The following is a 69,269-nucleotide window of genomic DNA, read 5'->3' as shown; positions in this document are numbered from 1 at the left end:
AGCGCAGAGTCCTAACGACTGGACCACCAGGGAATTCCTCAAGTTAAACAGTTCTAATATTCATAAACAGGTGTAAACAAAACATTCTGGTCCACTCTCCCCATTTCCCCCTACCTAGAAGCAACTACTTTCAAATCTTGTATCTGGTAGTTTATTAATTATCTCTTTTCATATATCTAAGTAACATACAGTGACTACTTGATTTTTTACTTAATAGCATTATGCACTGATATTTTTTTTTTTAAACCACACTGAGAGGCATGTGGGATCTTAGTTCCCCGACCAGGGATCAGCCCTGGCCCCCTCCATTGGGAGCTCGGACTCTTAAACCACTGGACCAGCAGGGAAGGCCCTAGGCATTTATTTCTAAAATGGACAAAAGGGCTCAGCTGTTTTACATCCACCTTCTCCTTCCCCCATTTCCTCCATATAATTATATATAATAATTTTGGTTAAAGGACTATTCAGAATTTACATTATTTTGACTATGAAAATAATATTCATAGATGAGTCACTATGATACTTGCCTTGAAGTGCTTTTGGTTGCCTAGCTATTACTAATTGACCCCAAACTCTTCTCCAGCTGTCTGGATCTCATCTGAAAGCATCCATCAATCTCACTTTCTCACAGACATCTTTCTCTGAGCCTCCTGCTGGTGCCTCTCTGACCTCCTTGCCCTTTCCTCTTTGATCTCCCTTCATGCTCATCCTGGGAATTCAAACTCCTGACTTCTTCTCTACGTTGAATCCTACTGAACTTTTTTGGATCCTCTTTTTTTAAAGTTTTCATTTATTTATTTAATTTATGGATTATTTTTAGCTGTGCTGGGTCTTCGTTGCTGTGCAAGGGGTTTTCTCTAGTTGCGGTGCATGGGCTTCTCATTGCAGTGGTTTCTGTTGTAGAATACAGGCTCGAGGGCGTGTGGGCTCAGTAGTTGTGGCTCGTGGGATCTAGAGTGTGGTGCACGGGTCCAGTTGCCTTGCAGCATGTGGGATCTTCCCAGACCAAGGATTGAACCTGTGCCCCTTGTATTGGCAGGTGGATTCTTAACCAGAAGACCACCAGGGAAGTCTGGATCCTATTTCCCATATTCCACTGGACTTCCTTCTTGGTCTCCTCTTTGCTTTGGTGGACCAAAGGCCCCAGTTTTCTTTGAGAGAGTTATTCTAGCCCCAACCAGCCAACCACCAGCATGACCTTATTGGCCTGTGGCAGTGAAGGAGATCACAGACCGAAGAAAATGTGAGGCATTTCATGAAATAAAGGACAAGATATGTGTGCTCCAGGACTGGGGGCAAAGGTGAAACTTAGGTGAGATTTAAATGAAGCCATGTTCTTGGAGGTTCAAAGGAAATCGGGATCTGTCTAAAGAGGTTAGTACCCGCCTGGAGTCTGAAGTCAACACAGATGTGGAACGATGTGTCCAGAAATCCTGTATCTAAAGCTCTGTACCTGGGCTGAAACAATTAGTGCTGCTCCTCCGTCTCAGGGTGACTTGGATCCTCCAGGCAAAAGGAGAATGACTATTCTTACTGATATGCTTTCCAACAGCAATGTTTCTTATAGCTTATGATTGTAGAGAACCGGGTTTCTCAGTGCATAAGAAAGCAATAGTCACAGAAAGGGGTTGTTATGAATGTCTCTGCTGCATAGCTTGGGGAAAACTGTTTCTTGTTAACGTTGCTGGCTTTCTGTGTCTCTTATCCCAGCTCGATGAATGTGGCAGGGTGGACTGACTCTCTCAGTCACAGCTACATTTCAGTTTCTCAGTGTGTGTGGGAGACAATATTTTTGAGACTTTCTGGGGAGCTGTTAACTGTAAGGTTCTCTGTAGGATGATCTAGCCAGGTCTTTTCTTGAGGGAACCCCAAATGTCAGTATCTTTAGATCAGATTCTCCAAAGCAAACCTATTCCAGTCTCCTACTTGGAGACTATAGTTCTGATTGCCAGTGTTCTGGGTACTGAGGTGGGGGGAAAAGCTGGGGTTCTCAGAATACAGGATGTAAATGTTCTCTCAGTCCTCTCTGGAGCATGAACCTACACGCTTCTGCTGTGGTTGAGGAGAGGCAGTCAAATTGCTGTGTGGACCTGGGATACACCCCTCCTTAAACAGAGTTTCAAATAGTTCTCCTGTTTCTCATCCCGCATTTATCAACCACTTCAGAGTATCTGGTGTTGCTGACTCCTGATAATCAGGGGGTTCTTCATCTGCAGTGTCATCAGTTTGTCTTTTCAGCTTTGCCCACTGACTTAGAATTCAGTTTTCTTTGATCTGTCTAGTCAGTCACACATATTTATCGGCTTTTTTAGCATCCAGTGCTGTTGTCTTTTCCATTCTCCTTGTCTTTGGGAGCTTCTGTCTTAAAAAACAAAACAAAACAAAAACACCTCTTTACTGTCATTTCAGTAGATTTCAGGAATGAAAAAAAATAAAGAGTATATCCAATGTACCCTCTATACCCAAATGTCTGTCTTGTTTTAAAACCAAATAAATTGGATTATCATTATTGTCATATATAAGCAGTGTTGATTTAACTTTACTCATGAGTTTACTAATTTTTTTCCACACTAATTCTTGCTTTACAGATCTTCTTTCTGGGATAATTTTTATTCTTCCAGGAGTAAATCCGGTAAAAAGTTCTTTCTATTGACGTAAAATGTCTTTGTTTCACCCTCACACATTCCAAGAAGTTTGGACTTTATCATGCAGGCAATTGGAGAGAGTGAAGAATTCTAGGCATTTGAGTTTCATTAGTTTCATTTGGGGCGGGGCAAGAATGAGGAATCTGTTAAAAACACCCAGGCTAGATATAATGGTGGCTGGAACAAGGGTTGTCAATGTGGGCTTGAGGGGTGACTCTGAGTGATATTAAGGAGGTGGGATTGAAAAGCTTTGGTCATGACAGGGGATAAGAAAGAGGGATGAGGAAAAGACAGTTCTCAGGTTTCTGTGTGGATGTTAATGGTGGTAACTTTCCCTGAGATGCAAATCCAAGAACAAGAGAGTGTTTGGTAGAAAGCAGTGCATTTGGTTCGCATTATGGGGCCTTGGAAGTGTCTGTTATTTTTGGTGGCACCCTGGAATTCAGGTGGAAGATCTGAGTGAGAGATGCAGAGTTATTAGGCCAAGGTGATAAATGTTTGTGGACAAGGTCACCCAGGGAGATGGTGTGGATTGGAGAGGGAGTGTTAGGGTAAGGGGTGTGAGGGCTTCTAATTTCTGGAGTAAATCTACCTGAATGAGAGTGTTGTTGAGTTAGGGAGGACGAGGCTGCGGGGACTTTTAAAAAAAATTGTTTATTTATTTATTCCTGGCTGTGTTGGGTCTTTGCTGCTGCGCAGGCTTTCTCTAGTTGTGGAGAGTGCGGGCTACTCCGCAGTTGTGGCTCGAGGGCTTCTTCTCGAGGCTTCTCGAGAGGCTGGCCTCTCTTGTTCAGAGCACGGGCTTAGTTGCATATGGGATCTTCCCAGATCAGGGATTGAACCAGTGTCTCCTGCATTGGCAGGCAAACTCTTTACCCCCGAGCTGCGAGGGAAACCCCTGAGGGGACTTTTGGTTGGACTCTGTATATGCACATATATGGCAGTTTCAGTGGCTCAGTTTTCCCTTAGGTTGCAACAATTTAAAATAAACCACAGGAAAGCTTCTTTGTTACCTTCTTTGTTACCACAGTCCCACCTACCCTTTAGCAACATAGCTGCCTGGGAAATAAGATAAATTTAAGCTCCAGGTAACAATAATAAGCCACCAATAGCATTGGGATCGAACAACTGTGAGGACTGGATTGGTCAGGGTTCTGCACAGTAAAGAAAATCTAGCCTAGGTATTTTGAGGAGAAAGGAATTTATTGAATTAGATTTTTACCAAGTTATTAGAACTGAAGTAGGAGAAGGCTCTACTCTGGGCTTCCAGGAATAATTCTCAGAACGTGTCAGAACCAGTCTGTCGGGGAGGCTGCTATATATATCATGATCAGAAAGCTGGGAGGCTATCAGAAGATTTATTGGTTCTATTCAGTTCAAAAATACAATACTGGGACTTTCCTGGTGGTGCAGTAGTTAGAACTCTGCACTTCCACTGCAAGGGCCATGGGTTTGTCCCCTGGTTGGGGAACTAAGATCCCCAGCATAGCCCCTTTCCCTGAAAAAAAAAAAAGTACCATTTATTTATTATTTTTTTTAGTACCACTTATTAAAAAAAAAAAGAAGAACACAATACTACTCCATTGCAATTCAGTGGGGGAGAGGATGATCTTTTCAATAAATGGTGTATATCTACATGGAGGAAAAATGAACTTTGATCCTTAACCTCATACCACATATAAACATTAATTTATAATAGGTCTGTGACTGAGACAGTAAACAATCTTCTATGATGCAGGAGACTTGGGTTCCATCCCTGGGTTGGGAAGATACCCTAGAGAAGGGAAGGGCAACTCATTCCAGGGGATTTCATGGGCAGACGAGCCTGGTGGGGGGTCAAAAAGAGTCAGATACCACTGAGTGACTAACACTTGTGAACTTAAAAGTGAAAAGTAAAACAAGCCTGCTAGGGAAAAATTTTTTTTCTTGACCTTAAACAGGAGGTGGAAAACAGTAACCTAAAAGAAAGGTTGATAAATTGAGCTTTATTAAAATTTAAAAAATTCTGGGAATTCCCTGGTGGTCCATGGTTAGGACTCTGAGCTTTCACTGCCATGGCTCAGGTAAAATCGCTGCTTGGGGAACTAAGATCCCACAAACCATGTGGAGCAGCCAAAAAAACAAAAAACAAACTTCTTGGATGAACTTTGAAAACATTCTGCTAAGTGACAGAAGCCAAACATGAAAGGTCATATATTGCATGATTCCATTTGTGTGAAATATCTAGATAGTTAAATCCATAGAAACAGAACAGAGGCTGGCGGTTGCCAAGAGCTGGGAGGGTGGGGAATGGGAGCCACTGATTGATGGGTATGGAGTTTCCTTCTGGGGTGATGAAAATGTTTTAGAACTAGATAGCTGTGGTAGTTACACAACAATATGAATATGCCACTCAACTGTTCACTTTAAAATGTTAATTTTATAATATGTGAATTTTACCACAAAAAATTAAAACTTTACGTTCACCAAAAAACATCATTAAGAAAGTAGAAAGGCAGACTTCCCTGGTGGTCCAGTGGTTAAGAATCTGCCTGCCAATGTAGGGGATACAGGTTCAATCTTTGGCCCGAGAAGATCCCAAATGCCTTGGGACAGCTAAGCCCATGCGCTACTACTACTGAGCCCATGCTCTATCTAGAGCCTTTGCTCCACAACAAGAAAAGCCACTGCAACGAGAAGCCCCAGCATGGCAACTAGGGGGTAGCCCCTCATTGCTGAAGCTAGAGAAAGCCTGAGCACACCAACTTGGACCCAGTGCAGCCAAAAAGAAAGAAAGAAAATAGAAAGGCAAGCTACAGCCAGGAAGAAAATATCTGGAATTAACATTCTCTCTCTCTCTTTTTTTTTATATTTGAACTACTTTATTCTAAACAAAAAGGAGTGAGAACAACAGTAACAAACAAGATTCCACCTCTCAACATTGTGATGTGACTATAGCAGTTTTTTTTAAACTTAAAAAAATTAATGTATTATTTTTTGGCCACACTGGGTCTTCGCTGCTGTGAGACGGCTTTCTCTAGTTGTGGGGAGCAGGGCTACTCTTTGTTGTGGTGCTCAGGCTTCTCCTTGCGGTGGCTTCTCTTGTTGTGGAGCACAGGCTCTAGAGCACTCAGTAGGAGCGGTGCACGGGCTTAGTAATTCCGAAGCATGTGGGATCTTCCCGGACCAGGGATTGAAACTATGTTCCCTGCATTGGCAGGTGGGTTTTTTTTTTTTTTGGCAGGTGGGTTTTTATCCATTGTGCCACCAAGGAAGTCCTATGGCAGTCTTATATTTGAAACTCAAGGAGGTAACAACTGTGTCCCACAGCACCTAAACATGCAGGTCCAAAAATGAAGGCATATTTTTTAACGGCCACATTCACTCCAAAGCCCACCCATCTCCTTCAGCATTCAAAGATTAAGCACTTGTTCTGCTTAGCTATATCATAAAGTGGCAAACTTGCTGTACCACTGACATCACAGAATGGTTGCCTATAAAACTGGACTTCTGATGCTGTACCCCAACTTCACTTTCTCACAGGTCATCATCTTCATCTGGGAGAGCAGTCATCTGAGCAACCTCTAGATTATGCTCATACTGCACCTCTGGTGGGGCAAGAGCAGGCATGGCAACAAATACCAAGTTAGGGTCTCCAATCTGTACCTATATACTTCTCAAATTCACCAGTCAGATGTCGGTTCGTGAATGTAGCTTTCCAGTACCACCATCACCAACCAATACAAGTTTGAACTGAACATGGGGTTCTTCTTGGGCAGCCATCATGATGTTACTTCCCAAAGAGTTTCTGCCAGTCTGACTGAAGGCTGAAAAGATGGCAGAAGTGCAATTCAAATCTGAAATTAACATTCTTGACAAGGACTTGTGTCCGAATGTATAAAAAACTACAAATCAAAAAGCAAAACAAGATAAAACAAAAACAAACAAAATAGACCTCCCTGGCAGTCCAGAAGTTAAGATTCCATGCTTCTATTGCAGAGGGGCGTGGGTTCCATCCCTGGTGGGTTCAGAGAACTAAATCGCACATGCCACCTGGCATGGCCAAAAACAAAGAAATGAACAGACTAACAGTTAAATCCTGGACAAAGCACTTTACAAAAGAAATGATACAAATGGTCAATAAGTAATGAAAAGGTGCTTAACATCATTTTTAACCAGTGTAATACAAATGAAAACCACAATGAAATACCACAATGTATCCACCAGAAAATATCTACTTCTGCTTTATTGACTATGTCAAAGCCTTTGACTGTGTGGATCACAACAAACTGTGGAAAGTTCTTAAACAGATGGGAATACCAGACCACTTTACCTGCTTCCTGAGAAATCTGTATGCAGGTCAAGAAGCAACAGTTAGAAATGGAACAACTGACTGGTTCCAAATCGGGAAAGGAGTATATCAAGGCTGTATATTGTCACCCTCCTTATTTAACTTCTATGCAGAGTACATCATGAGAAATGCCGGGCTGGATGAAGCACAAGCTGAAATCAAGATTGCCGATAGAAATATCAATAACCTCAGATATACAGATGACACCACCCTTATGGAAGAAAGTGAAGAACTAAAGAGCCTCTTGATGAAAGTGAAAGAGGAGAGTGAAAAGGCTGGCTTAAAACTCAACATTCAAGAAACGAAGATCATGGCATCCGGTCCATCACTTCATGGCAAATAGGTGGGGAAACAATGGAAATAGTGAGAGACTTTATTTTCTTGGGCTCCAAAATCACTATAGATGGTGAATGCAGCCATGAAATTAAAAGACACTTGCTCCTTTGAAGAAAAGCTATGACAAACCTAGATAGCATATTAAAAAGCTGAGACATTACTTTGCTGACAAAGGTCCGTCTAGTCAAAGCTATGGTTTTTCCAGTAGTCATGTATGGATGTGAGAGTTGGACCATAAAGAAAGCTGAGTGCCAAAGAACTGATGCTTTTGAACTGTGGTGTTGGAGAAGACTCTTGAGAGTCCCTTGGACTGTGTGGAGATCCAACCAGTCCATCCTAAAGGCAATCAGTCCTGAATATTCATTGGAAGGAGTGGTGCTGAAGCTGAAGCTCCAATCCTTTGGCCACCTGATGCAAAGAGCCCACTCATTGGAAAAGTCCCTGATGCTGGGAAAGACTGAAGGCAGGAGGAGAACGGGACGACAGAGGCTGAGATGACTGGATGTCATCACCAACTTGATGGACATGAGTTTGAGCAAGCTCCAGGAGTTGGTGATGGACAGGGAAGCCTGGTGTGCTGCAGTCCATGGCGTCACAAAGAGTGGGACAGGACTGAGCAACTGAACTGAACTGATAAACCAGAATGTGTGTTAGTTGCTCAGTCATGTCTGACTCTTTGCAACCCCTTGGACAGTAGCCCACCATGCTCCTCTGGCCATGGGATTCTCTAGGCAAGAATACTGGGGTGGGTTGTCATTTCCTTCTCCAGGGGATCTTCCCATCTACCAGAATACTTAAAACTAAAAGGATCGACAATGCCAAGTGTTGGTGAAGATACTGTAGGACAACTCGAACACTCATAAATTGCTAGTAGGAGTATAAACCGGAATACTTAGGAAAGCTGGTACTACCTAGCAAAGGTAAGGATAGATATCTAGACCACTGTACATATGTGTATATATATACATATATATACTTTTCTGAGTATATACTCAGGAAAAATTGGTGTACCTGTCCATCAAAATGGAGATATAAGAATTTTCACAGTAGTTTTAATTTTTATTCTTTGGCTGTGCTGGGTCTTCATTGCTGGTTCGGTTTTTCCTCTAGTTGTAGTGAGCAGGGGTTGCTCTTTAGTTTCGGTGTGTGGGCTTCTCACTGTGGTGGCTTCTCTTGCTGTGGAGCACGGGCTCTGGGGCTCCAGTAGTTGTGGCTGAGTAGTCGTGGTTCCCAAATTCTGGAGCGAGGCTCAATAGTTGTGTTGCACAGGCTTACTTGCTCCACAGCATGTAGGATCTTCCTGGACCAGGGATTGAACTTGTGTCTCTTGCATTGGCAGGCAGATTCTTTACCCCTGAGCCACCAAGGAACCCTCTATATGTAAATTCTTATAATAAGTCCACACATAGTACCAGTATCAACAACCTCATATAAGCAGATGATACCACTCTAATGGAGAAAGTGGGTAGGAACTAAAGAGCTTCTTGATGAAGGTGAAAGAGGAGAGTGAAAAAGCTGGCTTAAAACTCAGCATCCAAGAAATGAAGATCATGGCATCCCATCCCATCACTTCATGATAAATAGATGGGGAAAAAGTGGAAACAGTGGCAGATTTTATTTTCTTGGTCTCCAAAATCACTGCAGTCATAAAATTAAAAGACACTTGCTCCTTGGAAGAAAACTTATGACAAACCTAGACAGTGTATTAAAAAGCAGAGACAAAAAAAATAAAAAAAAATTAAATAAAAATAAAAAGCAGAGACACCACTTTGCTGACAAAGGTCCATATATAGTGAAAGCTATGGTTTTTCCAGTAGTTAGGCACAGATGTGAGTTGGACCATAAAGAAGGCTGAGCACCAAAGAATTTATGCTTTTGAATTATGGTGCTGGAGAACTCTTGAGAGTCCCTTGGACTGCAAAGAGATCAAACCAGTCCATCCTAAAGGAAATCAGTACTGAATATTCATTGGAAGGACTGATGCTGAAGCTGAAGCTCCAATCCTTTGGTCACTTGATGCAAAGAGCCCACTCACTGGAAAAGACCCTGATTCTAGGAAAGACTGAAGGAAGGAGGAGTAGAGGGTAACAGAGGATGTGATGGTTGGATGGCATCATCAACTCAATGCACATGAGTTTGCATAAGTTTGAGTAAACTTCGGGAGATAGTGAAGGACAGAAAAGCCTGGTGTGCTGCAGTCCATGTGGTCGCAAGGAGTGGGACCTGGCTTAGTGACTGAACAACAACAATAGTACCAGTATATGAGTCGTAATTATGGTTCCATGAGTTTTCCTGGTGGCTCAAGTGGTAAAGAATCCGCCTGCAATGCAGGAGACCTGGGTTCAGTCCCTGGACTGGGAAGATCCCCTGGAGGAGGGCATGGCAACCCACTCCAGTATTTTTGCCTGGTGAATCCCTTGAACAGAGGAGCTGGCAGGCTACAGTCCATGGGGTTTGCAAAAGTCTGACAGGACTGAGAGACTAAGCACCGCAGCACAGGAAGACTCAGAGGAGAGGAGAATGGAATGCCGGTGGGCATTCCCATACACACACTTGCATACATTCACATACATCCAGTATGCGATTCTAGTTAGTTTGTTCAGAGGTGGGTGAGGAGCTGTGAGTTGGGATAACTGCAGGCAACCTTGAGAAAGTCAGAGCTGGAGAGGGGGTTTCTAATTCCATTTGCCATGGCTTTACAAAGCACTTTGACATTCTAAACCGTTAAAATCTTCACAGAAAACATGTCAGGTGGGCATTTATAATCCCAATTTTACCCATGAGAAAATTTGGTTGAGGAGGTTGAGCAACTTGCCCGATGGAACCATATGACAAATGGTGGCCCAATACTCCCATCCGGAGGTTCTGATTCACACTTCAATACAATCGCTATTACCCAGTCTCTCAGGGAGCGCCATCGTGTCCTGGGTACGGGAGTCTTGGAAAGCACAACAGAAACATCTTAATAACTACATCTAAGGTTTTCAGCGGCTGTGTACAAGGCGGAATAGGTAGGCTTCCCGGCCGGCTGGGGTATGCATGAGGTGGTATACTGGACTTGCAAACGAGTTCAGCGAGCGCTTACTGACTTGCTGTTGTTGTTTAGTCGCAAAGTCATGTCTGACTTTTTGGGATCCCCCTCCCCACCAAGGACTGTAGCCCGCCAGGCCGATTAGAGAGTATCACTTTCGGAGTACCCCTCCTCTTACCTCCGCCTTCAGGGGGCGGGGCCACAAAGCGCGGGAAAACCGGCCACGACTCCACCCCCCCTACCCGTGCTGGGGGCGGGGAAGACGAGAACTCTTAAATGGGTAACGGAGGTGGGGCGGGTTTCTCCACCCCCTATCTCCGTGCTTAGGAAGCCTACCACAGTGCCGCTTTAAGATCCCTTTTTGAAATGGACCTGGCCACGCCAGCACCCTAACGTCACCTCTGCCTTACTTCCGGTCTGCAAGCCCGTCCCAGGCTTCAGGTGCCTGTTCCTTCCACACTACAAATCCCGCCCCCGCTACGAGCCCTCCTGCAGAGGGAGGAGCAGTGGTTGACGCCATCGCCCAAGAACTAGCCCTTGCGAAGATCCCATCCAAGTAGATTATATGACGGTTTAGATAGGGGGAAAACCGTGAGGAAATGGTCAACCAGATGACGTGATGCTTTAGGGGACGTCCCACTTTGTGACTTCTGCACGGAAAGACTGACATTGGGGTGTTGCTTGAGAAAACAGTGCAAATGAACCCACACATCCGGGTTCCACTCAGGGCCAACGAGGTTCTCCTCAAAGTGCCCAACAAATAAAAAGCAGAGGGTTCTGAAATTTGCATAAGTGAACTGCAGGCTTCTTGGATCGTGGCCAATAGGGAGTGAGGGGGCGGAGACGCACCTGGGTTAGTCACCGCCTCCAGTAGGAAAGCAGGGAATCAGATTGGTTTCTTTCTAAGCGACAGTCGCGGAGGTCAATCATTTTTGAGACGCACAGATGGGGGCAGGTGGGCCCCGGCGCAACCAATGAGGAGAAGCATCTCCAGAAGGACCAAGCTTCTTGCCCAATGATGCCGGGAAGGCTGTACGGAGCTGGTTCGGAGCGGCAGCACTTAAGGCCAACCCAGTGTGGAGCTGGGCGGGGCGCAGTACTGAACGACGGGGGCATTGACCAATGGCGAGTGCGAAAGCGGGCAGCCCAGACCTGGAACGCGAAGGGAGCTGAGGGAGGGGGAGGCTGAACCGGAGAGAAGCAGGAAGTAGCGGCGGTCGTGGAGAGGGCGGCGGCGGCGGCGGCGGTAGCGGCCGGAGCCGTGGGGAGACCGCCGGGTCTCAGCCCGCACTGGGAGCGGAACAAGAAAGCGTGTCTGGGGTAAATACCCGCCTTTGGCCCCGCCCCCTGGGGGGGCGGGTAGATACCCCCGCCCCTCCCCCACTTGGTCAACTACCACCCCCCCCCCCCGGGCCGCCCCCCGGGATGGCTTCTACTGTGGCCCCGATGCCGCCCCTGTTCCTTGGGGCCGGTGGGCGAAACTCCCAGCCTGTTGAAAGCACAACCTCTAGCAGGCTAAACGTGGAGGGAGGGTCGGGGTCCCCAACTCCTGGCGCCCCCGGCCCAAGAGGTGTCCGAAGCGCGGCCCGGGGACTGGAAGCTGCGGGATGTCGCGACCTAAAATGGTGTCCGTGTCCGGGGCTGGGGGTGGGGGCGGGGGAACTGGGCCAGGCCGGAGCGGAGCCTGCACCCCGCCTGGGCGCGGGTCAGCGTCCGGGCCCGGACGGGACTCAACCTCGAGCCCCGGGCCGCGGCGCGCCTTCCGATTCCTCTCTGGTCTCGAGAGAGCCTCAGGAGTCCGCGCGGGGACGAGGCTGCGCTGCGCAGGGAGGGAGGGAAGGAGGTCGGAGTTGGGACGGACCCCGGCTGGAGAGCTGCGAGTCAGGCAGAGACTGTCCCCTCCCCACTATCTTTCCACGCCTCCCCTACTCCGGTATAGTCCTGGGCCGGGAGGTGCGGCGCGGCAGCTCCCTAAGGGCCTGGCCTGGCGGAGGCCCGTCCTTCCCTTCGCACGCGGGTGGGAACTAGAGAACGGCGGCGCGCCTCAGTTTCCCCTCTGACTTCTCCCATGTACACTCCGCCCCCTCCCCGCAACCCTGGACATGCTCCCCGCGCAGGTCCTCGGCAGATGGCAGAGACTTAATTCAGCTCGCTGCCCAGCTTGGCGGCAGCCTAATCGCCCCCGGCCGCCGGCCCCTCGCCCTCCTCTGCGCAGCAGGCCCCGGGCCAGGGAAGGGGACGCGGGGCCCCCACCCGACCCAAGCCAGTTCACCCTCTTCCTGTTCAACCCCTTCCTTTGGCTTTTGGGGAAGAACGGAGGGAAGGAGGGGGGCTGGAGCCCAAGAGACAGGGCGCAGCAGCCGCAGAAAGGCCTGGACTGTGGGGCGGGGGAAGCCTCTACGGCCTTGAGCTCCGCTGCTTGATCTACTGCCTGTTCCTGACTATCCGATGACCTCTAAGTCACTTGGACGTCAAAGAGGGAGTTGCTTGGGGGAGGCAAGTTCGTAGGTGTATTCTCATAGTCCCCATTGATCTGTGCTCCACCAGCCCACTTTTCTGAGGGCCGAAGCGGAAGGCGGCTCTGGCCTCTCAGGGTGGGAAGGGCGCCGGGGCAGGGGAGGGCTGCAGCCATCCAGCAGGGCAGACGCAAGGGTAGAGGGCTTTGTTTAAACCCAGAACCTGCAGAATTAAGTAGAGAGGGATGAAGGGAGGACTCCCCTTTCTTCCTCTAGTTGGTACCCTCTCCCTCCACCCCCACCTTGGTCCCAGCAATGCCAGCTGCCACCTGCTGGGACTCTCTCCAGTTACAGTCTAAAGGCTGGAAGGAGGTGAGAGAATTGGCCTGGGAAACGGCTTGCATCCTGGGCAGGGAATGTGGCAGGAAAGAGACTTCTTCAGTTGCTTCTTCCTAGATATAGAAACACTGTGGGGAGAGAGAGGTAGGGAACAGACCTGGGTCCCCCACAGGCTCTCGGCTGACCCTGTTGGTTTAGTACTGCTTTAGTCTCTTGGGATTTTTTTTTTTTCTTTTCTTGTACTGGGACAGGTGGGGGTTGGCTGAGCCTTCTGGGGCCACTGTAATGGGAAAAAAGCCAAGGGAAAATGAAAAGGGTGAGGAGTGTGAGTTGGGGATAACCTGAGGCGAGGCGCTCAGAGGAGAAATGACAGGAGTGAGGGGCCTGACTTTTACCTATTGTGGCAGCTGTGCTGGATAAGCTCATACCCTGGAGTTTTAGTCCTGAGAGAGCAAGATGGGGAGGCGGGGGCGGGGTTGGCGAGGGGAGGGCCAGGCACTCCTGGGAAGGCAGGTGAGGGAGCAGCAGGTGTTTGTGACAGCAGAGGCCTAGGCTGGGCCCTTGTGACCAGGCTGCCGGCACGGTTTTCCGCTGCTTCTTCTCTTTGTCTCTTTCTGTTCCTGTGTCTTATTCTTTCCATTTGGGTCTCTTGGGCAGCTTCCCTGAACCCACTTCTCCCTGTTCACCCAGCTAGATCTCCAAGTGCCAGTAATGACCCCAAGTGGCCCAGACTTGACCTTCCCTGACCCCTGACTCTCGTCTCTGACCCCAGCCCTAGATTTCCAGTGCTTTTTTCTCTCCCAGCGCCTTCTCGGCCTGGCATGTCCTTGTCCTAGCTGTAATAATCAATTATTCTGTGGGTTCTGACTCTCAGGTTTAGGGTTCATATCATGCTCAGAACAACCCTGTGTTAAACAAGTTGCTTGCCCGCTGTTTCAGACAGCAAGAGTAAGGCAGTTGAGTAACTTGCTTACACAGCAGGCTGTTGATAAGGCTGGAACTGGAATCGATCCTTGCATCTTGGCTTAAGTTGCTGCCCTTTTGTGCATATGGCCTTTCAGATCTTTGTGGACCCCCAGAAGATCCATGAAGAGTATGAATGGATCCCAGGCTGCTGTGAATGAGCTTTTAAACCTAGAGCATCGTGTACATTCGCCTCCTTAATAGTAGTATTGATTAGTTGATTGATTCTGTGCTGGGCACAGGAGGGGTTGTGGTGGTTTCAACCAGGACGCTTGCAAAGCTCCCTCCGTCTCTACTGTCTTATCTCTCAGCTGTGTTTCTGAGACGTCTCTTTTCCTTTGCTTTCTCTGGATCTTCTATGGATCTTTCTCTGGAATGTGCCTGCTACCTTCCTTTCCAGTTTTAGGGTTTGGCAAAACAGGTGCCTCCATCAGCTCTCTAGGATTTGCACTATGATGGAGGTGTACCTAAGTCAGTGTGCATGGGCTTCTGAGAGGGAATATATATGGAGATCCTGAGGGAGGAGATCCAGAGTTCCTGCTTTCAGACATCTCAGTTTCTCACTTTTTCCCCTGTTCTCAGGTCTGGGACCGACTGCCATGGGGGACATGAAGACCCCTGATTTTGATGACCTCCTTGCTGCCTTTGACATCCCTGACATTGACGCAAATGAAGCCATCCACTCTGGGCCAGAAGAAAATGAGGGGCCAGGAGGCTCCGGGAAGCCTGAACCCAGTGTAGGAGGTGAATCTGGAGAAGCAACAGCAGCTCCTGCCGGGGATGGCCCTGGGGGGCCCGCCCAGGCCTCTGACCATAGCCTGCCACCGCCGGACGTCTCAGCAGTCAGCGTCATCGTCAAGAACACTGTGTGTCCTGAGCAATCAGAGTCCCTGGCTGGGAGTTCAGGAGGGGAAGGGGCCCGGGTCGGGGGAGTGACGAAGGAAGGCCCTCTGGGACCTCGTCTGATGCAGAATGGTTTTGGGGGCCCTGAGCCATCCCTTCCAGGAACCCCACGCTCTCCAGCTCCTCCCAGTGGGGGTACCTGGAAAGAAAAATCCCTGGAAAGTAAAGCTTCGCTGGATCTGTTTACTCATTTTGGGCCTGAGCCAGGGGAGCACCCTGATCCTCTTCCTCCCTCTGCACCCTCCCCACCTCGGGAAGGGGCCCTGACCCCACCTGCTTTCCCCTCTCCCTTTGAGCTGACCCGGGAGAATGGCCCAGCCCTGCTGCCCCCCACTTCTCCCCCGCTGCTGGGGTCCTTGAAGCAGGAAAGCTGCAGCCCCCTTCATCCCCAGAGCCTTGCCCAGCCAGGCTCAGGCACTAGTCTTGAGGCCACGGGAGTCCCTGCCAGTGCGTCCCCCTCCCAGGCGGCAGGGGTGTCCTTCTTCAAGAAGTCTCCGGGGCACCAGAGCCCGCTTGCCTCCCCTAAAGGGCCCAGCTGTCAGCCCCTGAAGGAGGAGGAGGATGAGGGACCAGGAGACAAGTCTTCCCCGGGAAGTCCCCAGAGTCCCTCCAGTGGAGCTGAGGCTGCGGACGAGGACAGCAATGACTCCCCCGCCTCCAGCTCCTCTCGGCCCCTCAAGGTGCGGATCAAGACTATTAAAACATCCTGTGGAAATATCACAAGGACTGTAACCCGGGTCCCCTCAGACCCTGATCCCCCTGCCCCCTTGGCTGAGGGGGGTTTCCTGGCAGAGGCTAACCTCCTGAAGTTGTCCCCGGCAACCCCAGCCCCCGAGGGTCCGAAGGTGGTGAGTGTCCAACTGGGTGACGGCACAAGGCTCAAGGGCACGGTGCTGCCCGTGGCCACCATTCAGAATGCAAGTACTGCCATGCTGATGGCGGCCAGTGTGGCCCGCAAAGCGGTGGTTCTGCCCGGGGGCACTGCCACCAGCCCTAAGACGATGCCTAAGAATGTGCTGGGTCTGGTGCCCCAAGCCCTGCCCAAGGCTGAGGGGAGGACAGGGCTGGGGACAGGGGGGCAGAAGGTGAATGGCGCCTCGGTGGTAATGGTGCAGCCTTCTAAGCCGGCCACTGGGCCAGGGGCAGCGGGTGGCACGGTGATCTCACGGACCCAGTCCAGCCTGGTGGAGGCCTTCAACAAGATCCTCAACAGCAAGAACCTGCTGCCTGCCTACCGGCCGAACCTGAGTCCGCCGGCTGAGGCCGGGCTGGCCCTGCCACCCACGGGCTACCGCTGCCTCGAGTGTGGGGATGCCTTCTCATTGGAGAAGAGCCTGGCGAGACACTATGACCGCCGGAGCATGCGCATTGAGGTCACCTGCAATCACTGCGCCCGCCGCCTGGTCTTCTTCAACAAGTGCAGCCTGCTTCTGCATGCCCGCGAGCACAAGGACAAGGGGCTCGTCATGCAGTGCTCACATCTGGTCATGAGGCCGGTGGCCCTGGACCAGATGGTGGGGCAGCCGGACATCACGCCCCTGCTGGCTGTCCCACCTGCCCTTGGACCTCCAGCCTTGCCCGCCTTGGGCAAGGGTGAAGGGGCTGTCACCACATCCGCCGTTACTGCAGTTGCCGCCGAGGCCCCCGTGCTGCCGCTCTCAACGGAGCCACCCACCACGCCTGCCACCTCTACTTACACGTGCTTCCGCTGCCTGGAGTGCAAGGAGCAGTGCCGCGACAAGGCCGGCATGGCTGCCCACTTCCAGCAGCTCGGGCCCCCTGCCCCTGGGGCCACCAGCAACGTGAGTTACCTTTCACAGCCCCTCCCTGGGAAGGGGACAGCCAGGTGCCATGGGGACAGGGTCTAGGAAGGTGTGGGGGCTTGGTTAGAAGGAATGGGGGACAGGTCCCTCCTCACAGACTCACCTTGTTTTGACCCCCTCGACAGGTGTGCCCAACCTGCCCCATGATGCTCCCCAACCGCTGCAGCTTCAGCGCCCACCAGCGCATGCATAAGAACCGACCTCCCCACGTTTGTCCTGAGTGTGGGGGCAACTTTCTGCAAGCCAATTTTCAGACCCATCTCCGGGAGGCCTGCCTACATTTCTCTCGCCGCGTAGGATACAGGTGCCTCCCACACCTCCTCCCCATATGTCGACACTTTTCCTCCTGTACTTGATGGTCTCGTGGCTCCTGGGACCAGCCTTTTAGAAGGCGGGCCCGTCTCTCCTGCTGAATCACTCAGCCGTGCTGTGTTGACGAGTGCAGCCTGAGCTCTCTGCCTTTCCGTCACTCCCCACAGAGAGGAGCGAGCAGGGCCACCTCTGGAACACCAGCTCCACCTCCACAGGCCTCCCCTCCCGGACTGGGTTCTGTGGCTCCTTCCTCCACTTGCTCATGGTCCACTGCTGATTAACTTCTCAGGCCACCCGGTCCCCGAGAATGAGTGTGGGATTGGGGGTGGCTGTAGGGATGCCCCCCACTCACCGCTGTGCCTCCGACTTTCTCCCCAAGGTGCCCCAGCTGTGCAGTGGTATTTGGGGGTGTGAACTCCATCAAGTCCCACATCCAGACATCACACTGCGAGGTTTTCCACAAGTGCCCCATCTGCCCCATGGCCTTCAAGTCTGCACCCAGCGCCCACGCCCACCTCTACACCCAGCATCCCAGCTTCCACACGCAGCAGGCCAAGTGAGACCTGGGGAGGGCGCATAGGGGTGGGGTAGGAGGAGTGGGGATTGGGCCTTGATGGGGCAGGATGTTGGCACTGTCCCCTCCTTCCACGCAGGATGATCTACAAGTGCGCCATGTGTGACACAGTCTTCACTCACAAACCCCTCCTCTCCTCACACTTCGACCAGCACTTGTTGCCCCAGCGTGTCAGCGTCTTCAAGTGCCCATCTTGTCCTCTGCTTTTTGCCCAAAAAAGGACCATGCTGGAACATCTCAAGGTACAGGAGTCAAGGGACGGAGGTGGGGTGCTCAGCTGTATCAATCCGGGGTTAAGATCACACACCCCTCTGGAAGTGGGAGCAGGGGAGAAGCCAGGACTTGGGCAAAGCCAGGCCCTTCCCCCCAACAGCCACACGCCTTGTCTCCCTCTCACAGAACACCCATCAGTCTGGGCGCCCGGGGGAGGAGACCGCTGGGAAAGGAGCTGGGGGTGCCCTTCTGACCCCCAAGACGGAGCCCGAGGAGCTGGCTGTGTCTCGGGCAGGGACCGCTGCCCCTACTGAGGAATCTTCTTCCACCTCAGAAGAGGAGGAGCCGCCCAGCTCCCCCGAGCCCCCTCGCCCAAGCAAACGGCCCCGGCGAGAACTGGGGAGCAAAGGCATCAAGGGCGGGGGGGGCGGCCCGGGAGGCTGGACCTGCGGCCTCTGTCACTCCTGGTTTCCTGAGCGTGACGAGTATGTGGGTCACATGAAGAAGGAGCACGGCAAGGTGAGGGGCTGCGCTGGGCTGGCCTGTGTGGCCGTGGGGACGGGGTTCCAGGTGGGAGCCTGGCTCTGAGATCCCCCACTGCCTGCTCTCCTAGTCAGTGAAAAAGTTCCCCTGCCGCCTGTGTGAGCGCTCCTTCTGCTCGGCCCCCAGCCTGAGGCGCCACGTCAGGGTCAACCACGAGGGTATCAAGCGAGTTTACCCTTGCAGGTAACCTTCACCCTGTGCCCCTGTCCTCTTCTCTGTCCAGCAGGGTGCCCCCGACCCTGGTTCCCCAAAACACCTTCCCACCTGCCTCTTAGGTCTGAGTGGACTGACGGTTGAGGCCTCCCTCTGCTCAAGCCACGAGCCTTGGTCTTTGGGCTGTGCCCCGGCGCCCACCCCGCCCGCTCTCCCCTTTAGGTATTGCACAGAGGGAAAGCGCACCTTCAGCAGCCGCCTGATCCTGGAGAAACACGTCCAGGTCCGGCACGGCTTGCCGCTCGGGGCCCAGTCCCCTGGCCGGGGGAGTGCCCTGGCTCGGGGCCCTGGTGCCAGAGCCCAGGTAGGCGGAGGCCCAAGCTGCCAAGCGAGGACGGTGGGAGCGGGAGCCTGCGGGACGTGGACGCGGCCTCAGGGCGCGGGGTGGGGGTGCCGGGGCCGTGGGACCTGGACACCCAGTTCCTTTCCTCTCTTCTCCAGGGGCCGGGACGGAAGCGCCGCCAGTCCTCAGACTCCTGCAGTGAGGAGCCTGACAGCACGACACCTCCAGCCAAGTCCCCCAGGGGCGTACCCGGGTCGGGTGGCCACGGCCCCCTGCGCTACCGGAGCGGCGGCGCGGCAGAACAGAGCCTCGTGGTGGGCCTGAGGGTGGACGGTGGTGCCCAGCAGTGCCTCGACTGTGGCTTGTGCTTTGCCTCGCCTGGCTCCTTGAGCCGTCACCGTTTCATCAGCCACAAGAAGAAACGGGGTGTGGGGAGTGCCAGTGCCCTAGGCCTGGGGGATGGGGAGGAAGAGGCCCCTCCTCCTTCCAGGTCCGACCCAGATGGTGGGGAGTCACCCTTGCCTGGTTCAGGAGGCCCGCTGACCTGTAAGGTCTGTGGCAAGAGCTGCGATAGCCCTCTCAACCTCAAGACCCATTTCCGCACCCATGGCATGGCGTTCATCAGGGCTCGGCAAGGGGGCAGCGGGGACAACTAGGGCCCAGGCCTGGACTGAGCCCCTCCCTCTTCCTTGGGAGCCCTGGGTCACTGCTGCTGCCTGGTCCCTGGGCTGGGGAGCTCCATTATAATTCACGTTTTGTTCACCTCCTCTTCCGCTAACCCCCAAGGACAACCAGCTTTTGAGGATGGTAGTTACTTTCGGTCCCTCCTTGGGTCCTAGTAGAGTGGGTCCTCCATTCCTTCTTTCTGAGCCCAACACTAATTATTTTCTTGCTGCAGCCCCCCCATGTGGGACGGGGGGTGGTGGGGGGGAGGATGGGAAGGCCTGATACTGGGGTGGTCAGGGACACTCCTCACCTCTGTGGGCACGGATGGCGGCCCCATCTGTGTCCCAGCATGCCCTTCAGACTCACTGGCACTCCAGCCCCCCACCCCTGCAGTGCCTTTCACTTTTTTTTTTCCCCAGAAATCCAGGGGGGGAGGGGGGTTGGTGGGGTGAGTCCTGTCAAGGGGGACCCAGGGAGAGGAGGGGACAGGCTCTCAGGAATCCTTTATTCTTGTAGTAATAATACTAACAGTGGGGGAAATGGGAGGGAGAAAACCAGACCATTAAAACTGCTCGTGGTTTAATCCCCATTCAAGCTCCTCTTTTTATGTGACAATGTGGACGGGTCTGGGAGGGAGGTGAGTGACAAAGCTGGGAAGGCCCTTCTTGAGGGATGAGGTAGTTATTGACCAAGACAGGCAGGGAAAATGCAGTCTTCCTCCCGCTGTTCTGTGTGGTTCCTTTTGTAACCTGCACAGGCATGTTCACTCCCCACCCCTGAAAAAAATACATCTCAGAAATGACACAGATGGCTAACTAAGGACTTTATTTCAAACAAAAATTAAAAAATTGAGAGCTATCTCCCTGGGTGTGGGGAAGGGATCAGGGCAAGGAATTCCCCGAGGCTAGGCCAGTACCCTCAGACTGGAGGGGCCGTGATCACCCCCTTCCTCACTTCTGGGATGGGGGACCTCAGCAAGTGCAGGACCCTATGCCAAAGCCCACCTACCCAGGGGAACTCGGGCTAGGGCTCAGTCCCTGGGAGGGGGCAGTCAGGCAGCAGCATGGCCAAAGGCCAACCACAGGATTAAGTCCTAAGTACCAAGAACCTACTCTCTTCTCCTTCCTGGGACCCAGAACACATGAAGAGGATGGCCTGTGGAAAGAACCTCTCGGACCCTGGTGAGGAGAAGCGAGGCCCCAGCGCCCCCCACATTTATCACTTCTGTTCTCTGGAGGGCAGTGAGTCCTGGAGTCCATCAGGTGGTAATACTGACACAGCTGGGGTGGCGGCAAGGGAGCCCCAGTCAGCCTGGGCCCCACAGCTGGCTCTCCCCACCTGCCCTGGCAAGTTCTACCGTTACCACATGATCCTTTGTATTTCTTGCCTTCCATTTCCCTTGGTGGATGGCTGGGTGGGTGGGGCTTCCTGGCTTAGGGTTTCTCCAAGGGCCTTCCCAGGGAGGGTCCCCTGAACCCCCCATCGCGCTGGGGCCTGAGGAGGAGGGTGTCACATGATGCCGTTGGTGAGGTACTGGAAGCCGTCATAGAGTTTGGTGGTGATAGACCGCATGCTGCCGTCCACCATCTGCTCCACCAGCAGCTGGAGCTGCTCCTCAGTCATGCTCATGTGGAACCTCTCCTTGAGGTTGCGGATGGTGCTGGAGCCATGGAAGCAAGGAAGCTGAGAACCTGGGGGCAGCAGCGAGGAACAGGGTCACAAACGGAAAGGAGGGAGGGGCAGTGTAACAGTAGAGAGCCAGGCTGCCTGGTGCCCCTGCCCTCCCACCTCAAGAGATCCCTGACAGTGTGGACGCAGGTCTGCTTGGGCAGAGAGGGGAGAATTGGCGGGAGGCCCTGTTTTGAGCCCCCTTTCATCCCACATACCTAAGTACCTCTAGGTAAGGGCACAGGGGCAGAGGAGGGCAGGGGGTCAGCACCGCATCTCCTCCAGGGAAGGGTGGAGGGAGCAGTCTTAGGACCCAGAGGGAAGGCTGGGAAGAGTCTGGGGAGTGGGCCCTGAGCTGGGCACTTATCTGGTTGCAGGCCTCTGCCTATGCTACGTCTGACACTCACAGATGACCTGGGCCACCGTCATCACGGGGCCAGACGGGGATGCTCCTGAGCAACGGCGACAACCTGTGGGGTGGGAGCAGGGATGGGGAGGAGGAGACTGGCAGCTTAGACTGGGTGGACACCAAAGCCCTGAGGAGGAAATGGGGATGAGGGCCCAGAGAAGATGGGAGAGGAGGGATCCTGGACAAAAGACTATAGATGGCAAGGCCGTGAGGAAACAGCAGTGAGAGCAGATAAAGAGGACAGAAGAACACGGCTCAGCTCTGAGCAGAAGGGGTGAGTATGGCCCAGGGAAGGGGTCTGAGGATAGGGCCATCAGGGAGCAAGGTGGTGACTTTTGAAAACACCTGAGTTGCTGAAGAGCCAAGCAATGGAAGGAGACAAACTCAGAGCTGGACAAAGGATGGGGAGACAGGAAGAGACCAGGAGGCAGGAGATGGAACTCCTTTTTTTCCCGCTTAGTGCACACAAGAGGTAGTTTCTGTTGCCTCGGCCCTCCCGCCCTCCAGGGCTAGCGGTCAGGAATCGGGAGGAGTATGTGGAAGGAGGAGCAGGGCACTGGATCAGAGTTGGGAACCACACCCCCAGTCTTGAGGTGGACTCAACTCTGGAGGCTCCATGCCCCAGGGCCCCAACATAGCAGGAATTCTGAAGCACTACGGGTCCCACCCTATCCCCAAACATAGGCTTCTCCCCAGCCCACCTTGCTGCATGATCTCTACGATCTGCACCACCTTATCCATGTGTTTCCGAGCAGCAATCAGCCCCTGCAGCATCAACATCTTGTAATAGTTGAACATGTCGCCATCCAGGCCGCCCATCACCTGCGAGGAGAGAGTTGTGTGTGCAAGGGAGCTCACAACTTCCTCCCTTAGGTAAACGTGCTGAACTGTGTTACTTGCCCACCTCTTATCAGGCAGGAAGCCTCCCAGGATATCCAACCTCACCCTGACTTATTCCCATTTCTGATCTGTTTGTTCCCACTTGTGGGGAGACTACCAGCTCCCCCTCCCATGACACCACAGTGAGGCACCTCTCCTTCCTGACTCACGTCCACAAACTCTGTGGTCAGCTTAAAGGCTGATGTCTCAAAGCCCAGGTTTCGGGGTGAGCTGGATAGGATGAAGCCAAAGTCGATGTGGATGATGTGGCCTTCTGCGTCCAACAGGATGTTCCCATTGTGTCTGAGGAGGGGGCAGATGAGAGGAAGAGACAGTAGTAAGTCCGATTGAGGTGGGAGCTTAAGCTGCAACACACTGGCCACGTGACACCAGGCAAGGGCCCTGCCACTTTGCCTAGAACTCTGGGTCCAACCCCTAGAACCCAAAGCTGGCAGTAGGAAGAAAGGAAATTAGAAAAGTAGACTGCTAACAAAGGCAATGGGGTCTGACTTGCTATCATTAACAACTTAATAAAATAGCTTTAAGATTATCCCCATTTCCCAATAATCGCGCTTCTAAGCACCCAATCCCAATCTGGTAGAGAACTGGGAAGCTACAAAAGACAGCCTCTGCACTCTGTCCAGCTGTCACAGAGGCCATGCACTTGGCTTAGTGGGAGGCAGCCAGTTACAACCTAATTACCTGTGTTTTGTTTGTAATTCCCATTGGCCCACTGCAAATCAGAAACCCCATTGGAAGGGAACAGCAATCCCAGGCTGAGTGGAGTTTAAATGTAAAATAGTGTGTGGGCTTCAAAGAGTCAGCTTTAACTGTTTGGTAAAACCACTTATGTAAAAAAATTCCCAGGAGGCAATTCCTACAGGCTAGCTGCATGAAGAAGCTGCTAAATCACGTCAGTCGTCAGTCGTGTCCGACTCTGTGCGACCCCATAGACGGCAGCCCATCAGGCTCCCCCATCCCTGGGATTCTCCAGGCAAGAACAGTGGAGTGGGTTGCCATTTCCTTCTCCATGAAGAGGAGAGAGAGATAAATCCCAGGTCTTTGTGAGTCCCACATGAATGGCCAGTCGGAGGGGAACAATTAACATGCTAAGCATGTGAGGCCTGGCCCATAAGGGACATCCTCAGAGTCAAAAGAGGCTTTGTTAGGCTAAGAGCTCACAGTCTGAGGCCACCTTCTCTGGGGTTGGTTTGACTGGCCTAAAGAAGAGGGACAGAGGGAGAACCCAGTCCCACCTGAGTCCTTACCCCTCTGGGGAAGTGTAACAAATTCAGCAACACTTGAGAACCAGAAAGCCCCAGGTGTCCTAGTCCAGCCTCTCATTTTACAGGTGAGGAAACAAGCTGAGAGAAGAAATGACCGACTTGTCCCAGGTCCCAAGCCAGTGAATGAAGGGCAGTTCCTCTTCTCTCCTTAACCACTGGAGCGAACTCCAGCTGCACTACTGCAGGGGCCTCATTCTGAAGCACTTAAGGGGACCTTCAGCTGCTTCCAGTTCGGGGCCCCCTTCACTGCTGACGCTTCTCTCCAGTGGATGAGTCCATTCAGGACTTAACTACATCTATTCTTTTTGAGTTATTATGAAAGGTTTACCAGCTGCCCGTCTCTTCCTCTACTTTTAAAGGATGAACTTTCATCTTTCAAATATATTAGTTTCCTAAAGAATAGCCCAGAGGCCTGAGTATCACCTGCTTCCCTGCCCCCACTTACTCAACACAGGGGCTCAGGCTCTAGGCTCTCTGGGCCCTGGATTCCAAATCCTGACTCTTGAGGGACAGTCTAAAGCTTGCAACCAAGCTTTACTCAGCCATAAAAAAGGAATGAAATAATGCCACTAGCAGCAACATGCATGGACCTAGAAATCATCACATTAAGTGAAGTCAGTCAGACAAAAAGATAAATATTATACGATATCACGTCTAGGTGGAGTAATAAGTGAACTTATTTACAAAACAGAAACAGACTCACAGACACAGAAAATAAACTTACAGTTACCAAAGGGGAAGAGGGAGGATAAATTAGGAGTATGGGATTAACAGATACACACTACTGATATAAACAAAAATTTATTGTATAGCACAGGGAAGTATATTCAGTATCTTGTATTAACTTATAATGGAAAAGAGTCTGATAAAGAATATATATGTGTGTCTGTGTACATATATCCCTGTGACTCGGATGGTAAAGAATCTGCCTGCAATGTGGGAGACCTGGGTTCAATCCCTGGGTTGGGAAGATCCCCTAGAGAAGGGAATGGCAACTCACTCTAGTAGTCTTGCCTGGAGAATTCCATAGAGAGGAGCCTGGTGAGCTACAGTCCATGGGGTTGCAAAGAGTTGGACACGACTAATCAACACACACACACACACACAAACACACACAGTTGTTTAGTCACTAAGTCATGTCTGACTCTTTGCAACTCCATGGATTGTAGCCTGCCAGGCTCCTGTGTATACACACACACACATATACATATATATACATAACTGAATCACTTTGCCATACTTGAAACTAACACGATATTGCAAATCAACTATACTTCAATTAAAAAAAAAGTCAGGCATCGCAGGCACTTAACAGATGCTGGATTTCTGATAAGCGGCTCTTGTCGGTGAACCTTAATGTGCTGCCATACCACTGGGGACCCTGGAAGCACAGGCCACTGAACTAGTGCTTTCCCAGGCAGCTGCCCTAAGCCCACTGAGAGGCACAACTCACAGGTGCATTCCGAGCACTGACCCCGAGTCACTGTCTGGAGACAGTCTTAAAAAACAGGGCCTCGAGGGTGTAATAACCTTTGTATGGTATGTTGTTCACCTATGTGCAAAGATGAGCTTCCTAAAGGTCACATGATACTGGCAGAAATGGCAGCTCTAGGCAAAACAACAGATACTTGAGTTTCGGAAATCATATGCTGGAACGAGGAGAATTCAGAGCTGGGAGTTTCAACTTTTTGTTCACCATGTCTTTCACATTCATCTGCTCCTTTCTGCTCTTAGTCTCTACCACTGCCCTCACACCAGGCCTCATCACCTCTTGTTTGACAGCCGAAGGTCCATTGATCCACCCTTGCCCACAGTGCCACAGGGCACACTCACTCAACACAGACCAGCTCACAGTATTTCCTCTGCCTGCAGAATAAACCTCCTGAGCCTCATGAAGGCCCTACTAATCCAGCCTCAACTTACCTGACATTACCGCTACTACGTGCCATGCAGTGTGGCCCATGCTTAAATGACCTCGAATTGTTTCCTCTGCCTGGAACATTCTTCCTTTCCATCCACAGCTTTCTCTGTCCTCATTCTCCTTTTTCTTTCAAGACTGCATGCTCAGACCCTTGCTCCTCCCATAAATGCTTCACTTCTTTGCCCCTTGCCCTGGTACTTGTCAGTCTGCCTCCTTGCCTTAACAGAACAGGAATACATCTGTCTCCGCCTATAATATGTTGTTTGTTTCATCTTTACATCTTGGCAGTGGAAGGTGGTGATGAATAAATGAGGAAACAGAGGAAACCCTGGAGAAAAGCTAAGGATGAGGGACAGGAATTCACCTACCTGTCCTTGACCTGTAGCAGGTAGCAGACCAAGCAGTAGCCAGCACAACTCTGCACAAAATTGCGCTGGGCACTGAGGAATGCCTCAGTGGTGTAACTGCCATGCTCCTGTAGGAAGTAATCGAGCAGGGAGAGCTGAGACTGCTTCTTCACCTGGTGTATGGATACAGCGTTGACCACTGGTTCAATCATGCCACTGTCGGCCGAAATCACAAGAATCTTATATGGCTTGATCCACAGGGGTACTCGCTCCTGTTCCCAAATGGACTGTGAGGAAACACACAGAGGCATTAAGACTCTAAATGAGAGGAGGAGGCTAAAATCCCTTCTGTTCCCAACCTCAGACAGTTCCCATCCTTGGTGGCCTTGGATTCTAGGCCATCAAGTAAGTAAAACCCTGTAATCCCACTGAGGACCAGGAAGTTTTGAAAGGAAATCCAGGGTCTGACAAGACACAGGGTGGCATGTAGGAAAAGGCATCTTATAGAGAGAAGTTCAAAAGAGGGAGAGGAGAGGAGACCTAACTGTCACATCCCAGGCAGGGCAAGTGGGAGCTATTAATCCAAGTTCAAAAAACTGGGAAAAAGACCAAGAGATTTAGGTTCAGAGAAACCTTCTCCAGAAAATGAAAATACTTATATCAACAACTGACTAAACAGGTAAATTTGCTTGTAGGCAACCACCCTGGGGGGTCAGGGATTGACATCTCAGCCCACCGCAAATCACTTGCTACAAATCAGTTGGGAGTTTTTTGATCTGTGATCAGAACAGGTGTCAGTCACAAAAGGGCCACAAGAGATCGCTGTGGAGCTGCTCCTGGGACTTCACTTCTGGGGAGAAGCACCAGCTTAGTTCAATGAAAATCCAACTTTGGCCTAGGCAGGAAGTTGGTCCCCAGCAGAGTTCCCTGCAGAAGGACCTGTGTGATCACCTCAGGTGGGCTACAGATGGGCTGAGTTTCCCTTCTTTCTCCCTCCCTTGTCTTACCTGCAGTTGCTTTAACACCTGGAAGGCCAACAGCTCCTGCCGAAGGTCATCCCCACACTTGACAATGACTGACAGGAGCCGCCAATTGGGGAGATGGCCATAGGGGGAACCCTCTCTAATGCGCCTGTGAAGAGAAGCAAAAAATGTCAAGGGTGATGCCAGGCTTCCCTGGTGGTCCAGTGGTTAAGAATCTGCCTTGCAATGCATTGGACATCAGTTTGGTTCCTGGTCCAGGAAGATCCCATGTGGGATCTTGCAACTAAGCCCCATGCCACAACTGCTGAGCCCATGTGCAGCAACTACTGAACCCCACACACCCTAAAGCCTGTGTTCCACAAGAGAAGGCACTGCAATGAGAAGCCCGCGCACCACAACTAGAGTGGCCCCTGCTCTCTGCAACCAGAGAAAGCCCGTGTGCAGCAATGAATACCCAGCACAGCCAAAAATAAATAAAATAAAAAATATTAAAAAAAAAAAAAAAAAGAGCAGGGGGTGATGCCAGGTTGAGGACACACAATTTCTATAAAAAATTCATATCAAACCCCCCTCAAGGTAAGGACTCAGACTGCCTAAGGCCTGATGGATTTTTCAGAGGAGACTGACAGAATATGGAGGGTGAATCCCCACCCAACTCACCGCACTTTCTCCTGCCAGGGCTCTTTGAGAGCAACTGCAGAAGGGTCTTCTGGGTCTCGTTTGAAGGCTGTGGGGGTGTGAGCCAGCTGCTCCGAAAGGCGCCGTCTAGCAGGAAGAAACTGTATCATTTGCTTGGAGGAGTTACCCCAGATCCTCCTGTCCCTGTCTATGCTGGCATTTCCTGCACTGTTTCCTTGACTCTGGGCACACAGAGATAGAAACCTGGGCTGAGAGAGACTCATGGAAGGAAACACACCACTGATACCTCTCTGCTCACCTGGTGGTTTGTAATCATGCTAATGCAGATTAGCAGCCCCTCGCCATTTTCCTACCAAGATTCTGCATCAGAACAGACACAGCTCCAGTATCTGCATTTCCCACACCATCTCCTCCTTCTCTGAGCAATGTGTCTGACATGCGTGTCCTCTGTCTTCCTAGACCCACTCTGGGAAACGCTCAGACCTTCCTCTGGTGCTTTCATTCCTTTGGAGTCCTTTTAAAATTTACTTTCTGTAGTATCCCAGTAACTTCCCAGCCCACATCTTCACTCCCTCTAGTTTGGTGGCATCAGGACAAGGACAGAGTAAGGAGGGAGAAGAGGGAAGCTACAGGCTGACAAAAAGGAAGGGAACAGAGACAGGTGGCGCCTAAGAGAGGAGTGAAAAAGGAGGGGCCACACGGTCTGGCCATACCGGATGTCCCCTGCTGCAATGAACACAGGCTCCTTGCTTTCCTGGCTGGTGATGCTGTCCACGGAGAACTGGGAGATGTTGTCACAGCTGTTGGTGTGCACTTCAGGGAGCTGGGGAGAGCAGGGCACTGCCGGTCAGAAGCGCTAAGCACAGGGGCGCCTCTTCCACCTTCTCTTCAGATCACCCTTCATGCTGCACTCTCCACAGCATGACCAGTCCTCCCTTTCAAACTCTGCTCCAAGAAGCCTCCCCAGGTCATGCATTTTCTGGACCCCACACTATTTAGGTTCCCCACCCTGCCCCCAGACCCTCTAGCAGTGTTTTTCAATGTGTCAACTATAGCTGCATCAGAATGACCTGGAATGCTGCTAAAACACAGATCCCAGGCCACCATCAATCTGAATTTAAATGACTGGGAATGGGATCTGGAATAATGAATTCCTAACAAAGCCTCCAGAAGATTTCCAATGCATTCGAGTTTGCAAACCACTGCCAGGACCATCACAGAAAGCTGAACTTTCAGCTTTATGCTGAGAGCTCCCCAAGGCCAGGAATGCAATCTTAGGGTCCAGAACAGACCCTCTCCAGGCTGCGTTCCTCTGAGTATTTCTTTAAACTAAGCCATCCGATCTTTTATTTCTTTGGGTTGTGCTGGGTCTCTGTTGCTGTGCAGGCTTCCTCTTGTTGCTGCGAGCAGGGGCTGCTCTCCAGCTGCGGTGCTTGGGCTTCTTACTGCAGTGGCTTCTCTTGCTGTGGCTCCTGGGCTCTAGAGAACAGGTTCAATGGTCGTGGAACACGGGCTTAGTTGCTTTGCATCGTGTGGGACCTTCCCTGGCCAGGGATTGAACCTGTGTCTCCTGCACTGGCAGGTGGATTTTTTTTAGCACAGAGCCATCAGGGAAGCCCTAAGCCATTCAATCTCATCTCCTCATCTCTCTCTAACTATAAAATAACAGACGCCAAGGCCCATATCAAGTCCCGTCTTTTCTCCTTCCTTTGTACCAGTGCATTTCTCCTTAACCCCATTCGCCATTACTGCACATTGCTTTGTTGTTTACCTTATACATAGATTTTTTGTTTTTTTCTCTTAAATGTCTGCATCTGGTCTCTCCAGTTGGACTGCCAGCTCAAGTCTGCCTTTTCACAAAGTGGAATGTGATTGGGTCATAGCTCTAACAGAATCCTGTTCTGGATCCCTACAACCCCAGAACGAAGTCCCAGTTTCTTTCTGCACTTAGAGGATCCTTCTTATATCTCGCCCATTTTGGCCTCTCCAGCCTCATTCTTTACCACTCTTCATCTCACGACCACACCTCAGAGCCAAACAAAATTTCTTTCTATTCTTAAAATGGACCAAGCTCCCTTGTGTCTTCTGGTGTCTGCATGAGCTGTCCCCTCTGCCTGGAATACTCTGTCCAGCTAATTCCTACCTACCTCCAGGCCTCAGCTGAGGTATTACTTCCTCCAGGAAATCATCTGGGGTGTGTCCAACCCCAAGTCTGGAATAAGCGCCACGCCCACCTGCAAATGCTCCCCTGACACCGAATTCTCTCCAGCACAACCTGGATCACACCACACTACATCTCCCTGCTGACTGGCTTTGTTCTCTCTCCTATTAGGTCACAAACTCCTTGCAGGCAGGGGCCAAGCCTTGTTTACTAGCACACAACACTCAGAGTGGGCAAAAAGAAGGCCCTCCATAAATATTCCTTGAATGAACAAACATATGACTTATTCTTCTTTGCTTTATATAGCAGGTGTTCAATATACATTTTGATTAAATTTTCCACTCTCCCCTGGGCTTAGAAGTTCTTCCTTACGTTAAGCCTAAATTCTTCTTGCAGGAAAACAAGCTCCACCTGAATCTATTCCAGACTAGACCTGTTCAGTGCTTCCCCTCTCACCCCTGTCACTAACTAACCCACTCATTTGGGCATTTGCTCCAGCCTGCCTCAGAGAGTGTTGTGTTGTCTCAAATACAATGAAAGCGCCTGGCGAACAGGTCCTATGCCCAGTACTACTTCCTTGGAGCTCCTCCACCTGCAGCTCACCTCCACCTGCAGCTCGCCTATGTCATCCACCGACCAGGCCTCGTCATCATTGTCATAGTTGGGCACAGTGCTGAAGCTGCCTGCCCGCTGTTCATGGGTGATGCCGCATTCGGGCAGGTTCTCTACAGACCGGGTGCTCCGAATTCGGTTCTCGGGGATCCGGGCAGGGACACTAGTGGTGTCAAAGTTTTCACATTCGAGGACTTCCACATAGATCAGGTAGGGAGCCTGGGGGGATAGTGAGAACAGTATTTGTAATATACCTCCACCACTGTTCCCCCCAAAACTCAACCCTGGTAACACAGTTTGTCCTGCTACCCACCCCTGCGCCAGCCCGCCTCCATCAGTCCCCAGACACCAGGAATGCCCTACTTAGGGCAGGAACTGATCTTATGAATACATATGTAAGAATCTGGCTGAGAGTATATAGGTCTAGCAAATGTTCAGCTGAGCTTCAAAATGTATAGAGGGTGCACCTGACCAAAACCACCCCAAACTATCAATTACCACCCATCAGAGAGGCCTGAATGCCTCTGTGGGCTTGTCCTCAAAACAGAAAGCCTAGGAAAAAGCTGGGCACTGTGTCAACAGGATTCTAATCTTCAATACGTCTTCTGGAAAAAACAAACAAACAAACATCTGAACCATCAGTACTCATTTGAACCAGCATACTGCTTTAGCTAATTCTCTCCAATGTGAACTGGGCACCTTTCTCTCCTTCTCCCTGCCCACTGTGATCAGAAAAGGTCTTAGAAACAAACATTTCTCTACTTTTATTGTTGCTGTACCTGGAAAGCCTAAGAGTTATGGAAGGGCTGGAGAAGAGCTCCCAGAAGGACTAGAAGGAGGTGAGGAGAGCAGCTCTCCTCTGAGACAAGAGCAGGAGGCAAGCTGAACACGTTAGGCTGCTTTGGTCCAGAAAAAGAAAGCCCAAGAACAGGGACAGGCGGGCCCTCAGAATCACAGCAGAGCAGAGGTGAAGTCAAGGCTGACAGGTGTACATGAGTTATGGAGGAGTTCAGGGTGTCGGGGGGCTTCCCTGGGCCCGTACACAAGCATGGGAGGAGAGTCAGATGAGAGGTCTGGTTGAGGCCAGAGCCCACCTACCTTGTCCTTAGAGTTGAGGACGACAGCCTGGGTGTGGGGCACGCGGACCACGTGGTGGTCAAAGCCGGCAGTGGGCAGCCAGACTCGGGCGGGGAGCTTGTGGTTGAGCAGGGAGAGCTCTGAGATCAGCCGCTGTGTCTTCTGCTCCTTGGTGGGGAGCGTGGCCAGCCGCTTGCCAATCGCCATCAGGGACTTGATGAATTCTCGCTCAGGAGCCAGTCTGACGGGCTACAGGGGGGTGGGGTGAAGTAAAAGATGGTGAAGAAACCATAGAAAAAAGTGGTCCTCCCACTTAGTCACGACCAGCCCCGCAGGCCAGGGGTCCCAGTGTCTCCAGTACTCCAGGGAAGGAATACCTTCCGGCCCTGTCAGGAGATCCCACCCATGGCTATCAACCTGAACTGGGAACAGGCAGAAAAGCCAGTACTGCCCTCCCTCACAGGCTGCTTCTTGACGGGAAGGGGGTATGTGACTCCGGGTCACTCGGTGCACCCCACTGCTCCTGGACTTGAGTTCCCGAGGAACTGTCCCAAGGCTCCCAGACAGATGGGAGGGTGACATCCAGAGAGGTCAGCCAGAGGCCCAGGCGGAAATGCTGCTCACGCCGAAGCGCTTCACCCATCTCAGGAACGAGGCCATCCCTCTCCCCACCGGGATCGCTAGGCTGGGTCTCCACCAGGCCCACAGAGCTCCAGAGGGGAGCTGTGAATCAGTACCTCCCCTTTCAAAGGAGGATTCAGTCCATTTAAGTGACTTTTGCTGCTTTCACGGCATTCCACCTGTCCACCCCACAATCTCTTACCGAGGGTCAGTGCGCATGCAGGGTATGAGGCAGGATGAGCAGACTTTGCACTAATGAGGGAACAATCAACGGGGAAAGAAAAAGCAGATGGAGGTTGGGAGGTGTGCGGAGGTGGGTGGAGAAGACAGCTCCTTTCAGGCCCTGATGCCGGCCCTGAAGGCCGGTCTTTTTCAGTGATTCCTCCTTGGATCCTCTTCCCCCACCTCTCAGGGACTAGGCTACCCACATTCGCTCCCTCCTGTGGGCTTGGCTGCTCACGCTGGGTACTTCATTCTCAGAGAGGGCAAAGTCAGTGTTGGGAGTCAGGCGGGGATGGGGAAAGAGATGGGCTCAGCTAGACATGGAGAAGGGCTCCATTGCCAGCCTAAGTCCTTCCACCTTAAGGGGCATTTTATCAAAATGGCCACCCAGCTCGCTGGCCCATCTCTCCTCAGCTAGGCAAGAACAATACCTCTTCCTCAAACAGAAACAGGAATATCCCACTCACCAGGCTTCTCTCCCTCTTTGTATGTCATGCTCAGTTTCCCGAGTGAGAATTTCTACCCTCACTCCCTCACATTGCCATAAAGAGCTTCTTTGGAAAGCCGGGCAGTACCAGGCCCACCTCTGCATGTGCTCAGAGCCAGGGTTCCGAGGGACAGCTCAGCTCTCAGGCTCTACCCACAGGGGGCTGGCCCAGGGCCCCACACAGCAATGAAGACCAGGGTGTCTGAATCAGTCAGGAATGCTTTGGGAGGCAGGGTTGAAAACAAGATAAAGACAGGAAGACAACAGAACTAGACCTCTGGTCCCTGGAAATATCCTAGGGGCTTCAGAGAGAGAGAGAGAGAGAGAAAGGAAGAGGAAATCTGGAGACTCATTCCTTCATTCATCCTGATCCCCTAATCCATCCACTCAGGTGGCAAACGGTCATGTTCCCAAAGACCCTCCACCCCAACCAATTCATAGTTTTTTCAGATTAGAAACAACACAATTCCTTCCCATCCTCAATTCAGCCTTTGGGCTGGGAGCCCCTAAGTTACGTCAGCATGTTGGAAATATGACCCCAGGCCTCGAGAGAGAGGCGCTGCCACATGTGAGGAGAGAGGAGTCATGACTCAAAAGGGGATCAGCACAGAACAGAGAAAACTGATTGGGAAGACAAATCAAAAGTAAAATGTAAAAGAATCATCCAAACTCCCAGAGGGTCCAGCATTTCCTCTCACGTCTCTGCCCAGCAACAAGGTCCGAGACCCTGTGGGACCGGAGGGTCAGGGGTTAGTTCAGGGGGAACAAGAAAGGAGAATGAGGGTTAAGAAACATACCGGGCAGGGAGCTGGGAAAGGGAAGAACTCGGACCTGGAAGAAATGTGAAGTTAAAAAGGACACCGGCTGTGGGGACATACAACTTTCCTTCAGGCCAAATCCTGTTTGCTTTTCCAGTCAGCTCACCCAACATGGGGCCTGGCATTTGGAAGACACTGAACAAGCACTTGATGGTCTGACGGCAGAAGCCACAGGGAAAGGGTGCTGGGTGGGAGAAACAGGATCCTGGGGGTTTCTGCCAAGCAGTTCTTGGCTTCAATCCAGGGGTAAATTCTACCTCTCTCCCAGCTGTTTGCTCTGGAGAACCAGGAGCTGGGGGCTGAGTTGCACTGCATCCCAGCTGTCCTGGGAGAAGGATCAACAGAGCCTCCTCAGCCTGGGCTCAGAGCACTGGCAATGAATAGCAGGGGCTCCTCCAGGTCTCGGAGGCCTGGGAGTGAGGGGCTGAAGTCCCAGGAAGAAAAGGCAACTTTTAACTCCAGCCTTGACCTGAGGACTCAGGAGACCTGGGGACGGAGAGGAAATGCGGCCATGGGGGGAGCCTGCCACCCAGTCCCAGCCTGGCCCCACTTACGGAACTGAATGAATTATCAATACTCTCGGTGCTGGAGGAGAGCTCCTGGGAAAGGGCCGGAGGGCAAGGGGAGAAGAAGGGGGCAGGGAGGGAAGGGAGAGAGACAAAGGCAAAGAATTTAGCTCCAACCTGGATCATAACTGTTTCTCTTATGTAGCTCTACCTTTCTGCTTTAATGAAAGAAAGTCAGCCCACAAATGCCACTTGCCCAGATTCTTGACATTGTGGAAGATGCTAGAAGGCTAGCGTAGACCTTGAGGTCAGAAGGGCTGAAGAGGTAGTGGCCTCTGCTTTTCATTTCCTGCCCTTCTGTTCTTGCCTGCACAAGTCTTCCTTCTAGGAAAAAATCCTACAGCTGGATCCCTGAGGGAGGCAGGTACCTCAGTGCTGCAAAGCTTTCCTGATTCCTCTTTATTCATTCACATGCTCTCAACCAACCTCTTCTCCATGGAGACCACCATTGAGACTGAATTTAACAAGCTGCATGGCCCCCATACCAGAAATCCCATGTTCCTCCAGCTTCTTGGAGACATCAAGGAGGAAGCAGAAGAGCTAACCTTTTAGTGTCAGGTACATCTCCTCTCTAATCAGCCTCATTATCACCCTGGGAAACCCAATCCCACTCTTGAATCATGTGATGAGGGCTAGCAGGGACCCAGGAGCATGAAACATCTGCGTTAGGTGCTGCTGGGAGTTAAGGACGAGTAACTCCCTTACCTACCACACTTCTGTAGGCTTCTGATCAGGGTGTCTCATGTGACACTCAATAAACTGCAATTTTTGGATGTAAGTTGAGAAGCCAGGTCCCAACTGAATCCATCTGAGAAAACGGAGTGGCTGGCTGCTCCACAGCGGCTCCTAGTCCCACCCAGTTCAGGGGAGTTAGCTAAAACTCACCCCGTTCCTATGTCTTACTAGTGTCTGTGAGCAAAACAGGGACAAGGACTGGTACTGAGAATCACTGAGCAGCTCTGCGGCACTCGTGCACCGGCCCACCCTGGCTTCTGTCCAAGGTCTCCCAGGACAGGGAGAACGGGCAACATGCGTACACAGTGCACAGGAAGGGAGGTCCTGGACTTGAGAGACAAAGTCGAAGCAGCTCCCAACGCAGGAGGGCAGTGGTCACTGAGCTACTCTGCAATCAGAATTTCAAGCATCTACTTAATTCGATTCCACGGTTTACGTTCTATTCCAGCTGGAGGCCCTCTTGTCGGGTCTTTCTTTAAAGAATCTGGGGAGAGTGGCACTTTGAGGGAGAAGTCAAGCTGAACACTCTCCCAAGGCCACAGCTCTTCTGCTTGGTGGGGGAGAGGTGGTGGGAGGGAGCACCAAGGCAGCAAGGGTGTTCAAGTTGATGATGACCTGCTAGCTCAATCTCTACCCAGGAGCTGGGTGGGGAAGGAATAGTAGGCAGGATATGGGTTCCACAAGCCCCGCTCCAGCTGCTTCTACAGACAGGACAGTCCTGTCTGACTCATTAACAGCCTTGGGGGCAGGGAGATACATCAAGAACTGCTCCTCTCTCCTCCTCTGGAGACTTGAGTCACTCAAACTGAGTCAGCTCTAAGGAGAGAAGCTTGAGGCCAAGAAGCTGACATCACAGTCTATTGGGCTGGAAGGCCTCCTGGGCTTCCAGTGTGATATGCACATTTCTCTGTACAAAGGTTATAGCCCTGAGAAGACAAGGCTGATCTACATTAAGTGGGGAATCGTGTGGGGTGGGGGTAGGATCTAAATCACTGCTCCTTGAGCCTCCACCCTAGGTCAAAATAATTGCCATGTGGTTACAACTGGAAAGGAAAACTACCTGAACAACTTAAGAGTTCCCTAAGTTGAGAAAAACTGCTCTGAAGGGTTGGGATGGGGTGGGGGAGTGGGAAGAGGAATAGTAGGAGATGGGAGAAATCAGTGCTGGAGCCCTTTAATTGTAGGGGAGAGTGTAAAGGATTCCTCATTAAAAAATAGAACCCTCTGTGAGATGTGGGCAGAGAAGAACTCTGCTGGGAGACCCTAGGCAGGAAGAGACTGCACAAGCACCTGAGATTCTTCTTGGAGGCCTCCCTTCACCCTCCAGAGGTTCCCTGCTGGTGGTGGGAGCACAGTATTAAACTCAGAACCCATGGGGAAAGCCAGAGAGGGCGAGCAGGGTGTCTCTCCTTTGAGAGTCTCTGTTCAGACCTTAGATAATTATGTGCTTTGTTTTAGTGAGCTGTATACTTCCTCCTCACATGCAGGAATCAACATTTCAGGAGAGTCACGAACTCCACCAGAAAACTGCTAGAACTAATAAATTCAGTTAAGTTTCAGGATATAAAATTGAAGAGTTACAAACCAAACAACTTCCTAGATAATGGGATTTCCCTATTACCTTGTAAGTTCCTGGAGGAAAGGACAGCATTTTATCCTACATCCCCCACTGCCTCCAGCACAGGGCTCTGCAGTGGACAAGCTCAAGAACTATAGGCTGAGTGAATTAATGTTGCATGACAGGGGAGATGGAGGATTAGGAGAAAGCAAGCCAATACTTGGGAGACAAAGGCCTTGAAAGATGTATCTCCAAAAAGTCACAGGAGTTTGGAGAGACCTCTGTGCTGAAGACTTCAATGCTTAGACTCCTGGTGACTCTCTCTCACATCTCCTGGGGAGCCACAGTGGATTCTGGTGTCTCTCTCTGCTAGCACCATATAACCTGGGAGTGGTGTCTCCTTTCGTCCCTGGATCTACTGACCCAAGAAAAAGGAGCCAGGTTGGGAAGAATGGCAGCTGGAGAAGCCAATCTAGAGGATTTAAGCATTCACAGAATACCTGTGTCTCAGCATCACCCCAAATCCCATCCTAGGCAGGAGTGAGCTGCAAGAGGGACTAAGGATCAACACAGTACAAAAAGCTCGAGGCCTCAGTTTTTCCGGTCCTAAGAAGAATACTACAAAATGCCCGTGGAGTAAAGCCAAGTGGCGCCTGACACAAGGCACCACGGGATTCACTTACAGCTGCTCACACTCCTATCACTACAGGCTTGACCCCCAGAGGAGCTCCCAAACCCTTCACGACCTTAGTCCCACCAGCTCTGGATGATTCTTCTTGCTCTGCAACAGCCTCCCTTCATGACCCTGGGCTTCCTGCCAAGCTCAACCGGAAATGAAAATGGTCCATTCTGGTTCTGAGAACAGCTGGGCCCTGCCTGTGCATGGGTGTGGAAACCTTCATGGCTAAGGCCTAGGCTGTTCTTCCCCGTATGGACTCTGACAGCTGAGGCTGGGTGTGACAGACACTGGTTGAGAAACTTGAGCCAAATCATCTAACCTGTTTCCTCAGTGGTAAAATAATACCTGTCTCTTAAGGTTCCCTGTGAGGATTAAATGTAAAATATTTGACTTGATGCTTGGCATGTACTAAGTGCTCAATAAATGTTAGCTCCTTTAGTTTCACTATTATCATAATAAAATACCAAATTTGCAGACAGACCAGGCTCTGTACTCTCTTTCCCTCCTGCCTTTCCCTGCCCTAGTCACTCTGACCTCTTTACTTGAAAGAAGTCTCATTGTATCAAAAATGTGGGTGGGTTGTGGGCCCCAGAGAGGCAGATGCCAGCACGGTGGCTATACACATTCTCCAGCAAGTGCAAATTCCTTGGTTTTTTCTCCCTTCTTCCCTAAGGCTAGGCTGGCAGCCAGATGGGAGCCTGGCTGGTGGGGAGTCAGGGGTGGGGTGGGGACCAGGGGACCATTTTCTGGCTGGGACATTAGGTAAGTCACAAATACTTGGCTATTCACCGGGCAAGTTTCCCTGCTCTCTGTCCAGATGTGGAATAACTGGTGTGTATGAAGCCTGGAGTGCTGCATCCATGGGGTCGCCAAGAGTCGGACACGACTTAGAGACTGAACAACAATATGACCAACTGATGGCTTATCTCACCCCCACCCTATCCTAAATGGGACACCCCACTGCTGCTTTCTCTTCTTAGGCTTCAGGCCCTTGACTCGACACTGGGTGTGCCCAAGATTTACTCCGTATCAGGACTGCTTCCCTCTTCTTTCTGTGCTTCTCCCAAATGACATGGGAAAGAGACAAGCAAGACAGCCCTTCCCCCAAGGAAAGGGAGGTGGGAAGGCATTCTGCAGATGCCTCAGTGATAGGGAATGAACCTTACCCTTATGTCAACAAGGAGCAGGATCTCCAGGGAGTGAGGGAGAGGGATTATGAAGAGCAGTGGGCAGGAGAATGAAGCTGAGGTTCTACTTATCATCTCCCCTCTCCCAGAACACACAGAATTCACACACAGAACCCCTCTTCCTCCCCGCCATGGTTGCTGCTCTGAGAGGTCCTGGTAGATATCCCAGGGTTCAAGTCAGGCTGGTGAGGGTCTCTGCCACAGTTCTCAGGAAGTAAGAGGATGGCAGTGCAATTTAGTGAAAACCCACAGGTCAGGAGTATCAGCCTTGCTATTAAGCTATACGACCTGAGGCAAGTCACTTTATCTCCCTGGGTCTCTGAGTTCTCTGTAAAATGAGGCAGCTGGAATACATGAATCCTAAGGTCTTTTTCCATTCTAACATTCCATCTTTAACTGGTGAAATGAAACACAGGGAAGGAGTGAAACGGACAGAGTAACCCTGAACCAGACATCCTGTCTCCAAGCCACCTGGCTTGCCCCTCCGTCCCGCCCGGGAATTTTACCTCATCCTCATTCTCCACTTTAGGGTTGCTGGCTGTTCGTTTCAGGTTGCTGCTGAGACTTATGCTGGCAGTGGCATCTGACTTAGAGCGCTGGTGAGTCCTTTTAGAGGGAGACAGCCCTGTATCGGGGGCTGGGCTCAAGGAGGGCAGCTCCCTCTTTCGGTGAGCGGGCTTCAGCTCATCTGAGAGGATCAGCTTCCGCAGCTTGGTCCCACGGGAGTGTCGCTGAGTGGAAATGTGCATGTCTGAAGAGTAGGCCCCCAGCAACAGAGCACACTGGAGGGAAAAGTTAATGCTCTGGCGGCAGCGGTGGACTATGTAGGGCTTGATGGCATCACCCACATCCTCATCCATGTGAATGTACATGTTAAGCAACTGGGGCAGATAGAAGTCCACATCCTCATTACGAAAGCAGAAGAGCCGGTTGCCGATGTAGGCCTGCACCCCAGGCTCCTTGGAGTTATACAGGTATGAAATGGCCATAGAGATGTCAAACAGTTTTGACTCAAACAGCCTCAGCAGCCAAGACTGTTTGGCCGAGTTGTTCTGCCGCCGCCTTCTTGCTCCCTTGGCTGTGCCTGAGGCCACCGTGGCCCCCATCTCATCTTCCTCCTCCCTTATCTGGGCAGGTGGGTCGTCCAGGCAACGGATCTCGCTGTCCACACCATCCCCATTGACCAGCTCCAGTGGGGTGCCTCTGCTAGAGATGGCCACGCCTCCATGCAAGAGCTTGACTTTCTCCAGCACCTCTTGGCAGGCCTTCTGGGCCACCTCAGGGTCAATCACCGAGAGCTCCCCGACCCCCTCCGTGATGACACTTAGCAAGGAGCCCCCATTATTCCCTGGTGGGCCAGGAGTGGGCTCGGAAGTTGGCTTCAGGGGGGCAGGCTCCACTACCGTGTCTCCCATGGCCACAGCCAGACTCTGAGCTTCCAAGCTGGAGAAGGAAGGAGGGAGAAAGGAAGAGAAAGGGAAACACACATACACACACCATTAGTGGTGCTGACCTCAGGTCTGGCCCTTGCCAGGAAACCTTCCCAGGCATCCCCTCTCTGTATGTCTTCTGGGACTCATTCAAACTCAGATGAAAAGTCATTCCCTCCCAGGAAGCTTACCCTGACTCCCTCCTTCCACCTCCCACCCCTACATTACTCTTCACTCCTTCTGGGCTCAGTTACTCAGCTTAGCCTCTGTTCTTAACTTGTATCTGCAAAATGTTGCTTTATGTATGTTACATTTATATAGGTTTACAAATTCTTTAGATAGACTGGGAAGCAGTTCTGGTCTTAATTCTCTTGTCCCCAACTCTTCAAATGCTTTTTTCCCTCCATGCTCTTCCCATATCTCCCTCAAATGCCTTGCCAGTAACCTTTATTTTTGCCTCTTTAAACTGTTATTTTCTTCCTCATATAACACTCCATACACAGGTCCTGAACATCTCACCTTTATTTAGCGCTAAAATCTTTATATGTTTTTCCAGTTACAGATACTTTTCTTACTTTCCCTTTTAGACTCAAAGCACCCAAAAAATAATGGCCAGCAAACACAACACCAGGCTTTACCGTGAAGAAAATAGCTCAGAAACAACCATCGTCAACCCTGCTGAGGTGGGCCATTTCTCTGCTTACCTGAGCACATGACATTGTGCTCCCTTCCTCCAGTGATGTGGCAGCTGAAGGATGGTGGAAAAACTCCTGAACTTGGAGTCAAACAGGCTGAGATTCAAAATCCTGGCTCTGCCAGTATGTGTGTAAACTTGTGCAAACCACCTATCTTCTGAGTTTGTTTCCTCAACTGTAAAATGGGAGGAAATGTGTCTATTTCTTAATGTCACTGTGTATTAACAGAATGAGTAACTTTATGTGTGTAAAAGGAACTAACGTGTCTGTCCCTGGCACACAGTGTGTGTGTGTGTGTGTGTGTGTGTGTGTGTGTGCGCGTGTGTGTTTGTGTGTGTGTGTGTGTGTGTGTGTGACTCATTCGTGTCCGACTCTTTGCGACCCTATGGACTGTAGCCCACCAGGTTTCTCCGTCCATGGAATTCTCCAGGCAAGAATAGTGGAGTGGTTTGCCATTCCCTTCCTCAGAGGAACTTCCCAACCCAGGGATCAAACCCTGGTCTCCTGCCTTGCAGGCAGATTCTTTACTGTTTGAACTACAAGGAAGTCTAGTATAGGCACACAGTAGTACTCTACAAATGCTGCTGCTGCTGCTAAGTCACTTCAGTCGTATCTGACTCTGTGCGACCCCACAGATGGCAGCCCACCACGCTCCCCCGTCCCTGGGATTCTCCAGGCAAGAACACTGGAGTGGGTTGCCATTTCCTTCTCCAATGCATGAAAGTGAAAAGTGAAAGTGAAGTTGCTCAGTCGTGTCTGACTCTTAGCGACCCCATGGACTGCAGCCTACCAGGCTCCTCCACGCATGGGATTTTCTAGGCAAGAGTACTGGAGTGGGGTGCCATTGCCTTCTCCGCTACAAATGCTAGTTAAATCCTTATCACCTAAAAGGTTAATAAACAATTCACGTGCACACACCTATGTTGTTTATAAGGGGAGTGACTTATTTAATACTTGTTACTCAAGACTCTTCCAAAACATTTATGTGAGTCCTCTCCTATCCCAACCCTAGTTTCCCCCATTCTCATACACACACTCCAAGAACTGGAGGGGCTGTGAGAAGACAAAAAGGTATCAGGCTGGAGGCCACGTGTCCAGAATGTCCAAAGGAGAAGAAAACATACGACCAAGGATCCCTCTCTGGAGGGATCAGAAGGAAAGTCAGTGAGAGGACACTGTTGATAAAAGCCACTGCCTTCCTAGAATGATTCTTCAGAGACTCACCAAATCCAGATCAGGAGAATCAGTGCAGAACAGGAGGAAATCTCAAAGCAAGGACTGGGAGAGGCACACTATACTAATGTCAGATTGACGCAGCTCCAGAGTCTGGCTGTAGGTAGCAAAGGACTCAAGAGGCCTCGTCACAAAAATACAAATAGCGTGAGGCTACGTCACACTCAAGAGCATGAGCAAGAGGAAGGCAGAAGCAGTTGTGGAGCTGGAAGGCAGGTAATTTCCAACTGATAGTGACATCAATGAACCTGATAAGTGGGGTTTGACCCTAGTGAACCCAAGTAAGTGGAAGGAGGCTCAAGATACAGATTCTCTAGTCACTCTGCAAAGCCCAAGTTTCCACTGCTATTCTTTCAGTGCCTCTTGAACCTCTGAAATGTTAAGACTCAAGGTTACCTTCATCTGCCCAACATATATAGTCCAGCTTGCTCTCCCCCAGCAGTCAACCACTAACATTGTGCAGGAAGATGGATGGAGAACTCTTAAGTTCTCAAGGAGTATTAAAAAGAAAAAAAAAGCGACTTCAGTTTATTTTTCTCCTAATTCTGTCAAGCAAGAAGTTCATCCCCCAATTAAATTTCTCTGATGCAGTCTGAGACTGGAATTGGCAAGAAGGTGGCAACTCTTTCACTATGCTCTTTCCCAAATGAGGCAGTGACCTCTGAGCAGTAGAACCAGCATGGCTGCCTCTGCCCATGCGGATCTGTCTCTACTGGCAACTGTGGGTTGCAAAGGAATAATAAGAGGGAAGTGTTAATCAGTACCTGCTGCAACTCTGTAGCACACTGCACCAGAGGGTTCTCAAATTCCTCAAATTCAACTGGGACCACTACTACCCTTTAGGTCTGCTTAGACACTCACACAACAGACTCAAATCACTCTATATAACCAACTGTTTTTTTTTCAATCTCTCTATGCTTGGCACATGATTCTTTTTTCCTCTACTCCAGAGATTTTCAAGACACCAAAAGCTTCTAAAAGACCACTTTTCAAAACTTTCAAGGGAAAAGAAGTTCAGACATTCTCCCACATACAGCATTTCAGATTCTACTAGGAAATGCAGACGATCTGGAAACGGTCACAAGTGGGATTACTACTGGCACCAGGGAGGAAGCCAAGGAGGCCATCATTTCTTTTATGCCAGGGTTGAGCTAGAAATCCCACATCACAGTATTTAGGGGACTTGCCCACTGAACAGAACAGGTCCCCCACTTGACAGCCTTTACTCCCCAGGGAACAGATAATGTCAAGAGGAGGAGGAAAAGCAAACTCCTCTCCTGGAAAGGGCAGCTCTGCCACTGGAAACCACCAGACTGGAGCCTGGTCTCCCTCCTGGCCCTCCTGAGTCTCAGGAACTGCCTGCCTCTGAAGCAAGTCATGGGGAGAAGCAGCAGCTGAAGGAAATGTAGGTTGTTTTGGCAATTTAGGCAATAAGAAAAAAGAAATGGATTTCTCAAAACCTAACTCCAGATATGGTCTTTAACATCAGTTAATTCATTCTGAAATACAAAGAAAATATAGCTTTGATAAGTAACTATTCTAAAGAGAGTGAAAGGACTAGAAAGCAAAAAAGGAAGAAACGGTTTCTGTATTCACCACCTTTCCCCTTTTAAGTCAGAGAACAAGAAAAACCCCAGAGAAGAAAATCCAAACCTTTACTATCAAATGACTCCTATGGCTCTCAAGGACACAGACAACTGAGGCTCCACATTTCACACTGGGAGCCTAAAGTGCCTTCCGGTGAGGCTAGAAGGGAACTGAAGAGGTCTGCCATGACCCAGACTAGCAGCTAGTTTCTCGGAAAGGGGTGTGTGTGGGAGGGGGACAGGGAATGTTGACAACCAACTGGCTCCACACCTTATGTCTGGGCAAAGAAGGGACTCCTCAGGTGAGCATCAGAGGGTTCTTCTGGGCAGAGCAGAGAACAGCAGTGAAGGAGGCCAGAGAGGGACATGTGCATGTCTTCTGTGACTAAGCATCAAAGTCTGCAGATTTTGGGGGTAGGAAATGCTATCACTTAACCTGGCTTCTTGCTTCTCATCACCTCAAAAGATTCTAGACAAACAACTCTCCACTGGCCTCCATGAAACGACTTGGTGGATTGGTCTCTGCTAGGACAAGATGTAAAGAGCCCCAAATCAATTTCCTCACATAGTTAATCACCATCGCCTTCTTGAAATCTTTTTCCACGAACTAGATAAACATGACTGCTTCAGATCAATCCTCATGTTTTTAATATGTTCCTGTATTTTCATAGAATGACCCTTAAGAGATCATCTTATTTATTGCTCTACCTCCAAACAGAAAGGTGAGCTCAATTTTCCATTGCCTTTTAAAAGATCCCTCTGGAAAAAAAAAAAAGAAAGATCCCTTTGAGATGGAGAGATGGATCATGTGAACCGGAAAAAAGAGTAGTGGAGCCAATATCTTCATCCTACAAGGTAGGTAGTTAAGAGAGGCTATTAAAAGTTAATGGATAGGGTGGGAGGTGGGAGGGAGAGGACATACATATACCTATGGCTGATTCACACTGATGTATGGCAGAAACCAACACAACATTGTAAAGCAATTATCCTCTAATTAAAAATAAATAATTTTTTTAAAAAGTTAACGGAAAGAAGGTTCAAATGTCATTTAAAGGTACTCAGGCTTCCAGTAGAAACAAAAACAACATATAAACAAGAAGAGGTATGAATCTTCTAAAACAGTCTTCTTTTGTAATGATTAATAAACCAAAAAACAGAGGAACAAAAATTTTATCTAAAGCTCTGGCAATAACTATCAGAGAGAAACACTAAAATAACTAAGAGGTTATCTCTAGGAGTAGGGATGAAGGGAAAGGGACTATTGATTTTCATCATAAATCCTTTAAGTACCGTTGGATTTGTTAACAAATGCACATATGTCTTTAATAATAATTTTTTAAAAAGAAGCTGCTCTTCAAAAGGGACTCCTAATCATCCTAAGCTGCCTGTTCTGCTCCTGAGGACTCCCTCCTCATGTCTCAAAGTCTAACTCAAACCTTTCTTTAAGGAGGTCTTAGCTCATCCTTCCCTCTTAACCTCAATGGTAAAAATGGAGTTTGAGTACAACTCTTCCCTTGTAGAAACACAGAACCAAGCCTTCAAACAGGCTCAAGCCCTACCAGGAACCAGGTAAATGCTTACCCAAGGCCCCAAGGCAGAGTGGCATCAGGGGATAGGGTAGGGAGAGCAGTGGTCTCAGGGAAGTTAAGTCAATATTGATTGAGGTGCAGAAATCTGTTCAGGGCTCTAGAGCTGGTATAAGCAGATACCAGCCAGACAGCCCAAGCCAGCTCTGGGAGCCCCTGCTGAAACAAACAGATGGTAAAGAAAGCAACCTGTACACTCACTTCTCTCTGAACTGTTCCTCCCCACCAGAAGCTCCAAATGCACTTGAACTAGGCTCTCTCCGGTCTCACGCCACTTACTGAAAGGTCCCTCTCAAGCTTCTTCCCCAAATTAGACAATCTCAATTTGCTGCTTTGGATAGTGTTCGGCAAATGTGTTCTCACGTAGTGTGGACCCAGCTCTGAGAAGGAAGCAGAGAAACTAGAAGGAATATGACTTCTCTTTAGGGGTGCTCCCAAGGAGCAAAGCTGCTCCTAAAAAAGGGGAATTATGAGATCGGACACTGGCTGGCTAATGAGGAGGCAGACAAAGGGGGAACCAGGACAAGGCAGCATGATTACTTTCAAACTGGCTTAGAGTAGGAAGATGAAGGGAACTTCACGTGTCCTTTTCACTACTGGAGGCCAAGAGAGAGACATGGCATACAGGTGAGCAACTAGCTTCCTAGATGCTAAGTTCCTAGCTTCCTAAGTCCCAACTCACTCCAAGTGTTCTTTTCTAGCCAGTTTCCTCAAAGGATTTTCCACAAACGTACTTTACGCCTATAGAATCTGGAGTTATGGCTCAAGTACAAGAGGAACAGCAAAGCTGGTCAGCAACTTAAAGCAGTGGGGAACCAAATCAAGGCAGATGAAAGAATCAGGCCTGGAGCTTGCCTTTCAAACTGACTTACTCCCATGGTTGGAGACTAGAAAGTTCAACAGAGAGACCAGAATGAAGGAATATTCTCAGAACAACTGAATCACTACTAATAAATACTTTGTGTCTGAGGAACCCAGTGTTTTGTAAACAAATAATGAGGTCAAATTTTTCCCCCCACATAGTGCCTATTACTGTACCTATGCCTATAGAGTGGACTATTTTCCCAAAAAAAGTCACGCTAAAGGTCAAGAGAAGAAGTCACATCCTGAACCCAGGAGTCCCGATTCTCAATATACAAGCTTTTTCCATTGGCTCATGTTCCTTTTCCCAGTTACCCCCTGACCAAATCCACTCCAGGCCTAAGCTCTTACGGAATCAACCAAAACCATTCTAGTAAAGCCACAGAGAGTAAACCGATTCCTCTTAGGGGTGGGAAGACACTATATTCTGTGATCCCCCTAAGACAAGCCTAAAATTAAATTATCCAAAACAAAATTTCTCACAACCTCACTCAGTTTCCACGCAGGCCTGTTCATTCCTCCAGCAAAGTGTAATCTGATAGGAACTGCTTCAAACTTGCTCCATCCTTCTGAAACACCCTCTGTTCAGAGAAAAGCCTGTGACAGCTGAGGCTCCCCCTCCTCCCAACACATCTTCTTAGCTCAAGGTTTAGCTGATCCTGAAATAAGTGGTATGTAAAGGTAGAGTGACAGAGAACACATAAGGACCACAGGGAAAACAGTATCGTAAGGATCAGCAAAACCCCTGAAACTCGAGGGAGGTGTCAAAGCTGGAAATCCTGAATGGGAAGGAGCACTGTCAGATCTCTCTTCTACAGGAACAAACCTCCAGAGGTTGGGAGATCTGAGGAAAGGTCGAGAAAAGCTAAAGAAAGTTACAGGAATCATTAAAGTACTCTAGAGAAGGAAGGATTAAGGTCAAAACAGAATGTAAACAGTACTTTGGGAATGATGGTGAGTGCCTGAGATCCCTTAAGGAGAAGGAATAGATAGTTCTTGGAAGCCAGGAGCTGGGTGGGTGGGTGGCAGTGAGGTAATGGAATCAGAAGCAGCAGAGGAAGAGACGGCCACAGAGGATCGGGAACCAAGGGCTGGGGATGCAGAGACATCGGAGTTAAGGGGCAAAACAGGAAAAGGGATACAGGCGGAGGCCGTGGGAAAAGAGGGTGAGGCACAGACAACGAGGAAAGACAAAAAAGGATGGACCCTATAAAAGGCATCGTGATGTGGAAAGGCTTGACGACTTAAGAGAAGATAATGCGGGACGGAGGCAACAGGGATAAGCGTGAGGGAGGGGGGAATCCCCGGCAGAGGGAGGAGCTAAACAGAAGAGGAAGCCAAAAAGCAGAGGAGGACCCCAGGCTCGGGAAGAAAGGGTGGAGAAGGAACCCGGGGTGCAGCTGCCACCGGGAGGACAGTTTTGTAGTCGAACCCCGGTGTGGGGGCGGGGGAGGCTGTGCTGGACAGGGTGGGAGAGGGACCCCTTCACACACAGGGCAAGGGGCACTCACGGGGTAGGAGTCGCTTACCTCCGGGGGACCCCGGCGGAGGGGGTGCGGGCGGTCGGGGTCGGGTTGCCGACACCGCCGCCTCAGCAGCAGCGGCCGCTCCCGGGTTCCATTGGCCGCCTGCGCTTCCCTGACAGCGGCCGCGGCGGCTGCACCAGGCCCCGGCTGCGGGGCTGCCCTCGGCGCCGCCTGAGGGGGCCTTCGCGCTGCCGCGCGTTCGACCGGGCCTCACAACCTTCTCTTCCTCCCTCGCACCACCAGGATTAAAAAAAATAAAATAAATTCCTCAGCAGATCTCGAGTTTTCTTCTGAATTCAGGCCCTTCGTGGGCTCTGCTTTCTTGCTACGCCGACGCTCAGGACCCTACGGATCCCATAGTAATCTAAGGAGTCGGGTGAGCTGCCTGAAACATGCCTGTTCAGAAATAGAGAAGGGGGCGGGAAGAGAGATTTGGAAGCCGGGGAGGCGGAGAGGACCAGGGGAGGAGCTTACGGGTGGGAGGAGGGGCCAAACCTTGGGAAGCGGACCTAAGAGGCAGCGTTTGCGAAGCTAAGGAAGCCGAAAGGGTAGTAAAATTTTCTGGATAAAGGGGCAGGGCTTAGAGCAGACGGCGGCGGTGTAGCGGGCGGGCGTGGGCCCCCTGCTAGAGGAGGAGTACAGGCTTGCCGCGTACTTCAGTAAACACTGGAACGTGCAAATTATACGTAAATGAGCCCGTTCGAGTTAGCAACCGAGTTACCGTAATGGCCATTAGTGACTTTCCCCTATTCCACACGACTCCTTTAGTAAATCAGGTCGGGGGACGGACGCTGGGGGCCAAGCTGGACAGCAGAAAGAGAAAGAAAGGGCAGGCGGGGAAGATAGTCACCTTCCCTATCCTATTCTTACTCATGTTTAAGGACGACGCCAAGGTTACGCCCCTTATCGCTTGGGGAATGGCGCGGTCCAACCGCGTCAATCTTTCGCCGTTAGCGGCGCGACTCGAGGCCGCGGTTCTGCCTCCGAGGTCACCACCTGCCTGGGCAGCCTTTGGCCTTCAGCCTCCGGACCTCGATCCAGCCTGGGAGGGGCTGAACTGGGCCAGGTTGGGAAAGGTGAGTGAAATGACAAAAGCTTGGAGGGCATAATCACGCCTTCTGAACAAAACCAAACTATGAAAAATCTAAACAAATAAAAATTCGGCCTGCAAATGGACTTCTGTTGTTGTCTTGTGTAATTCTATTTGTCAGTTAGCTTTCTGACTAGGAACCCTTTCCATCAGAACCTCTGTCCCGACATAACCTCTGCCCCTCATAGGACCTTACTTAATAGTCTACATTGAGGCTAGTTATTTGAGCCCAGATCCTGGACGCCACCCTCCCTGCCACTTGAAGGCTGTTTGATTTGAATTACTGATTTATCCTCTGTGAACCTCTGTTTCTATGTCTGCAAAGTAGATCCAGGTATATTAACACCCTGCAGCGTTTTGTGAGGACTAAAAGAGAGCACAGATTACGACTGTTATCTAGACAATAATATGAGGAGAGAATGGCAACCAACCCCAGTTTTCTTGCCTGGAGTATCCCATGGACAGAGGAGCCTGGCAGGCTACATACAGTCCATGGGGTCGCAAAGAGTTGGACATGACTGAAATGACTTAGCACAGCTCAGTTCAGTTGCTCAGTCGTGTCTGACTCTGCGACCCCATGGACTGCAGCATGCCAGGCTTCCCTGTCCATCACCAACTCCCGGAGCCTACAAACTCATGTCCATCACCTTGGTGATGCCAGCACAGGGACAATAAATAATATAAATGAAAGAGGGTCATTGCTTCAGTGTTTGGATGGCAGAATAAAGATTAATAGCTTGAAAATACCTATGTTAAAAAAGAAAATACCTATGTAAAACGTGCAGTATGTATAAAAGAACCAATAGGGTACCTGATTACTAAAGGAACATATGGTTAATACAGAAGGCTGCTCTGTATATGATAAATAATGCATGAAAGTTTCTCAATATTGTGAGTCAGGTCATAGAAGGGATACTGGAAATGATCCAGTGGAACAAGAAAGAGGAGGGAGCATTCTGAAGGGAATTTGCTCATGAGAAGACAAGCTGATAAGCTAGGTTAAAGCAGGAGTACAGTAATGAAAGATGAGCAGAGAAAGAGGCCAAGAGTGCCAAAGATAGTTTAAATTTGTCACCACTGGTCTGGAGTGGGGAATCACCAGTCCACCTGTCAGGCTCAGCAGCTCTTGGCCAGCTCCTAGTCAGCCATGGAGCAGGAATGGAGAGGTGATGACCCTGCTTTGCCTAGAGTTTAAAATGTCACATGTCCATCCCCTCAAAGGATAGGGATTCCAAGGTCTGAAGGACTAACTTTTTTGAAACATTGTAGAAAGAGAGGTACATTTTACTTTTTATTGGAGGAAGTTTTTCTACTTTCCAGTAACATCTCTGTTCAAACTTTAAAGTAGGAACTTTTTGAAGGTATAGCAGTTGTAAGTCCTTTATTAACTGAGACCCACCTCAACCTCACACACACACACACACACACACACACACACACACACACACACACACACTATTGTTTGTTTCAACTTTTCTGTGTTTATAGTTCTAAGGGCCTTTGTGTGTTTCTTTGCCTCTATGACTTTGTCTTTCTGCCTTCTTTTGGAGTTTTCTTTGGTTCCTTCTGTTTCTGGGTCTCCAGCTCCCTCTAATCTGAGCTCCTCAAGGCAAGAATGGATTTATTTTTGTATTCTAGCCATATCCTTAGTTTCCACCACAGGAAAAAAAATGTTTATATTTGTTTATGTAGCGACAAATTGAATGCAGAAGCAGATATGAGAATCCAGTCAAGCATTAAGGAGATTTCCAAAAATATGTAACAGTGCCAATTGTCAGATTTATTGTTTTGGTAAAATAGTCATTTTTCATAAATGAAAAAATAAAAATATTTATAAATATTTTGACTAAATTATTCCCCTGCTTCCTATTTGTTAGCCACCTGTATGTCTTTGGAGAAATGTCTGTTTAGTTCTTTGGCCCAGTTTTTTATTGGATCATTTATTTTTCTGGAATTGAGCTGCAGGAGCTGCTTGTATATTTTTGAGATTAACTGTCAGTTGCTTCGCTTGCTATTATTTTCTTCCATTCTGCAGCCTGTCTTTTCACCTTGCTTATAGTTTCCTTTGTTGTACAAAAACTTTTAAGTTTAATTAGGTCCCATTTGTTTATTTTTGCTTTTATTTCCATTATTCTGGAAGGTGGGTCATAGAGGATCCTGCTGTGATTTATGTCAGAGAGTGTTTTGCCTATGTTTTCCTATAGGAGTTTTATAGTTTCTGGTCTTATGTTTAGATCTTTAATCCATTTTGAGTTTATTTTTGTGTATGGTGTTAGAAAGTGTTCTAGTTTCATTCTTTTACAAGTGGTTGACCAGTTTTCCCAGCACCACTTGTTAAAGAGATTGTCTTTTCTCCATTGTATATCCTTGCCTCCTTTGTCAACATTAAGGTGTCCATAGGTGCGTGGATTTATCTCTGGGCTTTCTATTTTGTTCCATTGATCTATACTTCTGTCTTTGTGCCAGTACCATACTGTCTTGATGACTGTAGCTTTGTAGTATAGTCTGAAGTCAGGCAGGTTGATTCCTCCAGTTCCATTCTTCTTTCTCAAGATTGCTTTGGCTATTCAAGGTTTTTTGTATTTCCATACAAATTGTGAAATTATTTGATCTAGTTCTTTGAAAAATACCATTGGTAGCTTGATAGGGATTGCATTGAATCTATAGATTGCTTTGGGTAGTATACTCATTTTCACTATATTGATTCTTGCAATCCATGAACACGGTATATTTCTCCATCTATTTGTGTCCTCTTTGATTTCTTTCATCAGTGTTTTTTTTTTTTTTTTCCATTTATTTTTATTAGTTGGAGGCTAATTATTTTACAATATTGTAGTGGTTTTTGTCATACATTGACATGAATCAGCCATGGATTTACATGTATTCCCCATCCCGATCCCCCCTCCCACCTCCCTCTCCACCCGATTCCTATGGGTCTTCCCAGTGCACCAGGCCCGAGCACTTGTCTCATGCATCAGCCTGGGCTGGTGATCTGTTTCACCCTAGATAATATACATGTTTCGATGCTGTTCTCTTGAAACATCCCACCCTCACCTTCTCCCACAGAGTCAAAATTCTGTTCTGTACATCTGTGTCTCTTTTTCTGTTTTGCATATAGGGATATCGTTACCATCTTTCTAAATTCCATATATATGCGTTAGTATACTGTATTGGTCTTTATCTTTCTGGCTTACTTCACTCTGTATAATGGGCTCCAGTTTCATCCATCTCATTAGAACTGATTCAAATGAATTCTTTTTAATGGCTGAGTAATATTCCATGGTGTATATATACCACAGCTTCCTTATCCATCCGTCTGCTGATGGGCATCTAGGTTGCTTCCAGGTCCTGGCTATTATAAATAGTGCTGCGATGAACATTGGGATGCACTTGTCTCTTTCAGATCTGGTTTCCTCGGTGTGTATGCCCAGAAGTGGTATTGCTGGGTCATATGGCAGTTCTATTTCCAGTTTTTTAAGAAATCTCCACACTGTTCTCCATAGCGGCTGTATTAGTTTGCATTCCCACCAACAGTGTAAGAGGGTTCCCTTTTCTCCACACCCTCTCCAGCATTTATTGCTTGTAGACTTTTGGATAGCAGCCATCCTGACTGGCGTGTAATGGTACCTCATTGTGGTTTTGATTTGCATTTCTCTAATAATGAGTGATGTTGAGCATCTTTTCATCTATTTGTTAGCCATCTGTATTTCATCAATGTTTCATAGTTTTCTATATATAGGTCTTTTGTTTCTCTAGGTAGATTTATTTCTACGTATTTTATTCTTTTTTGTTACAATGGTGAATGGAATTGTTTCCTTAATTTCTGTTTTCTCAGTTAGTGTATAGGAATGCAAGGGATTTCTGTGTTAATTTTAGAGTCTGCAACTTCACTATGTTCGTTGATTAGCTCTAGTGATTTTCTGATGGAGTCTTTAGCGTTTTCTATGTAGAGGACATGTCATCTACAAACAATGAGAGTTTTATTCTTTTCGAATCTGGATTCCTTTTCTTTTTCTTCTCTGATTGCTGTGGCTAAAACTTCCAAAAACTATGCTGAATAGCAGTGGTGAGAGTGGGCACCCTTGGCTTGTTCCTGACTTTAGGGGAAATGCTTTCAATTTTTCACCACTGAGGATAATGTTTGCTGTGGGTTTATCATATATGGCTTTTATTATGTTGAGGTATGTTTCTTCTATTCCTGCTTTCTGGAGGGTTTTTATCATAAACGGATGTTGAATTTTGTCAAAGGCTTTCTCTGCATCTATTGAGATAATCATATGGTTTTTATCTTTCAATTTGTTAATGTGGTGTGTCACATTGATTTATTTGCAGATATTAAAGAATCCTTGCTTCCCTGGGATAAAGTCCACTTGGTCATGATGTATGATCTTTTTAATATGTTGTTGGATTCTGTTTGCTACAATTTTTTTGTTAAGGATTTTTGCATCTATGTTCATCAGTGATATTGGTCTGTAGTTTTCTTTTTTTGTGGTGTCTTTGTCTGGTTTGGTATTAGGGTGATGGTGGCCTCATAGAATGAGTTTGGAAGTTTACCTTCCTCTGCAATTTTCTGGAAGAGTTTGAGTAGGATAGGTGTTAGCTCTTCTTTAAATTTTTGGTAGAATTGAGCGATGAAGCTGTCTGGTCCTGGGCTTTTGTTTGTTGGAAGATTTCTGATCACAGTTTCAATTCCCGTGCTTGTGATAGGTCTGTAAAATTTTTTTATTTCTTCCTGGTTTAGTTTTGGAAAGTTATACTTTTCTAAGAATTTGTCCATTTCTTCCAAGTTGTCCATTTTATTGGCATATAGTTGCTAATAGTAGTCTCTTATGAGCCTTTGTATTTCTGTGTTGTCTGTTGTGATTTCTCCATTTTCATTTCTAATTTTGTTGATTTGATTCTTCTCCCTTTTTTTTCGATGAGTCTGGCTAATGGTTTGTCTATTTTATTTATCTTCTCAAAGACTCAGCTTTTAGCTTTGTTGATTTCATTTATTTATTTAAATGTCATCAAATTGAGGAAAGAAGTTGGCTTATTCATCAAAAGTTGGTAAAACTAGAGGACCCAAGTCATAATACAGCTCCAATTATATATTAAACACCCCTATGGTTAAATAAACTACAAAGAGTAATTTTTTTTCCTGAGCTATAGATAATGTGTTTTTCCCCCCCAGAGGAAAAAAAAAAGAAGCTACTAGCAATTATTGCTTGGCCTCCTACTCTGTATAAATACTAATGCTACCTCATTTATTCCTCAGTACATCTGTGTGAAACAGATGTTATTTTATGGAAACTGAGCTTCAGAACGGCTAAGTCATTGGTTTTTGAAATTGTTTTACTTCAATCCACAATAAGAAATCAATTTTTTAATCATGACCATTGAAGAGCACATAGACATGGTCTTCACTGAAATAAGTTTCAGGAAGTGATATGCAATTACCCTACTATATGCAATGCACATTGATACTTTCTACTCTATTTCACTTTTTAAAAGTTATTTTATCTTTCGGTTGTGGCACAAGGCATATGGAATCTTCGTTCCATGACCAGGGATTGAACCCACCCACCCTGCATTGGCAGCATGGAGTTTCAACTACTGAACCACTAGGGAAGTCCCTATTTCACTTTTTAAAAACATTTAGCTTTGCATACTGCTAAATTGGTTTCACAACCCAATACAGAGTTGCCATCTGTTTTTGAACCTGGTTTAAAAAAACTGGACTAAATAATGTTCAAAATCCTATAGAAAGTGGTAAAGCTTAGAACTGAACTCATGCTCTTTCTGGTAAAATGCCTCTTCACGAACATGTCTTAAGAAATATTGCATATATATATATATGTATATATATATAATTAGCTTTACCTCATAAGATGGAACCAGCACAATGATCCTAGACAAAGCAGGAATAGGCCTACTGATGAACTATGAGACAAAACACACAAATATATAATGATATTAATCCCCCCGTTTAGCATGTGAGTCAATGTGGTATTTGCTTTGATTTTTTTTTTAAAGAAAATTGACTGTTGCCTACAAAAATAAATAATACATTCATTTATTTGAGGCCACAGACTAGACATATAGAGTTTGCCTTGGTTTAATAGCAAAAGATTATTTCAAGTTTTAGTAACAAATTTTTATTTCTGACTTACTTTATGCTAGGGCTAAAATGAAAAAAGACAACAATGGGACTGGGGAACAGGGTATTGGGGAGAGAATAAGGAATGGCAGCGAGCAAGCAGTAGACAGTCCCCAAAACCTTCATTTAGCCCTTCATCTAACCAACTGAAGACTGCCTAACCAAGAGAAGAATAACTTGTTTCATGTTAAGATTTTTAAAATATTAGGATAAGAATATAAAATAGGCTACTTAAAACCCCCAGAACATTCATGTAAATCTTAAAATCACCCAGGGGTCTAGTCTCCTAAAGTGAATGGATATATCCCCAAACCCAATCATGGTGAGGGCACTATTCCCTTGGAAGCTTCTATCCTATCACCAGTGGTTTACTTTTCCGTATGCCTATCACCTCCAACTTGTTAGCAACCTGGTCCAGTCCCTCATCTCCTCCCACATGGATAATGGCAACAGCTGTCTGGAGGGTTCTTTTTGACTTCAGTTCCTCCATCCTCTAATGCAAACTTCATACCTTTCATTCATTCAATCAATGGATTACTTTCAATTTCATCACTGGATAACTTTTACCCATTCATTCAACTGTTGTGTGTTCTTCTTCCAGTTGATTTCTCTCTCTTGTTCATACGTAACCTTTCTGCCGAACAGGTCTTTTTACTGGGTTAGACTGCCATGTCTTTACTCACATCCCATATCCCCAAACTCCTGCTTTTCCTGGAAAGACTTCTTCTTTTTTTTTTTTTTTTTTATCTACTTAAGCTCTACTTAAAGGTTTAACTCAAAGCTACCTTTTCCATGAAGCCTTCCCAAATTAATCTCTTTGAACTTACAGCACTTAGGCAGCAGAATGGGTATCATGATTCAATTCTTTGTATCATGTCTTCTGTTTTTCTGTCCTTGCTTTATGAGTTGGCCTTGTCCTACTCACTTCTACTAGGAAGTCATTTCTGATCCCTGTCTATTTCTCTGGGCTCCCACCACTCTCTGTGCTTACTGCTAACATAAAAACTGTGCTGAGATCATTATTGACTTAAGGATAGTGCTAAGTCAGCTAGCTTCCAACAAGTGCTGAGCTCTTAACAAGAAGGAAAATGCCAAAACTACAGTAATGGACTTCTACTTCTGGCAGCACGGAGGAGAGAAAGGGCTCTCTCACTAGAATACCACTGGATCCTGGATAAATTACAGTAAACATGTTTGTCATGCTCATCAGAAAGTAGAAGAGATCACTAAAGGAAGGGGAAAAAATAACAATGAGCTGAACCCTTATGCAGAATGAGTAACATGCAGCAGGAGAAGCAGGTTTACTCTCGGCACTAATGCCAGTATCAGTATCATGAACAGAGGCTAAACCCTGGACCCAGCCAAAGCAGGGGAGAAAACCTGGGACTCCTGAGTTAAATCAGGACTCCTGAAGGGTTAACACAGTCCCAGGTAAGGAGCACCCTTTGTCACCTGGCAGAAACAAGTGCAAATTCTCTCTGGAGGAAAGTACCCCCAATTTAGGTCCACTGGATTTCCTTAGGTTAACAAAATAGGAGCTCAAAATCCAAAAGTACAAAATATACCAGGGAACAAGCTGCTATGGGAAAATCAGCTGAAAACGACAAAACAGATATCCAAGGTAAGTTACAGAATATAAAATTGTTGTTCAGTTACTAAGTTGAGTTTGACTCTTTGTGAACCCATGGACTGTAGCCTGCCAGACTCCTCTGTCCATGGGATTTTCCAGGCAAGAATACTGGAGTGGGTTGCCATTTTCTTCACCAGGAGATCTTCCTAACCCAGGGATCTAACATGCATCTCCTGCACTGGCAGGCAGATTCTTTACTACTGAGCCACCTGGGAAGCCCCAGAATATAGAAATAACAATCCTGACAAACTTCAAAGGACTGCTATCACAGAGACCACATTTCCTGAGCACAAATGATCAAACTGAAAATCAGTATCAAAAAGATAAAATTTTAAATATCTAGATTTTGGAAATTTAGAAAACTTTTCTAAATCATGAATCAAAAAAGTCATAAAGGTAATTTAAATATTCTTAGAATTAAGTAATAAATACTTTTAAACAGAAAAGTGTGGAGAATATAGGGAAGTGGGTCCTTGAAAACTTGTAATAGAAAAAAAGACAGCTTGAAAATTAGATAAAAATTAAGATGTAAACGAACATAAAATTAAAGAAAGAAGGAAATACCACAGATAACATCCATAATTAATGAAGTAGAAAACAAATATTTGTGGCTTCCCTTATAGCTCAGTTGGTAAAGAATCTGACTGCAATGCAGGAGACCCCTGGGTCTCCTGGGTTCAATCCCTGGGTCGGGAAGATCCCCTGGATAAGGGATAGGCTACCCACTCCAGTATTCTTGGGCTTTCCTGGTGGCTCAGCTGGTAAAGAATCCACCTGCAATGCGGGGGACCTGGGTTTGATCCCTGGGTTTGGAAGATCCCCTGGAGAAGGGAAAGGCTACCTACTCCAGTATTTGGGCCTGGAGAATTCCATGGATTGTATAGTTCATGGGGTCGCAAAGAGTCAATGTAAAAGAACATAAAATTAAATCTGAAGAAAGCACAAGGAAATACCAGATAACATCCATAATTAATGAAGTAGAAAACAAACATTTAAGGGAGAGGATCAACAAAGTCCAGAGAGGCAGCTAAATCAAACAAGTAAAACAAATTTCTGGTGTAGTTGGTCAAAGGGGAAAAAAAGAAGGCACAAGTAAACAGCAGAAATGAAAAGGAGGACACGACCACCCAGGGAGCAAAGGCGAAAAAGAACATGGAAGGAATTTCATTTTTAAAAAATGACGTAAAATGCACAAAACTCTAGAAAAACATTTACCTAAATTGACTCAAGAAGAAATAGAAAGCCCAAATAGCCTATAATTATTGAAGAAATTGAATTAATAGTTAAGATGTTTCCCACAAAGAAATGCCAGGCTCAGATGGCTTACCAAGTAAGTTTTATCAAATGATCAAAGGATGGTTCATTTCAATCTAATATACACGTTTTTAGAGAATGAGACAAGAGGGAACAGTTTCCAACTCAAAGGGTGTACAGACCAAAGGAACCATCTCAGAAGCCTTAGAAAGCTTACTAAAAACAAAGGCACTAACCTGTACAAGAATGTTAGTAGCAACATTATTTATAACCGCAAAAAACTGGGAACAACCCAAATGTCCATTGACAGATGGATGGATAAATTGTGGTTTATGCACTTGAAATATTATATAGATAAATATGAGCGAATAATAGCTATCTACAACATGGATGAATCTTAGAAATAATATGGGGAAAAAAAGCAAACCACAGGGGAATGTTAAGAGAATAAAATTTTGTAAAGCTAAAAATCAAAACCATTTTTAAAGGGTATATACATAAATGGAAAGGCTATATATATATGTATATATTGCAGGTAGTTAATAAACACAAAATTAAAGATAGTGGTGACCTCTAGGGAGAGCCATGAGGATAGGCTAGGGGAAGAACACAAGAAATTCAGTAGTATTTCTAATGTTTTAATGTACAAATTGGGTGATGGGGCATTTAATTATTATGCTTCATAACTTATTCACGTTAAATATATTCTTTATAGTTATCAAACATTACATATTTTAGAAATGCTGCAATGGTGGAAATAAATGAACAAATGAATGAAGGCTCCCTGAAAGAAAATGGAGAATCCCTGATGGAAGTTACCCTATGCTGAAGACAAAGTAGGTCCTTAATTAATGTTGGTTGGTTTACTGCTTTTCCCAAATATATACCTGAATTCCCTTCCTACTGGTGCTCCCTGATAGGCAAGGTACCTCCTTCCATACACACAGCCTAAACCCACAATCCCAGTCCGGCTAAGTCCTGACATTTGCATGATAAGAGACTGACACCTGGTGGATACAGAGTGAATTTAATAAAATGACTAGGGAGTAAATCTCACTTTACTTGGTGAAAGAGGCAGTAGAGTGGAGCACTGGGAAACAGGAATGAGGAGAAAACTAAAATTCAGAAAGAGGAGAATGAAGGATAGCCATCTCTGAGATGGAGGTGGAAAAAAAAAGGGGGATTGTTATCCAAATAAGACTAAAGAGATAAGTCTCCAAATGAGAAAGATTTCCCTCTCATTCCTTGAGACCAGAATGAGAGGAAAGAGGTTACAGCTGCAGTAAGGAAAATTCAAAACTATTCGGAAAAAAAGGAAGGAAGCTAACTGGCCTCAGCCTAAAAGCTAAAACCAAACCTACTTCATAGCAGTGGCCAGGTGTCAGGCGACTCCCCGGGAACTCCCCATTCCCAGCCCCCACTGAGGAATCTATGTGATTCTAAGGAGGCTGATCCTGCCTTTTTTTTTTTTTTTCCGAAAGGTACACGCCATGATGTAGCATAAACAGGCAAATTAGCATTTATTATACCAATCTCCTGCCCACAGTGACTGGCTAGGAGTGGGTGTGTGACCCAGGCTGACCTCGCCGAAGTGAATCTTAGGGCTATTGCTAGGATTCCTGGCACAAAGATGCCCTCTCTTTCTGGTTGGACATGAGAGAGGAAACATGGAATCCTAGGAGTGCTAGCAGCCACGAGGCAGACCAGGCTTAAGATGATCCTACAGAAGGTAGAATGGTGGGGGGGAAATCAATCAGGTATTTAGAGACTTATGGAGTCACTGGATCAGCTTCATCTGGAGCTGGGCCTACCTCTGGACTTGCCAGTCACATGAGCCAATAACTCTTTGTTTTTAAGCCAGTCTGAGTTAGGTTTTCTGTGATTTAAAACTAAAAGACTCCAAGCCGAGGCATTCATCGTATTTCATCCCTATATTCCCACAAGATACTGCAGGGATCCAGGAGAGGGGTCACTACAGATAGTGACTCTAAAGCCAAGGGGACTGAGCTGGAAAAGTGAGAGGCAAAAATCAGGCACTATGTAAGACAGGGTGCCTCAGCTGTCTATACAGAAGAGAATGAAGAGCCAAGTGAGAAGCAAGTGCAAAGAAGGACCTCTTCTAGGCAGCCAGGTAGAGTTAACAAAGGGCTATAAACCCTCCTTCCCACATACCTATCATGGGGGTGCTGCTTTAGGGTCTTTTCGCTCATGGGGCATGGAGCTCGGAAGCACGTGCCCTTTTAAGTCTTTATTTCCCTGTGCGGAGGTGTCTACTTCTCCCCTGACCAAATGAAGAGCCTCCTTTTGGCTTCTACTGCCCCTGATGACGCTCACTTTGGGGGTGACAGGAGGAATTTTATCTTCTGCTTCTTTGGCATGACGGGAACTGGGGCCCCTTCCTCCTTTGGAAACAGCGCCATCCTCCTGACCTTGGGCAAGCACCCCCTTCTCAGCCTCTCCCACTGGCCCTGGCCCCCCTGACCCTCCAGCTGAGTTGCTCTCCCCTCCAGAGGCCCATGTCTCCCGTAGTGACCTTGAGGACTGGGCTGAGTCCACAGCAGCTGCTGACTTGTCGGGGGTAGAATTGCTTTCCCTACTTCCACCTGATTTTTTTCGAGGGCGCCCCCGTTTTCTTTTGGCATCACTTCCTGTATCGTCTAGATCCTGTTTTGTGGCTTTAGCTGGTGGGTCCTGCCCACTGGCTTCACTCACAGGCACTTCAGCTGTCCTCTTGACACCCTTGTCATGGGGTCCCAGGTCACCACCTATGCCCACTTCCCTGTTCTCTGCACCCCTTGGCTGAGCGAGCCCCCCAGGGGGAGCTTGCCCAGGCCCAGGTCCAGGTCCAGGCAAAGCAGGAACCGTTGGTAAGATCATGTTAATGATGGGAACAGCTGCTTGGGGTCCCCCAGCCCTACTGGGCAGAGGCAGTGCAGCCATTTTCAGAGTGCCTGAAGAAAGCTTGGGGGCCAAGATGGGTGGAGAGACTCGGATTGGCGGAATAAGTGAGCGAGGGGCCCGGGGGAGGAGCAGAGGCAGCCGGGCCACTAGGGCATTAACCTGCGGGTTATTGGCTACTGGCGCTGGGCTCTCCACTACACTCTTCTTTCGCTCTCCACGTGCAGAGGGGCCAGCCCCAGCCCGGGGGTCTAGCTCTTTAGGAGGCTAAGAAGTAAAGAGAAGAACACAGTAAGTGGGAAGACTGGACAATGGAGGGAATATAGGAACAGGACGTGAAAAGTACTGAACCCACTGGGCGAAGGGTATACTACACCCCCAGCCCAGGGGAGTAAGGTCAAGGGCATCAGCTTCCTCACCTGGGCCTGTCTCTCTGGTCTCTTATGAGAACCGCCCTCCAGGTTCTCTACCCCATTCTTGGATTTAGATGACCGTTCCCGAGGGGCATGTTCGTCCTCTTCTGCGGAGGTGCCAGAAAATGAAAAGAGCTCGTGAGGAAGAAACAATGGAGGAGGGAGGTGATTCTTATTGACTGACTGGTAGAGAGGCAGGGGAAAGAGGTGGGCCAAGGCAAGTCTGGGAAGGGTCTCTAGGAACAGAAGGTGTCTCCTTGTATGTGGGAGAGCCTTTAAGGTTGAAAGTGGTTGAAGGTTTCTCAGAACATAATACAGGGTCCACCCACCAGCGAGTCCCATAGCTTTGAGCACATGGGCGTGTGCAGATCGGGCAGAGATGAGATGCTGCTGTAGCAGGAAGCGGGCAACCTCAACGATGGAACTGAAGGACCGTTTCAGGATTCGCTCAGCCCAGTCACAGGTCAAGGCACAGGCTGCTTCCACCAGCTCATCCCGAGGTGCTGGGGTTACTTCTGGGCCCATTTCTGGCTAAACAGGGGAAGGACATGCCCAATTACACTGTGAACAAAGGCCCCTCCACCCCTCTCAGGCACCAATGTTGACGGTAAGTAAGACCAGACTAGGGATGGCAGTAGCTTCTATCATTCCATCCCAGAAACCCCCAAATTCTCTTCCTCCTCTGCCTCAGCCATAGTGTAGGCAGAAGGGCATATCCTATAGGCTGAGAAACTGTGCCGAACGACCTAGGCTGTGTTAGGCCTCAAAACATTTCCCAAAGTCCTCTGCCATCTACCTTGGGGAGAAGAGTGCAGTTGGAGGGTTGTTACTTACACTCTCAGAGCCCTTTAGGTCAAGTCCAGGCAAGGGTGGCATAGATACCAAGGTCTTCCTTCGTATGCCACTGTAGCAATATCTGATATAAGTTAAGGGGTAACCAACACACTGGAGGTCCCCAAGTAGGAAGGTTGGGCTGTTTGCACTTCCAGCTCTTCACATCCTCATTCATCCTAAGTTTCTTTCCCCAGGTCCTCCAGCCCACCCTCACCAGTCAAGGATACTTGGACTGGCCCCGGCCACCAAGCCTTCGGGCCTTGATATCAGGGAAGATCTCTCTGATGATTTTGCCAAAGTTGGCTGTGCTGAGCGGGCGGCAACACGCGAGGCTCTCGCAGTACTTCCTGAGTGAGGCAGGGACAGAGTGGGAAGAATACTCAGAGAAGGAGGTTTGTGGGTGGGTTCAGAGGGTCCCTGGGAATTAAGGTTGGGAAACCCTTGAAGTCAGGCTCCATCAAGGCAGGGGCCTCTCCAGGGAGGAGGGGGTAGTTATAGGCCCACCTTCCCACCCCACCACCCACCCCACTCCCATCCACCCACCGATAAGCATCATAAACACTTTGTTTTGGCAGGCAGGTGTCAGTATGCTCTTCTAGGTGGTTGCGGATCCACCTGTAAGCATACATGTACTCCTCATTGCTGAGTGTACTTGGCTCTGAGCTGCAAGAGAAATAAAAGAGACAAGTATTACCAACATCCCAACAGTTGCCCTGGTTCCATCCAGATTATCACCTCAGTAGGGCTGGACTGAATCAGCGCATCCAGAATTCACCTTTCCCTGGTAAACCAAGGCAGGACAACAACTTTTCTTCCCGACTAAGGAGAGCTGTTATGAGTATTCTTATTCACCAAGCCCTTTTTAAGGGAGCCTTTCTTTTTTTTTTTTTTAAAGTTTTTATTGAATTTGTTACAATACTGCTCCTGTTGTTTACTTTTTGTTCGGGAGTCATGTGGGATCTTAGCTCCCCAACCAGGGATTGAAACCGCACCCCCTGCATTGGAAAGTGAGGTCGTAACCACTAGACCACCAGGGACCACCCCTAGGGAGCCTTTCTTTAAAAATAAGCACCTCTGATATCTAAAATTCCAGCACCAAACCTACCTTTTGTCTCCAGTACTGGGCCCCGAGGGGAGCTGAAGATAGAGATACAGCTTGTCATTGTCTGAGAATTTCTGTACATCTTGCTGAAGTAGGGAGGACCAGAGAGGCAGGAAAAATTATAAGGCCAAGAAATACCCAAGGTAGGACCCTCTGATCCTCACTAAACTGTCTAGCTGAGTGAGTGAGTGTCAGGCTGACAAAGGACCTTAGAAATGATTTGAGGCTAGGTGCTCAATGTGCCCTGAGGAGCCCTTAAGGATTACCAAGGTGAGAAGGGGAGTGGAGGGGACCAGCTCTGATTTTATTTCTGCTGGGCTTCTACACAAGAGGTCACAGAGATGAAGATGCTCAAGGTCCAAGCGATAACGAGTTGTAAAGCCAATTATCTTCTGACAGGGCAGACAGCACTGACTCCCTTGCATAAACCTTTCTAACCCATATCCTCACCATCTTCATTCCCACCCCACGCCCCACCAATGCCATCTCTCTTGCCTTCTTCCCCAGAATACTCACCAGGATCCCCTCTACTTTGTTCTGCACGGCCTTGCTGTAGAGAAGAGGAAAAAGCTGGAGGTCATACAAAAGATTTCTCCCCATCCCTGTGGCTGACTGCCAGGGAGAGGAAGAGGTCTGAAAAGCCTAGCAGGTGCTCAAGAACTGCTACCATGATGAAAATCTCCCCTGGTCGGATGCACTCGCTTGGGGAGGTGCAGGTCATCTAATACAGAGGAAGAGAAGTGCTATAGGGATCTATTCCCAGGCCTGAAACAAGGTTTAGAGATGGTGATGAGTACTTACGAAATGGTACCTCGAAGCCTCTGAAGAAGGGTGGTGGGTTCCCCTGCCTCAGCACTACCTGAGGTAGTCCTTCCCCCAGTCTTTGGGCTCTTAGCATCAGGTTCATCTTCTGCCATCCTGGCATGAGGGCTAGAGTCAAGAGAAGACAGGACAAGAAGATTTAACAAGATTTCCCTTCCCTGCTGAAGGTCCCAGGGCACTCCTCACCTCTCTACCCAGAAAGACAGAAAGAAAGCCTCCGAATTTCCCCAGTGGTCTTTTTCTATAACTTGCCTTCTCCAAAAATTAGAAATTATTCCATTACTTCTCCAGGCCCATATATACCCAAAGAGATCTTTGCCATCTCCATTCTATCTGCCCCACCTTTCTGCGGTCTCCTAAATGTGGAAAACTGTAAAGGAAGAGATACGGGGGATTGGGAATCCACGTTAGAGAGAAATTTTCATTTTTGCCTCTGACCCCACGCTGCCCTCCTTTCCCTCATCAACCACCACAAGGCAAAGTTGTTTAATTCTCTAATATACCGCTCACCACTGAATTTGCCTGGGAGGTCAGAAAGGATACGAACATTTTCTGCTCTTCCAGGCTTGGAAAAATCTGGGCCCAACTTCTCATTACTTAATCTCGCCACGGCTTCCCCCGCAGCTCCCCCTCCCCACGTCGCCGGCCCCTACGTCATCGCCCTCAACCTCCCCTCCCGACGCGCGCCCCCACTCCCTCCCTTCCCCCTCCTTTCCATCCCGCGTTGCTGCGAAGTAGGGGGTTCAGGGTAGCGGAACTCCTGTGCTGGGCGTAGGAAACCCGGTTGCGGGAAAGGGGTCCTAGATTCGGGGCACGTGCACATGGGTGAAGAAGCAGTTGAAAATACAGCCAAAATCTTGTCTGCTCTCCTCCCAACTCATATTGCCCCCTCCCTACCTTTGAACAGTCACCTTCCAAAACAAGCAACAATAAAGGTAAGGGAGAAAGAGAAACTACCTCGTAGCCACCTTCACTCCAGCCCAGCCCCACGATCCTGGCCCAGCGGGCTCGTGCGTTGCTTTATTTCCTTTTTTCTGAATGGCTGGAACGGCCCCGATCTGCCTAGATACTCGGACGGCCTGCTCTATGATTGGTCGTTGCTGCCACCCGGAGACAGAAGGCGCCGGGCTCGCACCGGCGGCCGCTAAAATCTGCCTGGTAACAGAATCTGATTGGTCAATAGGGGAGGGAAAATCCAAAGTTGGTCTTATTTGAGTCAAGAGGGGGAAGTCCGGGTTAGGTTTCGGTTAAAACTGGGGTCGGTTGGGACTGCCGGTCCCAAGAGGTTCTTCTCTTAAAGGGACCGCAGGACCAAAGGCCGGACGCTCTCCTCCTTTTGAAGCTTTCTTTGCTTTCTCCTTCCGTGTTTCAGTTTTGCCTTCGGGCGTCAGAGCTACTGGAAGAAAAGATTCAATGGACGATAAAATAGCTAGAAAATGATAGGTAGTAGTGATGGAAGTTGCTGGAAACTCCCATTACTAGCTTTTGATGAAAAAACAAGTTGAACTATTCCCCCCTAGTCTCCACCACGTGTTTGCAGACACTCAGAAGAAACCTGCAAGCACAAGCTCACATTCCTCAATTGATGGAGGCCTCTTAACCTCAGCAGCTGTATCACATAAAGCTAAAGTGCCTTTAGTCTTCCTAGGATTCCCGAAAGTACCTCGTTTCCTTCCAAAGAGTCGCCGCTTCTTTTGCATCCCCTTAGTTATGCAGTCAGTGAACAATGGAATTTTGACTGACTCCCTCAAGGGGTGCTGAGTTCCCACCTGGACATTTTCGCCTCAGAGAACATTGTGCTGAAGGGTCAAGCGTCCCTCTCCATTTTGGTTAAGGCTTTTTAAGGTCATGAGTCTGATGAAAACAATAAACCTTCTGCATCGAAAATACAGGTACAGGCCAAGTGGTGCATCTAGTTTAAGAGGTCACGGACTTAAGGTTAACCATCCTTTGAATGGATGCACAGTTTTTTGTTTTGCACAGCAGATATGTTACACCCAAAACTATGTTTGTAGTCCTGACCTGCAGTTCTCCAGTCTCATCATCATTGTGCTTTTGCAAAGAGGAGAGCAGTGTTGCCTCCTCATGTGTTCATGCAGTTCATTTTGACTCTTTGTGACCCCCCCCCGACGGTAGCCCGCCAGTCTCCTCTGTCCAGGGAATTTCCAGGCAAGAATACTGGAGTTGGTTGCCAGTCCCTCTCCATGGGATCTCCCCAATCCAGGGGATGGAACCCGTGTCTCTGGGGTCTCCTGCATTGGCAGGCAAATTCTTTATCACTGAACCATCTGGGAAGCCTGATTTCGTGATCATCACCCTTTGCAGTCTGCATTCCCCTACTACCAGCTTTGGTAGGTTCTGGGGGAACAAACCCAGGGTATTGTGGAGCTGGGGAAATTCAAATATACTGGCAAGAAGGTTTTCTAGTAACAGTTAAAATTTGTTTATTGCGTGCCAGACACCAGACCAAATGTTAAATACCTTATTTTGAAGTAGGAACTATTGTTGCCTCCATTTTGCAGACATAGAAGCAGACTTTGAGAGGTGAAAGGACTTGTCCAGAGTTACATTGTAGTAAGTTCTGGAATCAGGATCCAAAGTCAGTCCCTCTGCCTTTGGAGCCCATTCTCTTGAATACTGCCCTAGATTGCATTTATACAGATTTTCAGGTGCTCATGTACAATATGGGTATAGACTGATGGAAAGATTCCCCAAACATCACTGTTTGGTATAAAGGGGAATGTAAAGCACTTTAAATGGAAAAAGAATTGGGGGTAAATTATGCTGGCTTACGAATTTCATTCTTTAAAAAAAAAAAAATCTTGTTTGTTTATTTTTGGCCGTGCTGGGTCTTTGCTGCTGCATGGGCTTCTCATCGCCATGGCTTCTCTTGTTGCTGAGCAGGAGCTCTAGGGCACGTGGGCTCAGTGGCTGAGGTTCCCAGGCTCTAGAGCACAGGCTCAGTTGTTCAGGTGCACAGACTTAGTTGCTCTGAGGCATGTAGATCAGGGATTGAACCTGTGTCTCCTGCATTGGCAGGTGGATTCTATATCACTGAACCACCACGGAAGCCCTGGCTTAGGGATTTGAAGGTGGCAGAGAATAATCATAAGCTTTAGCAAAGGGAGGAAACGTATCATCGCTGTGAAAGGGAAATTATTTTGACAGCACTGTAGAAAGGCCAGGTTGAGTTGGGAGGTGGGGAAAGTTAGAGATGGGAAAAACAGGCAACTAAATATTTATGCCAAATTTCTGCCTAAGATCTGAGGATACAAAACTGAATAAGGTGTAATAAGGTATTGTTGCAGGAAGGAAGCCAATTCTGACGCCATGTTGGAAACTGTTTCTTTGACTTGCTTTTATTATTATAATCATACTCAATGGCTTGCCTGGAGGACCCTGCCCGTCTTCTTAACTGTAAACTAAAGTGCCTTTGTTTGGCTCATGGAGAGATAGTTTGTCTTTGCCCACCTGTGAATAGAAGAGACTAACACACCCCTTCTGAAGGCTGAACATTCCCTTGGAGATGTTTTGCAAGACTGAAGACCCTTTCACTTTATTTCCCCCCTGCATCTCCCTCTCTGTTTTGCCTTTTGACTTTAGTTCCTCATTGCTTCTTTCTCTCTAATCTATAAAACAACCTGGCATCCAGAGCCCAATAAGATGGTTATTTTGAGGCACTAGCCTTGCCTCAACACCTCTCTTGGATTCATTGGTCTATTGTGCAGTGAGCAGAGTGTGATTGGACTTGGTAACAGTATGATGGTCCTTGCCCTGAGAAGTAACAATAAAAATCATCTGATAAGCATCATTATAATAACCGCAAATATGTATTAACATTAATATTGTGAGGCTGCCAGGGCTAACACCATGACAGGCAGCCCGGACCTAAGTTTAGATTTCCCCCGAAATGGTAAGATTCCCTACCCCCATCAGGCCACCTGGAGCCAGCCAATCAATATGCACCCAGTAAGAAAAAGGGAACCTATCAGGGGAAAGCTGAAAAGCCCGCGAACGCCCAAGTTTGAAAAGCCCGCGAAGGTTTGAGCCAATAAGATTACTTTGCAAACATGTAACCAATCCGCTTAAGCCCGCTACCAACTGCTTATGCTCACCCTATAAATTTGCGTAACAGCTGGGGCTCGGGGCTTTTTCTGACCCTGCACCACTGCGTTGGTTGTGGCAGTAAGCCCTGACTCAAGTCAGCAATAAACTTCCCTTTTTTGCGAGTTGCATTCTCTTGGAAGCCTTCTCTTCCCACTCGGGGATTTGGACATCGGGCATAACATTTGGAGGCTCGTCCCGGATCCCTTGACCGGGGAAAGAGAACACTTCCAGGACAGAGGGGAAGGATAAATAATAGCACTGGTGCTCAGGCAGGACAGCAAAGTCCAGTGTAAATCCAAGGCCCTGCTGAGAAGCAGGAAGGTATCTGGCGCAGGAGAAAGCTTTCTATAAAGGGGGAGCAGATTGGACGTTCTAGCCGGCGCAAGACCGAGGCCAGCGAGCACGCTGGAAGGCAGCCGGCTCTGCGGGAAGGAGAGTTCCTCTCCTGATCCCGAGTCTGGTGAGCAGTGGACGCCATTTGGTAAGGTAAACCTTGTACCGGGGGGCAAGAAAATTCAGGGAGCCTGAAAACCCAGCGCTGTGTTGTCGGCCGACGTTTGTCTGTCCGTGTGTTTGTCTTCGGCTCTCCGTGTTTGTGTGTGTGCCTGCCAGCATTGTCTCTGGTCTCACTTTTCTGGAAGCCTAGGGAAAAGTCCTGTAACGCCTGGGTGTCTGTAGGTGGCAGGAGACGTCTGTAAGTCCACCCCTTGTGCCCCCCTTTCCCGCCTCCTCCTCCTCCTTCTTTCAACGTGGCTTCCTTTCCTCCTTTTGAAATCTTTGAAGACATCTGAAGTTTTGTGTCTCTATAGAAGGTTTTCTGAGAGACTGTATTCTTGTATTTAAGGGAGTGTCTGATGAGGACTGCCAGGTTTATATGTGTGTGTTTTAACTCTGTTCTGTGTTGTGATTTGTGACAGCCATTTTGCTTTGTCTGGCCACCATTTAGACCTGCCGCCATTTTGTTAGAACTTGATTTTCTTTTCCTGTGCCGTGAGACCAGGGCTCTCAGGAACACTTATCTAGACCATCTCTAACTCCTGAGACTGAGAGAAAAAGGAAAAAAACCTTTAAAAATGTTGTTTATTTAAATTTTATATTGTAATATCTAATTCATGACCAAACTTAGAAAATGAAGCTAGATCTTGTACTGTGTCTGTCTAAATATGTTTTGGTATGTCTTTGTCTCTGGAAAATATTTTTTAGGTTAATTTGTAAATGAGCTCTATTTAATTGGCTTAAAAAAAGGGGTAAGCGCTTACAAATCAAATAATTCTAAATTAAGCAATAAATTCCAGGTTTAGGTGAACTGGGAAATATTCAGTATTAAATACCTGATATTAATGTTTGTTTGTTGACCTATCTAATATAGACATGTCTTAGAGTAATTAACATCAAGTGAAATATTTTCATTGTACCTAGGTTTAATATAAGTTAAATATTATACCTGTTACAGGTTTGTCAACAAGGAAATTACCTTGAGTAAAAAAAAACTTCTAAAAAATGTAGATGAGGTATGAGTTTGTATATAAACTCTATTAAAGATAATTGTTCTTTAAAAATATCTGTTTAAAATAGTCT

At 48.4% G+C, this 69,269-nt stretch overlaps 3 protein-coding genes across 8 annotated transcripts; 1 reads left to right on the top strand and 2 right to left on the bottom strand.

Annotated features, from left to right (window-relative positions):
• The first annotated feature begins 11,506 nt into the window (after positions 1 to 11,506).
• ZNF687 (zinc finger protein 687) lies at positions 11,507 to 20,295 on the top strand. Its single transcript, XM_061120843.1, has 9 exons — positions 11,507 to 11,662; positions 14,683 to 16,805; positions 16,952 to 17,130; positions 17,518 to 17,694; positions 17,792 to 17,954; positions 18,112 to 18,444; positions 18,539 to 18,651; positions 18,844 to 18,985; positions 19,123 to 20,295. The coding sequence occupies exons 2-9, from the start codon at positions 14,700 to 14,702 to the stop codon at positions 19,618 to 19,620; spliced, it is 3,711 nt and encodes a 1,236-aa protein (XP_060976826.1). The 5' UTR covers positions 11,507 to 11,662; positions 14,683 to 14,699; the 3' UTR covers positions 19,621 to 20,295.
• Positions 20,296 to 20,436: 141 nt separating this feature from the next.
• PI4KB (phosphatidylinositol 4-kinase beta) lies at positions 20,437 to 47,599 on the bottom strand. Of its 4 annotated transcripts, XM_061120845.1 has the most exons (13): positions 47,406 to 47,599; positions 46,363 to 46,457; positions 38,992 to 39,928; positions 34,315 to 34,359; positions 31,634 to 31,861; positions 30,527 to 30,754; positions 28,476 to 28,585; positions 27,784 to 27,888; positions 27,148 to 27,271; positions 26,162 to 26,427; positions 22,757 to 22,889; positions 22,409 to 22,529; positions 20,437 to 21,321 (listed from the first exon to the last, which is right to left on the bottom strand). In XM_061120845.1, the coding sequence occupies exons 3-13, from the start codon at positions 39,898 to 39,900 to the stop codon at positions 21,140 to 21,142; spliced, it is 2,451 nt and encodes an 816-aa protein (XP_060976828.1). In that variant the 5' UTR covers positions 39,901 to 39,928; positions 46,363 to 46,457; positions 47,406 to 47,599; the 3' UTR covers positions 20,437 to 21,139. The 4 variants fall into 4 exon arrangements, with proteins under 4 accessions (XP_060976828.1, XP_060976827.1, XP_060976829.1 ...); XM_061120844.1 differs by lacking the exon at positions 46,363 to 46,457 and having other exon boundaries at positions 47,406 to 47,597; XM_061120846.1 differs by lacking the exons at positions 34,315 to 34,359; positions 46,363 to 46,457 and having other exon boundaries at positions 47,406 to 47,587.
• A 6,932-nt stretch (positions 47,600 to 54,531) lies between these two features.
• On the bottom strand, positions 54,532 to 64,671 carry RFX5 (regulatory factor X5). Of its 3 annotated transcripts, XM_061120841.1 has the most exons (11): positions 64,542 to 64,606; positions 63,837 to 63,954; positions 63,564 to 63,692; positions 63,279 to 63,312; positions 62,766 to 62,848; positions 62,204 to 62,323; positions 61,888 to 62,007; positions 61,661 to 61,742; positions 61,156 to 61,357; positions 60,833 to 60,933; positions 54,532 to 60,680 (listed from the first exon to the last, which is right to left on the bottom strand). In XM_061120841.1, the coding sequence occupies exons 3-11, from the start codon at positions 63,677 to 63,679 to the stop codon at positions 59,691 to 59,693; spliced, it is 1,848 nt and encodes a 615-aa protein (XP_060976824.1). In that variant the 5' UTR covers positions 63,680 to 63,692; positions 63,837 to 63,954; positions 64,542 to 64,606; the 3' UTR covers positions 54,532 to 59,690. The 3 variants fall into 3 exon arrangements, with proteins under 3 accessions (XP_060976824.1, XP_060976823.1, XP_060976825.1); XM_061120840.1 differs by lacking the exon at positions 63,837 to 63,954 and having other exon boundaries at positions 64,542 to 64,671; XM_061120842.1 differs by lacking the exon at positions 63,837 to 63,954 and having other exon boundaries at positions 64,482 to 64,548.
• Positions 64,672 to 69,269: the final 4,598 nt, after the last annotated feature.

Source organism: Dama dama, chromosome 20 (genome assembly GCF_033118175.1).
Source record: "Dama dama isolate Ldn47 chromosome 20, ASM3311817v1, whole genome shotgun sequence".
NCBI lineage: Eukaryota > Metazoa > Chordata > Mammalia > Artiodactyla > Cervidae > Dama > Dama dama.
This window is presented reverse-complemented; position numbering and strand designations above follow the sequence as displayed.

Bases quoted from the DNA above. Each gene is read 5' to 3' on its own strand.
- ZNF687 (XM_061120843.1), top strand. From the start codon at position 14,700: ATGGGGGACATGAAGACCCCTGATTTTGATGACCTCCTTGCTGCCTTT. The intron at 17,955-18,111 runs GTACAGGAGTCA...TCCCTCTCACAG, and splicing joins CCATGCTGGAACATCTCAAG to AACACCCATCAGTCTGGGCG. The intron at 18,986-19,122 runs GTAGGCGGAGGC...TCTCTTCTCCAG, and splicing joins GCCCTGGTGCCAGAGCCCAG to GGGCCGGGACGGAAGCGCCG.
- PI4KB (XM_061120845.1), bottom strand. From the start codon at position 39,900: ATGGGAGACACGGTAGTGGAGCCTGCCCCCCTGAAGCCAACTTCCGAG. The intron at 30,755-31,633 runs GTAGGTGGGCTC...CTATCCCCCCAG, and splicing joins TCCTCAACTCTAAGGACAAG to GCTCCCTACCTGATCTATGT. The intron at 27,272-27,783 runs GTGAGTTGGGTG...TTCTCTTCACAG, and splicing joins CCCTGGCAGGAGAAAGTGCG to GCGCATTAGAGAGGGTTCCC.
- RFX5 (XM_061120840.1), bottom strand. From the start codon at position 63,679: ATGGCAGAAGATGAACCTGATGCTAAGAGCCCAAAGACTGGGGGAAGG. The intron at 63,313-63,563 runs GTAAGTACTCAT...TCTTCTCTACAG, and splicing joins AGGCTTCGAGGTACCATTTC to CAAGGCCGTGCAGAACAAAG. The intron at 62,849-63,278 runs GTGAGTATTCTG...TCCCTACTTCAG, and splicing joins ACAAAGTAGAGGGGATCCTG to CAAGATGTACAGAAATTCTC.